The sequence below is a fragment of the Corvus moneduloides genome, chromosome 23 (assembly GCF_009650955.1).
Source record: "Corvus moneduloides isolate bCorMon1 chromosome 23, bCorMon1.pri, whole genome shotgun sequence".
Lineage (NCBI taxonomy): Eukaryota > Metazoa > Chordata > Aves > Passeriformes > Corvidae > Corvus > Corvus moneduloides.
In genome coordinates this window covers 6,237,951-6,300,572 of record NC_045498.1, presented here as the reverse complement: position 1 = coordinate 6,300,572, position 62,622 = coordinate 6,237,951, and the positions used below count along the sequence as shown (strand labels likewise).

The following is a 62,622-nucleotide window of genomic DNA, read 5'->3' as shown; positions in this document are numbered from 1 at the left end:
TACCCTAAAATCACCTTCCCCTCGTCTTCATCCTGACTTTTCTCCTCATCAGCCTCAGCAGGGCCTAAGCCAGGTGTTGGCTGAGACTCCCACTCTAAACACCTTAAAATCACATTTGTGTGCCCCAAAGTTCGGTGTTTTCTGCCTCTGGCCCTGCGGGTTCCGCTGGCTCACGCTTGGTTTGTGTCTGTTGCACTCCCTCAGAGAGCTGCCTTTGCTCTTTGCTACGAGGGGAGAAAAAGGACAAATACAATCTCATGTTTCGATTTCTTCCTATTTAGGGAAAGAAAATTCATCTCTAAGGGTGATAATGCCAATTTTTTATGTGAAAACCCCCCCAGTCCCAGGCAAGGCAGCATCTCATGGCAGCTCCAATTCCCAGTGGGAAAAGTGCCAGCAGAAGGAGCCTCTTCAGGTGCTCCTGGAAGTTTGCTGTGCCTGTTCTACAGCTTTATTACTTTATTACTTTATTGCTTTATTACTTCATTACTTCATTACAGATTGGTTTTATCACTTTAAAAGTATATTTCATCATGAATTTCTGTCATTTGTGCAGAGCAGGAGCTCAGCTGTACCCGCTGCCTTCCTCCTCCTCCTCCTCTCCATCCCTCTCCACCTTCCCTGCTCCCCTTCCTGCAGCCAGCACTGTTTATTCTGCTCCATGTGCTTCCTATTTTTCGCTTAATCCCGTTTCCCACCAAATCCTCGGGAAGAGGAACCCTCCATCCCCACATATGGAAGCAGTCTCGGCACACAGAGCCCGTACCCAGCTGGGAGGCTCCAGACAAGTGGTGAATGTGGGGGAAAAGGCAGAAAACCACGGCCTGTAAATGGGTTATTACTTCAATCACCCAATTAAGGGATCTGTGGGCTCTTCGCTTCGTTTGTTGTAAGGCAACAATTTCACTAATTAGGGAGAAACGCCCCCTCCGCTCCCGTCCGCCGCCCAGCCCCGAGCCCCAGCGAGCCCTCCCAGCTACAAACCATAGAATGATCGGTTAGAGGAAGATGTGTAGGAAGAAAAGAACCCCAAAGCTCAGCACCCCAAAGCCACAGCCCCACCGGGGCCCCGTTGACGCCGCGGGTCAGGTGACGGCGCCGAGCCGGGGCTCTGCCGTGCCGACCACAGAACCTCCAGCAGCCTGGGCTACCTGGGCTTCCTCCTCCTCCCCCTCCTCCTCCTCCTCCTCCTCGCTGCCGCCTCTCCCACCCCTCCTCTTCCTCCTGCAGGACGCAGAGGATGGGATCCAACAGCATCTTCGAGTCCTTGGCCACCCTCTCCTCCTCCTCCTTCCCGCGCGGTGAGTCCGGCTGGGCGCTTCCACAGGAAACATCTTTGGGGGTTTTGTATTAATTTGAGGGGTTTTTTGGGGGTGTGTTTATTTGAGTGAGTTTTTTTGGTCAGGCACCAAACCAGCAGCTGTGGCTTTTCTCCTCTCCTGGGTTTCTGCCGTGGTTCTCCAGGTTTGGTGTGGTTTGCTCCCGTTTGGTTTTTCCCGTTTCCGTGCAGCTGCAGCCTTGGGAAGGGCCAGGGCTGGGTTGGGTTTGGGGTGTTGGTGGATCCAGGGGTGTTGGATGCTGGTGGGAACAGCCCCAGGTGCTGCGCCAGGGAAGGGGAGAAGAGCTGGGGGAGGTCGGGGCTGCCCTCAAAGTCTAATATTTTATATATTGACTTTATATGACACTCCAAATATCCAAACACACAACTGCACTTTTCTGCTGAATTTATAACTCCTCTGGGAGAGGAATCTGCCCAACCTGCTCTTCCTGGTGTCTCCTCACACCCTGGGATGCTCTCAGCCCTCATGGGATGGACAAACCTCCCGTCAGAGCAGGGCCACTGCTCCCCACATTCCTCCTCTGCTCAGCCCTGGCTCCCAGCAGGGTCTCACATCCCCAAAACTGCACCTGCCTTCATTCCACAACGCCTGTCCTCTCCTGGAATGTCCCTGCAGCTGGGGGCAGCTGGGTTGGGTGGTGTGGGAAGGAGCTGGGTGCTCGCCAAGGTGTCAGGAAGAGCTCTGGAAACCATCCTGGGGTGGTTCAGGAGAAAAGGTGGAGCTGATGGTGGCCGTGAGGGGCTGGGAGGTGCCTTGGTCACAGCAGGGCAGGGCAGGGGGGCCGTGGATCCCCCCAAAGAGCAAAGCACAGCAGGACACCCAGAAACTGGTCCTGCCGAGCAGATTTGGGCCTGGTTTGGAGGATGCAGAAGGTTCTGTGTCCTTTGTGGTGGCTCGGTGGTGTTGTGACGCTGCCTCTGAGGTTTCATCTGAGCAGGAGGTGTTGGAGAGGCAGCAGAAGGAGCCAGAGATGTGATGGGAGCACGGAATCACGGAATGGTTTGGGTTGGAAGGGACTTAAGTCCCATCCAGTGCCACCCCTGCCATGGCAGAGACACCTGCCACTGCCCCAGGCTGCTCCAAGGCCCGTCCAGCCTGGCCTTGGACACTGCCAGGGATGAGCAATGGAGATGTGGATGAGATGAGGACGGGATAAGATGGAGGGAAAGGGAAGAGTGAATCCAGCCTGGCTTTCCCAAGCCCATCCTGGAGCACCACGTCCCTGTCCCTGCCCTCTGCTCGGAGCCGGTGCCACCACAGCCGTGTCCTTTGTACTCCCTGAACTTAATTAAAGGCAGTCCCGTGGCAGGGAAAGAAGAGAAATTTATAAAAACCATTTGCAGGCTTCTTTTGAATCTCTCCTTCTCCCTCCCTGAGCCAGATGAAGAAACGTCGGGGTTTAAGTCACTTGTTTAAAAATAAAAAGCCGGCGAGCAGCAGAAATCTCACGTCCTGTCTGCAATTTCCACACAAATAGGAACTCATAAAAGCAATAAACATCTTTGTCTCAGACATCGTTTTTTATTAAATGGGGGAGAATTAAACCATTGCACCAAGGCTGGAACGTGGCCAAATGGTGAAACATTTGTTCAGGATTAGGGCAAGAAATCCTTGTTTTAAGGAGCTCAGTGTCTTCTCCTGCCCGGCTGGACCGGTGTGAGCGCTGCAAAACACCCTGGGGTGTTCATCTCAGCTCCTCGTGGCTTTGGGGGATGCAACAGCCCCAGCCACGGTCTGGCTTTGCTTTTCTGGGCACGTCCGTGCAAATGGGGGCTGTTTGTGCAAATATTTAGGGCGTGAAACAAAAAATCCCAAAGGTTGGTTAGGAAAAGTGAATTTTTTTACTGTAGAAAAGGGAGTTTTTTGGCTTTCTGGGGGGTGGGTGAAGGAGAGAGGCACCAGTCCCCGTTTGCACAGATTGGACTCGCATCCAAGTAAAATATTGGGCAGAGACAGAAATGAATTTGCCTCCAGTCAGCGATTTTAGGGATATAAATCCTATTTTTAGGATATAAATCCTATTTTGGGGATATAAACCCTATTTTTGGGCATATAAACCCTATTTTTGGGATATGAACCCTATTCTTGGGACATAAACCTTGCTTTTGGAGGCCAGATCTTGTGCTTTCCCATGCTCCACCCCAGCACCCCACGGCTCGTGCCCAGGGCTGCTCCTGTTCCCCTGGGAGCTCCGGAGGCGCCGGGGCAGGGCAGGAGCTGTGCCTCAGTCACCAAACCACAAATGTCACATCCGTGAGTCAGTTCTCCATCGCCGGCAGCTCCGGGCGCGGGGAGGCCTCGGCACAGGGGCTGTTTGTCCCCAGCCATGGCTGTGTCCCCTCTTCCTCAGCTCTAAAACTGCTTTCGTTTAGTATTTCTTACTATTCTTATTCTTATTATTATTTTCAAGACAGTGGGACAGCCCACACGTCTGTGATCCGGGGGTATTTTCCGCATATCAAAAGGAAAAGAAAAGGAAAAAAATAAAGGGGGAGCGGGAAATAAACCAGAAACAAGGATTTTCCATTGCCACTGGAAGCAGCGAGAGCCTTTGGAACATGAGGAAAGTATTACCCGGGCTATTGTAAAATAAAATATAAAAACAACCCACATAGGAGGAGAAGGGAGAGATATATAATAATTAAATAAAAGGCCTCCGTTGGGAAGGGAGACGCTGGAAATTGGGCTTTTATTCAGCAAACTGTGTCGTGAAGACTGGGATTGCTGAATCCTGGATGGAGGGAGATGAGGCTGCTGGGTTTGTATTTGAGGCTCCAGGGTTTGTGTTTGCGCCTGGGGAGGTTCAGGGATCCCCGTGACACTGGAAGGGACCTCCTGCCCCCCTGGAGGGTCCCATCTTCATCCCAGCAAGGAGCATCCCGTGAGGGATTCTCATCCCACGAGGGATTCGCGCCCCAGCCAGGAGGAGACACCTTCCAAGGCTCTTTTCTCCCGCTGATGTTGGGATTTAGGGCTCCGGGGCCGCTCTTCCCCCCGGTGCGTGTTTATGGCGGCTACGCCGGGATGGGATTTTAGCGCCTGCGTGGTTTTTGTTAAAAGAACTCCTTAAAAACCCCAAACAGCACGGCAGGAATGGTGCGAGCGGCACAGCCCCGGCCCGGAGCCTGCCCTGGCTCCTCCTGGGTCGCGGGCAGGAGGGCTCAGCTCGGCGCGGCGACAGACAGACGGACAGCGGCTCCGACACTGCCCGCGATCACGGCCCGGGCTGAGCTGCTCATTTAAAGATAATTAATTAGTCAGTGAACCTCGCTCAGGGCTTTGCGGGAGGTTCCCTGCGCGGCTCCGGGTGCAGCATCCCGGCGCGGAGCTCCATCCGTGCGTCTGTCCGGGCGCTGGAGGGAGTTTTCCCGCAGGAAAAGCTCCGGCAGCGGCTGGAGCGGCCGCGCCGTGATCCCCGGAGCCAGCACGGGGGTGATTCCCGGGAGCAGCCCCATTCCCGAGCAGCACACGCCTCCCGCGGCTGCCGCAGGAATATCCCAGCTGGAGCTCGGGTTCTCTCCCGGGGAGAAGCCAAAGAAGCCGCGGAGGAAGCTCCGCTCGATCCCAAACACCGAAATATTCCCTGCTTCCGTTCCTCTTTGCATCGCTTAGGAAATGTTGAGGGGAATGTTGCTCCCTGCATGCCACGCTCGGCCGGGGTGGTGCGAGAGGATGCTGGAGCTGGGATTGGGGCTCTGGATCCATGGAAAAGCCAGGGAAGCTGTTTGTTCACAGCCTGGCAGGGATTAAATGCCAGGCAGGGGCTGTGCTGCTTCCCTTAAACTGGAGATGATTTAGGGGCAGAGCACGGCGATTTCAGTGACTCGGAGTCAGGAATAAACTCCTTAGGGGGATTTGGGAGAGGCTGTGCTGTTCTCCCTCATTAGGGCAGAGAAAGTTCCAGCCAGGGAACCCGAAGGTTAAATCAGATGTGCTGCTCCAAACCCAGCCCTGGCTCTGCAGCTCCCTTTTGCCACACCGTGTTTCACGGGGCACTTTTGTGCCCAATTACCCTGAGCCCTGTAATTAAACAGCTCTTTTTATTGGCCCTGGGTCCGTTTGGAAAATGAGAGAGCCTTCCAGGTTTTTTCCCATAGAATTTGGAAAAAATGCCAGGCTGGGAGGGGCAGCCCCAGCTCTGAGTCCTCGGGGGAGGTGAGGGGACACCCACAGTGTCTTGGCCCTGTTCCTGTGGGGTTCTGACAGCCCCACTCCCTGCCAGAGCAGGTGAAACAACCTCCTGGCAGTGTCCAGGGCCAGGCTGGACAGGGCTTGGAGCAGCCTGGGATAGTGGAAGGTGTCCCTGCCCATGGCAGGGGGTGGCACTGGGTGGGTTTATGGTCACTCCGACCCAAACCAGTCCAGGATTCTGTGATCTCCCCTGCCCTGCCAAGGCCTTCTCCAGAGCCAGCTTGGGGGAAAACCACAACCCCACTTCCCAACCCCCCCAGTTTTGCAGGGCCGGGCAGGTGCAGGGTGGCCCAGCCCTCAGGACATGCTGAATTTGTGTTTCCCAGCCCAGATCCCCTCTCTGCCCGCGTGAGACCCAGAGCTGCTCCCGTTCTGTCTGGACAAGTTCTCCATTTCTCATCCCCAGCCCCAAACTGCTCCAGAGCCTCTGTGACTTCCCAGGCCGTGTCTGGGCTGGGTGAGGAGCCTCCCGTGGTGGCAGGCAGCTGAGCCAGGCACCTCCTGCTTGCGTAGGAACTTTTATAAGAAACTTCTGCTAAAGCCCTGATGAGCTCACGCTGATGAATGAGCTGGGCTCGCTGGGGACGAGTTCCCTTCCCGAGCTGCCGGGGATGGACGAGAAGCAAACAGTGACTTAACAGCAGCCCTAAATAACAGCGAGCTGGAGCTGTCTCAGTTCATAGCCAGAGCGCAGAAAAGCACCTCCTGCCTCGTTTTCAGCCTGTGACTAATTCCCCCAAATTGGGGATTTGTCTGGGCCTCAGGGGATGTGTAAATGTCGGGTGGATTCGCAGACTGAGCCCTCTCAGGGGGTTTTTTGGAGCTGCTCTGCAACCTCCAGGCTCATTGATGGGCCATGCTGGGCAAAGTCACATCCATGAGAGCCTTTATGGAAGGATAGGTGTGAAAGAAAATGTTTGTAGAGGAAAAACCAATCTGAGGAAGGAGCAAAGGCAGCACAACCCAGAGCCTGCCCAGTCAGAGCAGAAATCACACCCCGGGGTTATTCTTGGAGTGAAAGTGGTGAATAATGGCAAAAAGCAGATGAACCTGGCAAAAATGGTGTGCCAGGCACAGGCTGAGCTTTGGGAGAGGGGGAACCTCTCCACCTGCAGCCAGAGGATATTTCAGGAAGGGCTTTGGAAGCTGAGCCCAGAGGTTTCTCCACTGCCCTGTGCTCGGTCAGGGTGGGACAGCACAGCCCTGTTATCCCCTCAGAGCACGGTGACGATGATGCACAGGGACCCTGCACTGCTGGGGGGTCTCTGGGACCAGAGGGTGCCCTCAGGGTGGGCAGCCTGGGTTCCTCTGGCGGTTCTGGTGTCCCACAGAGCAGTTCAGCAGAACTGGGCAGTGCTTGCCTGGCTGTGAAGCTGCTTCTGCTGAGACGTGACCTCTTTGAGACCCGAGCCAAAAGGGAAACTGGAGTTCCCTGTCTGGCACCAGCAGCGTCTCAGGCAGCTGCCAGACCCTGCTGGGGGGGTCAGCACCCCCTCCTGTCCTCACAGAGAGGGACAAACCCCGCAGGGAGGCCTCGGGCCGAGGTTTGCCCTTGCCAGGGATGGGGCTGAGCCTGTGGGATTGTATTCCCCGGGGGTCACTTTCTCTCCTCACGTTGGACTTCCCCAAAGGGAACTTTCCACAGCAGAGCCCAGCACAGCTCCCTCACCCCAGCGGGGCTCAGGCACATCCCTGGCCGCTGGTTGGTGTGTGGATGCTGACCCTTCCCAAGGATCCTGCAGGAGCCCCACACACCGGAGCGCTGCCAACTGCTTCATACCCGGAATCATCCCAACATTTCGGGCCAGGCTGTCGGGGAAATGCTCCTTGGGCAGCAGCCCTGCCCCTCCAGCCAATGCACGGGGACAGGGGGTGGATTTCCCACCCCCCCAGGACAGCAGCGAGTGCTGGGTCCAGCTTTACCAAAGCACCGCGGTTCTCCAAGGCAGGAAACATCGCTCTGCAGCATTTCCCTGTTGCAGCAGCGCTTTGCTCAGCACGTGCAGGAGGATTTCCCTGCGCCTTGGAGCTCTGCCCAGGAGCCTTTCCGTGACAGAGCTGCTCCGAGCGCCTCTCCCTGCAGTCAGAACTCAAACCCCGTTTTTCTGCGCCCGTCGTGCTTTTCTCGCCGTCATGTGCCTTTCGGTTCCTCTTTTCACCATCCAGACGTTTCCCCTTTTTCTTTCCTTTGGAATTTTTTTTAATTTCTCCCCCTGTCGCGTTTAGGGTTTTGGAGGGTCTGGCAGCGCCCCGGGCTCCGGTGGCACCGCCGTGGGACAGGAGCCCGACGCTCCCTCCTTTCCCGGGTGGGTTTGGCTGTGCTGGGCTCCAGGGAAGGTCTCTCCAGGGGTTCCAGGAGCCTTCCACGGGAAATCGACACGCTGGAGGTGTCTCCAGCCAGGAGAGCCCTCATTCCCTGCAGGATCTGGCAGAGGCGGCGTCACCCCTCCCTAAAACTCCTCCGAAACCCCCTCAGAGAGAGAAACTCCCATGAACTCGAGCAGCTCTGAACAAAGCTCAGCGTTTCCAGTTGTGCTCCGCACCTTTGGGCATTTTTGGAGGAGAGATGGGGTGTCCTTAGGTGCTCCATAACCTTTGCATGAATGGTTCCTTTTCTGTGCATAAGCACATTCTTGAAGGAGTGTTGGGCTTTCATTCTGCTCTCGCCCCAGCCGACGGACTCCTCTGTTCACTTGTTTAAATCAAGCATAAAGCTCTAACTGTTCTTTGAATATTTATGACCAGTTTTTATCTCATGCCATGCATACAAAGCATACTTGATCCCTTTCCTAAAAGTTTTTTCAAGTGCAAAGTTTTAAAAACATGTGGCTTTTATTGCAGGCAGGAATGAATAACAGCATTCCACCCATAACCACATTAAATGGAACAGTAATATTCATATGCGTAAGGGCAAAAGCTGCCTTGTTTCCTATTTGCAGTCCAACTCTGAAATTAATTAAGAACTAAGAGGATCTGACAGTCATTAGGATCTTTTAAAAAGGAGTGGAAGTGGCAGATGGGACCCACGCTCCAAAAAGCGCGGCCGTGCTATCAATAGCACAGAGGATGTGAGCCCCGAGCGTGCTCCTCATCGCGGGGCTGTTGTGGGGAGAGGAGAATCGCGGCCCCGAACAATGAAGAATGGCACTTTCGTGACTTCACAACCGCAGCATTCACGTCAATCGCACTCGTGCTCCCGAGTCACTTCGCAGCTTTTGAAAATCTCGTCTCATCCCCCGGCGCTGCGCACGCCCGGGCGGTTTGTGCCACACCCGCAGCACAGCGCGCCCGGTGCCGCGGGACAGAGGGTCCCGGATCCCCTTGGGAGGTGACAAATCCCCCAAGGGCAGCGGGATTGCTCCTGTATCCCGCTGAGCCGCCCCGCTGGCTGCGTGTGGCTCCCACCGCTGCCGTCCCGAGCGGCGGAGGGGGCGGGTGTGGCTGTGCCCGCACCGGGGTGTCCCCTGGGGATGCTGATGGAGATGAGGGCTGGTACCAAAACCTGCAGGTATCGAATGGGGACAGCTGGGAAGCCCCAAAGCCGTCAGGAGTGTCACTGACGACGATTTCTCCAGCGCAGAGTTTTGCAGTCATTCAAACGCTGCTGAATGAAACCTGGGCCCGGCAGCCAGGTGGGAACCTCAAAGTGATTTCCCTGCTGACAGCATTCCACGCCAGGATCTGAAACTCTGGCTAAAGCCTCCCTCCTGCTCCTCCTCCTCCCGCTGCCCCAAGCGAGGACCTCGGGCGCCAGGGCTGTGCACGCACAGCGAGGTGGGACCGGGCAGCTGCGGCTCCCGGGGGGTTGCTGGATGTCCTGGCTCAGGATCCGCCCTCAAACTGCAACCTTGGGATTGGGGCTGGGCAGGGCAGGGCCCCCACTGCGGGATCCCCCGACCCCGGGGCACAGCAGAGCCCGGGGCAGCCCCGCTGCAGCCGTCCTGGGGCCGCTCTGGCAGCTGCTCTCTGCCCAAGACGAGGTTTCCCTGATTTATGTCTGGGGCAGCCGCTGCCTTTTCCTCCCCCAGTTTGCCCTCATTCCTCCCCCTGAGCCCCGCAGCTTCCTCCTGCAGGAGCCTCTGCCCCCAGCGCCCGGACCTGCCCCGTGGGAGCCCGTTCGAGCAGTGACACTCAGGGGTTAAAAATTGTCACCACCGTGCACCCCATTGGCCCCGGCATCTGCTGTTTGATTTATGAATGAATTGCACGCTCCCTCCCTGCGTGCTGCTCTCAGATCCCCTTCCCTGAGCTACAAAATAGATCCAGACACCCGCCTGGCCCTACTGAGCGCCGAGCTCCTGAGAGTTTGCGATGAATTTTTAATAGAAAGCTTCCTATGAGCCTCTGCTCTCGCCGCTCTGCTGTCGAAACGAGAGGGTCTGCTGCTAAAAGAGCAGCTCAAATGAATTAAAAACTACAGAGGAGCCTGCAAGGGAAGTAATCCCAATGAGGAATGATTTAAAGAGCTGCTGACCTCCCCGCGATGCGAACAGTAGCTTTTGAGTGTTTGTAAAGAGGCCCATGCAAATCCTGGGTCTGATACTCTATTAACCTCCTCGGGAGTGCGGGGAGGGCGGTGGAGTGATAATCCCCACGTGTCGACATCTCCTGGTTTGCGGAGGACCAGAGCAGCGGGAGCTCCGCCGCCTGTTTGAAGCTCTGGATCCTGCTGTGTTGGAAAAGCAGAATTCAGACGGAAACTCGTTCCTCCTTGGGCGCAGTTCCGTGGGTCCCCGGAGCGCTGGGGTGGCTTTTCTTGGCTGGACATCTCTTGCAGAAGCAGCCACGGGGTTGCTTCTGCGTCTCGGGAGGTCTCCAGACAGTTTTGAGGTTGTGGGGAGCCTGGTTTGTCACAGCTCTGTGGCTTGGGTCTCATCGCCTACTGCTGCGAGTCAGCACCTACGTGCAGGGCCCTACTGTGGGGTGTGGGGTGAGCCTGCACCCCGCCACCCTGAGGGGAGAACAGGGCAGGCTGGGAGGGCAGGGAGCGGTGAGAGAGAGGATTTGGGGAAGGGAGCAGGAGGTGGTACCCAGCACACCCGGGACTGCAGCTGTGGGTGACTCGGGGAGGCACTGGGATGGTGCTTGGGGGAATCCAGGTGATGCCTTCAGCACCCGTTCCGACCGGTTGCTCCCAATATAAAAAGGGATTAGGGGAATTTGTGGATGGCGGGGCTGTGATAGATCAGCGAAGGCAGGGAACGACCCGTCCTGCTGCAGGGCGGCACCTCGGTCCTGCAGGGACCCAGCCCCAAATCACCCCACGGCGCTTGCAGGACGGGGCGAGCGGCCCCAGCGGGGCTCCACCTGCCCGTGCGGGGACCCCTGCCCTCCGCGGCCCCGGGGGGTGACAGGCACAGGGCGGGGCGGGGGCAGAGGCGGGGTAGCCCCGGGGGTCAGCTTAGCAGCGGGAAGGGGCAAGAGAAGCATCGGGGCGGGCGGGGCGGGAGGTGTCGGTATCGCGGGATGGTGCGGGGGTGTCAGCAGCCCGGGGGGTGTCAGCATCCCATCCCATCCCGTCCCGTCCCGTCCCGTCCCGTCCCGTCCCATCCCGTCCCGTCCCATCCCATCCTGTCCGTCCCGTCCCATCCCATCCCATCCCATCCCATCCCATCCCATCCCATCCCATCCCATCCCATCCCATCCCATCCCATCCCCTCCCATCCCATCCCCTCCCATCCCATCCCCTCCCGTCCCATCCCATCCGTCCCGTCCCGTCCCATCCCATCCCATCCCATCCCGTCCCGTCCCGTCCCGTCCCGTCCCATCCCATCCCATCCCGTCCCATCCCATCCCATCCGTCCCGTCCCATCCCATCCCATCCCATCCCATCCCATCCCATCCCATCCCATCCCATCCCATCCCGTCCCGTCCCGTCCCGTCCCGTCCCACCCCATCCCATCCCATCCCATCCCATCCCATCCCATCCCATCCCATCCCGTCCGTCCCGTCCCGTCCCGCCCCGGCGGAGCCCCGGTGCCAACCAGCGGCCGCACCGCGGAACTGCAGCCTCGTCCCGCATGCGCCGAGTGCCCCCCGTTCACCGCTCCGTGCCCCCGCCGGGGGTACCGGGGGCACCGGGACGGGCCGTGCCCGACCCCCGGCAAACCCCGGATCCGCCCGCAGCTCTGCCCCCGCCCCGGGGTTTCTGCTGGCAAACGGGGGGCGAAATTAGAACTGAACCGGCGGCCGCTTTCACCTAAAAAGGGCAGAATCTGAGCGACGGTAGCGGCGGGGGCCGGCCCGACCCGCGGGGCCGGCGGGGCTCGGGGCTGCTCCCGGCGGCGGCTCGACGGCCCCGGCGGGCCCGGCGCGGATCCCGGTGGTTGCCGGGGTGTAACGGGAGCTGCGGAGCAGGAGCCGCCGCTCGTCGTTTAAAAAAAAATGTGTATTTATTGTTGTTGTTGTTGTTGTTTTTCTTCTGGAGAAACACCGGGGGTTTCTGGGCCTGGCGGAGCCCGGCCCGGGCTCGCCGTTCGAGGCACCGCGGCTGGCGGAGGAAAATCGTTCATTACTGAGTGAAGAGAGTCCAGGAAAAAGGAATTTTTTGGTGTTGGGCTTTAGTTTGGCTTGTTTTAAGGAAACTCTCGGATGGACCGTGCCGGTCTGCAAAAACACCGTGGGACCGAGTCGAGCCCCGGGAAACAGCCGGGGAGCAGCGCGGGCACAGCAACCTCCTCCTCTCCCCCGGTTCCCCCTCCGGTTCTCTGCCGGTTCTGCCCCCGCCCGCCCCGCGGTTCGGGGCACCCGCGGAGCGCAGGGAGCCGCCGCCTCCGTTGTGTTTGTTCCCGCAGAACCGGTGGCTTCGCCACGAATTTTCTCGCCAACGATTCCGGCCGGAGCCGCCGGCCCTGCCCGCAGCCGCAGCCCCGGGAGACCTGCCGGGGGCTGCGGGCGCCCCGAGACCGCTGGGGATGAGATGGCTCGCAATTTTGGGGAGGGCAGAAGGCGGAGGTTTGGGAGCCGCAGACCGTGCGGCGAATCGTCCCGTTGGGGACGCGAATGCCGGTGGTCCCCGCGGCCGCCGCTCCCGCCGCCCCGCCACAGTCGCGCCGCCGCGGGGAAGGCGCGGGCCGCGGCGCCTGCGGGAGCGCTCAGCGGCGGGGGACGCGCTGTATCCTCAGCCGCTCCGGACGGCCGCGGCTCCGGCCCCAAACCGGCCCCACCGCACCCCAAAACCTCCCCGGCGGCGGCCAGAAACCACCGGAGCGGCCCCGACGTGCGCCCGCGGGGGGCGTGTCCGGCGAGACCACGCCCCTTCCCGCGAAGCCACGCCCACGCCGGAATTAACCACGCCCCCCCCCCGCGGGCGAGCGACGGTGGGCGGGGCCAGAGCCCCCCGAGGACTCCCATTGGCGGAGCGGCCCGTCCGTCACGGCGGCCCCGCCCCCCTGGGGCCGGCAGTAAATACGGTACCGGGCGGCGCGGCGGGGCCGGCAGCGGGGCTCGCACGGGGAGCTGGCAGCGGGGCTCGGGCTCGGCACGGGGAGCCGGCAGCGGGGCTCGGGCTCGGCACGGGGACTCGGCACGGAGCGCAGCTCACCCACCGGCGGCGAGCCCCGGAGTCGCGCGGGACCCGACCCCCCGCGCCGCCGTCCCCGCGCCGCCCCGCCGAGGACGGCGCTCCGCCGGCACGGAGCGAGGCAGCGCGGGGCTCGGCCTCCGCCGCCGCCCGCCGCCGAGCCCCGCCGGGTGCCCGCCCGTCCCGCCCGGCTCCCTGACGCCCGCCGTTGTGATGCGTATTCCCGTAGACCCGAGCACCAGCAGGCGCTTCACTCCCCCGTCCACGGCCTTCCCCTGCGGTAAGATGGGCGAGAACAGCGGGGCGCTGGGGGCCTCCGCGCCGGGCGCCCGCGCTCGGCCCGAGGTGCGCTCCGTCGTGGATGTCCTGGCCGACCACGCCGGCGAGCTGGTGCGCACCGACAGCCCCAACTTCTTGTGCTCGGTGCTGCCGTCCCACTGGAGGTGCAACAAGACGCTGCCCGTCGCCTTCAAGGTAAGTCCCGAGCCCCGACGGCTCGCGGGGACCGAGCTCGCGACCCGCTCGCCCTTTTCCCCTCCGCTCCTTTCGCTTTAAATCGCTCCTGACATCACCGCCGAGGGAGCCGGGGTTATTATTTTTAATCAAATAGCCCAGTTTATGATTTTTAATCAAGTCTCCGCATTGCCCCGCGGTCACGGCATCTTAGATATTCCGTACAGTTAGGAGCGCTCAGGCAACTTTGAAGTTTAATGAGATGGAGGTTAATTACCTTCCTGGGAGAGGGAGAGCGAGGCAGGGAAGGGAGATCTAATCTGCAAAAAAGTCGAGCGAAGAGCTGAAGCCCCGGTGCCGGGCTGCGCTTCCCGGGCTCCCCGCGGCTCCCGCTGGGACACCCCCGGGCCGGGCATCCCCGCTACCCCCGCGGGGGACGGCGCCGGCCGGGGGAAGCCAAAACCCATCCGGGGAGAGGCGAGGGGAGCCGGGCAGGGCGGCAGCGGAGTCCCGAGGAGCCCGGCGGGGTGAGGGGGGCTCTAAAGCGGGTTCCCCCGGCCCCGGGAGCTCCGGGCGCTGCTCCCCGGGAGGGGTGGGGGCCCTTCCCCGCCGGCCGGGCCGGTCCCGGCGCTTTCCCGGGCCGGGCGCGGGGCTCCGGGGCCTCGCTCGCGGCCGCCCCGCGCTCGGCAGCGCTTTATTTTTATCCCGAATCCATCAAAATAAACGCACCAGCTCCTCCGATGGGGCCGAGGGTGGCCTGACGCCCCCTTTACCCCCTCCCCGCGGACACCCTGTCTGCTTTTAACCCTTTTTGAGCCCATTTTCCTCTTCCCCCTCCGATTTTCTCAGCCTTCCTCGGCGGCTGGGGTTGCTTTTGGTTTTGCTTTGGGGTTTTTTGTGCGGGTTTGGAGGGGGAAGCGTAGCGCAGGTTGGCTTCGGTGAAGGTTAATTTTAGCCTAAAATGCTCTGGCCCTGCCTAGGTCGTTGCCCTCGGAGATGTCCCCGATGGGACCGTGGTCACGGTGATGGCGGGGAACGACGAGAATTACTCGGCGGAGCTGCGCAACGCCTCTGCCGTGATGAAAAACCAAGTAGCGAGATTTAACGACCTCAGATTTGTTGGGAGAAGCGGCAGAGGTAGGTACCGGCCAGGAAATGGTTGGCCTTTTTCTTTGGGTTTTTAGAGGGGGAAAAAAAAGAAAAGAAAAAGGGAAAAAAAGTTTCTCTTTTTTTAAAAAATTATTTTCTTTTATAATTTTTATTTTACTTTTAAATTTTATTTTAAAATTTATTGGTCGGTTTGTTTGGTTGGTGGTTTTTTTTTTTTTTTCCCGATTTATTCTATGTTATATTTTATTTCAACCGTGGCTTTGTTGCCGGGAGAAGCCCCCCAGCCCCAGAGCGGTTCTCGAGGGGTGAGAGGGATGCAGGAAGGATGCGGGAGGGATGCGGGAGCAGCCCCGGCCCTGTCGGCAGCTCTGCCTCGTTCCTCCCAGGGCTTCTTCTCTGCCGAGGTGTCGGGAATGGGAGGTGCAAAGGAAAAAAAAAATTAAAATACAGACTTAAATATATCTAAATATTTATAAATCTATCTAAATACAAATAAAGCAGCCCTGGCCCGAATCCTCCCCAGTTTCTCCAATCGCGCAGGAGGCAGCGGGGGGTGCTCGGTGGGCAAACCCCACCTGGCAGCTCGACTTTAAATAGCGAAAATCAAGAGTTTAAAGTGAAATAATAACGCAGAGCTCGGCCTGGCACGGGCACGGAGGCAGCGGGCGCTGCTCCACGGGGAGCTGCGGGTGCTCGGGGGGGATTCTGCTCGTTTTCCACACGCCTGTGGCAGGGGAAAGCAGGATGGCAGTTTGGCTTCCCGGGTTTTCCCAAACAAATCCGTCTGTGCCATCTGAGCAGGGGGAAATAAACCCCCTGGAAATGTTAAACGAGCCCGCCCTCGCCGTACCTGAGTTTCCGAGGGTATAAATAGAATTTCGGCATTTCATCACCAACAAACGCTGCAGATCGAAGCACTTAATTCTGCATTTGAACCCGAATAAGAACTCTGTGTTTTAATGGCCATATGGCAGCATTTTCTCAAAGGCTTCAAATGTATACACACAGTGTCAGATATATTTTGACTTCTCTGCATTAATTAAAAGCAGTGATGTTAGGAATTATTTGCATGTAATAACTGTTTACTTGTTCCTCTTTATGAAACTTGAATAGTTTACATTCTTTCATACATTTCCTTTTTCCTGTTGGCTCCTTCTCCATGTTGCAGTTTCTTTAAAACTCCCCACTTAACTGGTTGCAGGTTGATGGATGGAAAATGTTTTTCTTTTATGAATTAAGCTTTCATTTCTGTAATCAATTATTCTCTTAGGCTCTTTTCTTTCTGGTTGGGCTTTTAAAATTTTTTTTCTTCATCCTCGCACAAATTTCCAAACTGAACGCAACCCAATCTCAGCGTGACTCTTGCATTCATTATTAACTTGCTTCCTCTGCACTCTCAGGCTCGGAATTAGTAGGGGTTTGGTCTCATAAAGCCCTCGGTGAATAAACTCCTTCCTCGGGCAGAGTCCTCCCAACGCTCATTACAGCAGTGGCAGCAGCTCCGCTGCCTCTAACGGGCGGAGCTCGGGCGCTAATTATTTTAATTTTTTTTTTTTTTTTACATATTCTAGTGGGATGAGGCTTTGTCATATTCAGAGAGAAACAGCCCCACCGGGGTTCCCTGGGGCCGGCTCAGTGGGGTTTTCTCCCCGTGTGAAGGGTGGATTTCACTCCCCGTGTCTGGCGCTGCTTTCCCGGCATGGGGCTCTTCCAGAGCAATTTACTGTGAAAAATCGCTCCTACTGAATTTTTATCCCGGGTGTCACACTCGCTCTGCCTTGTTTGGCTCCATCCCTGACAGCCCGGTGCTGCTTTCATTTATTCTGGCAGAAATTTGGAGTCGCTGTGGAATATTTCCCTGTGTGTGTACAAATGTTTGTGTAAATCCGAAGTGAGGACGTGTGGATCCGTAAACACGGATCCTGCTGCAGCCCTGCCGTGTGCCCGAGCTGCAGGAGCCTGGAAAACCCCCGGCAGCCAGGCTCTCCTTGGGAAAACGCGACTCGAAACGGGCCAGATTTGGGTATTTTTAGTAATAAGGTGTCAGGGATTATTCCCTGGCGCTGTGAGCTCGGAAGAGCCGCTCCTAACTCCCCCCTAAAAATAAATTCCCATCTCCATGTGCAGGACAAAGAGGGAAAAAAACCCAGACTTTTTTGCTCAGATTGAGCTGTATAAAATGAAACTAATCCCTGTTGCACCCCCCGCCTGCTCTCCCAGCTGGAATATACCCCCGGAGCATCCCCTGGAGCCGGCGGTGCTCCCAAACCCGCCCGGGAGCCCGGATCCAGCCCCGGGGCACGGTGGGGGTGAGAAACCCCAGCCCGGCTTCCTGAGAAGGCGGGAAATGAGTAAAAATGATGCTGGGGCAGAATCATCATTTTCGGTTCAGGGTTTGAGAGAGGCAGAACCGGCCCGGGCTGGGTTTGTGTCTGCAGCGAGGGACTCCGAGGCAGGGAGGTTGTTTCCCGTGGAGAATACAAAATTTAAGATAATGATAATAATAAAATTAATCCCTTTTAATGCAGTATAAACGGGCACACGGAGGTTCTGGGGTTCTGTGCTTCACAGCCGGGTTTTCCCGCACGCTGCCTGCGAACCCTTCCCTCTCCTCCTGCAGAATTCCCTAAATAAATCGCTCCTCATCCTCTTCATCCCGCGCTCTGGCTCTGCAAAGGTTTTACCAGCAAACCCTCGGTGCTGGTTGTTTTTTCCGCGGCCGTGGCTGCTCCGGGAGCCTCCGGGCTCCACGGGCTCGTCCCGTCCCGTCCCTGCAGGTTGGCAGCAGGGGCTGTATCCTTGGCGATTCACACCGACAGCATTACATTTCTTTTGCCCTCCTTTCTGTGCAGAACATCAGCCGAAGGTTTGTGCGTTGTTCAGTCCCGGCTGGAAAGCCGAGGTGAGGCGGGGATTGGTGCTTGCTGTCGGTTTTAGAGCCGGCATTCCCCCCTTTCCGTGCTCCCTGGAGGAATTCTCCCACCTGGGATAATTCCAGGATGTTCTCCGCGGGAGATAATTTCATTTTTTCAGATTATTCCTTTTTTTCCTCCTAGCTGGATAAATCCTGTTTTGTTTTGCTGTGGATATTCTCAGGTCCGACCCTGTGGAGGTTGGTGATGGTCGGGATCTGAAAACCCCTGATTGCTTTAGGAGAAAAGGGAAAGGAGGTGGTTTCTTACTGCTTTTATTTGAGGAATAAAGGCTGGAGGAGCAGAAATCCATCACACAGAGGTTTATTCCTCATATCCTGCTGGGGTTCAGCCCTCTGGAGTACCCGAGACCTTTGAAATCCCGCAGGGATTGCTGCTGGGGGCTTGGTCAGAAGTGGTTTGTGCAGCCTCCTTCCTTTACCCGAGGGTTTCCTGAATTTGGGGAGCCTGAGGGAGAGCTGAGGCCCTTCCTGTGGGGATTTCTGTTCTCCCGCAGCCTCCCCTCGGCTGGATATCGGGTCCCAGCCACAGCCAGGCAGGGACAGGGCAGACGGGCTGGCATGAGGATGCCCAGGCTGTGGGAGGTGAAGGGTTTGGGGTCGGGGTGGTAACACCCTCTGTGATGATAAAGGCATTTTCAGGCTGCGGATGGAAACTTCTGCTGGGGCAAGGGGGGGCTCTTCTTGCAAAATTTGGATCCCAAGAGCTTTTCACTGATTTATTCCTTGTTTTTTTTGTATAAAAGGTGACAAGCTCGGTGCTTCAAAAGCATCTCTGAAACCCCCCTGAGGGTATCCAAAGCCCTTCCCAGCAGCAGATTCCTGCTCTCTGGGCAGGGCTGGGAGAGGGGACAGTCCCTGCCTGTCTGGTGACCACTTCTGGTGGCCAAAGCTGGCCGGAATCAGTTCTCATTTTGCAGTTCCCAGTTTTTGGCCCTCCCGTGGGTGCTGAGGCCGAGCACAGCTCCCTCCAAGTGGGAGCATCCACAGGGACCAGGCCATGGATCCCCCATCTCCTGCCGGCTGATCCCACCTCCCCAGCTCCTTCCCAAGGGAGCATCCCATGGGCACCAGGCCCCAAATCCCCCCACGGAGGCGATCCCGCATCCAGCGCTGTTTCAGGGCTGGGTTATCACGGGAAAAGGAGAAGCTTCCGAGCGGGAAAACCCCAGGAAGCTGCTCTGGGTGGAGGGGTCGGTACAGGCACAGGGCAGGGGAGGGGGGACGAGCGACTTTTCCATGCGGGAAGGTGCCGGCTCCTGCCCTGAAGCGGCTCCAGGGCTGTGTCTGCCGCAGCCAGCGGAGCCCCAGCGGGAGCCGCCGGGCTTTGTGTCCCGGCAATCAGGGCTCGTTAAACGCAGTGATGTGTGCGGGGATTTGTGTCCGAGCCCGCTCGGGCAGGAGCCTCTCTCTCTCCCACAGGAGCTGAACCCATGGGGAGGATCCTCACTCATGTTGTGGTTTTTTTCCCTCCCTCCCTCCCTCCCCACCGTCCTTAGGGAAAAGCTTCACCCTGACCATCACCGTGTTCACCAACCCCACGCAAGTGGCCACCTACCACCGAGCCATCAAAGTGACCGTGGACGGACCCCGGGAGCCCCGGAGTAAGTGAAGGGTTGGATGTGGCAGCTGATAATTGCGGGGAGGGGGTGCAGGGGCCGAGCTCTGCCTGGCTGAGGGGTGCAGGATGCGGAGCCGGCGCTCGGAGCTGAGGGATGGGCTTGGGGAGGCACCGTTTGCTGCTCGGATTTCCCCGTGTGTCCCTCCCTCCCTGCCTCTTGCTCCGTATCCCACCGCGGAGGGATGGTTTCTAGCTCCTTGCCCTGTTCCCTGACCCATCTTGGAGGGACAATTTTACAGCTCCGGGTTGGGATGTTGGGAAAACTCTTTGGTCTTCGATGGCGAAAGGACAAAGGACCCAACCTGGCGCTGCAGGGGGGGGGTTCGGGGAGTTGTGAAATCAGGTCTGTGCTCGGCTTGGGGCTGATTGCTGGTGATTAAACTAAAAACGGTGCAGGTTCCCGCGGTGCTGAGCCGGTGTCTGCTCTGGCACAGCTCCTTCCCCTCGGCTTCGCGGTGGTTTCGCTTTCGGGCTGTCAAAGGCTGGGGCTGGCAGCGCCCGCGGCCGGGGGCTGAGCCTGGAGAAACCAAAGAGACTCTGCGACCGCAGAACCGTCTCTGTTGTGATCGGGGAGGCTCTCCCGGGGGCAGGATGGTGCCTCGTGGTTGAGGGAGGCTCCGGGAGCTGCCCTGGCTGCGTTGGGTTTCGGCGTCGGGCTGCTCGGAGCTCCCCCCGGCGCTCCCAGCCATCCAGGGAAACGCTCTGAGCTGTCGCCCGCGGGAGTTTCCTCTCGCCACGAGGATTATTTGCCCTGTGGGACGCCCCTGGTCGGTGGGACCTTGTCTCCGGGGCCTCCATCTCTGGCTTTTCGCTCCGGCTTTGCCTTCCTGCTCGCTCGGCACCAGCCCGGGACTATAAAGCCGAGTTTGTTCCCTTTGCGTGTGAGGCTGTCAGTGCCCACATTGAGGGGAAGCGGTTTGATCCTTCGAAAAACGCCTCAGAAAACATTTTCTGTTGATGCTGTCGCCGGGCCATCGGTGCCCCTTGATGTCAGGCCAGGTGGAGGCTGCTACCTCTGCCAGGGGGTTTCATTTGCATCGAGCTTTGGTGGATTTTCTTCCCCCTCGATTTTATTTTGGAGCCTGTCGAGGCTGGATTTGGAAGCTGGAATGCAGGAAATCCAACGCTGCTGTTGTGGGGAGTTTTTTTAAGCCAGAAACACCAGGCAGGTCCGTGGTGTGGAGCACCTGTGGGTCGTGGTGGGTGCTGGGGCTGGGCAGGGAATTTCACAACTCTGCCAGGAGTGTCAGGAATAGAAATCAGCCCTCCTGACTGCTGGCTCAGCGCCTTATCAGCTTCATCAGATCACCTTTCTAATAATAATAATAATCATCATCATCATCATCAGGAATACATAAATAATAATACAAGGTGAGATAGTTGCTACTCCCGGAGCTTGGTTTGGCCTCCCCGACAGCCAAACCCCAGTGAATCACACCCGTTCCTCCTGAATTTCAGCATTTCACCCCAGAGCTCCCCATCCTTCATTTCAATTTTCTGATACGGAGGCCGTGGCAATTCGGCCACAGCTGAGGATGGAGCAGCTTGTCCTGGCTCTGGTGTGGGGTGCCCAAGGGATGCCCGCAGTGGGACACAGCCCAGGTGCAAGGGCAGCAGTTTTTGGGGGCTTTTCTTTTTTTGGTGATGATTTCTGCACCTCAAAATGTGCTGGAAGTGTCAGCTCCTTGAGGAGATCTGCGTGGTGTTTATTTGCTGCTTGTGCCCTTGCCTTGTGTGACGCCCAAAGGTTGATTTCCCCCCATCCCTGCACCCCCCAGCCCATAAATTGCTGATAAAAAAGGTTCAGACCAAATTTGTGTCTGTTTCGGGATTTTTTTTTCAGGCAATCATAGATTTTTTGGCAGTAAAGGTCATGTTTTGGCTCCCACTTTGACCCTGGGGCTTGAACTCATGGTTGATGAAGTTCCAGTGGAAGAAAAACATTTTTTAAAAAATCTCTTTTTTGCCACATTTTCTAATGAAGACGAAAATTTCAAAAGAAAAAAAAAAAAATCAAATAACACCTTTCCCCCCTTCCCACTCTGCAGAAGCCCTGGGTGTGGAAACAGCAGCTGTAAAATGATCCTGGAAAGCCGAGGTTTTCCTGGTTCACCTGCCACTGGGTGGCTCCCGGGCACAGCACCCAGGCAGTGCCAGCACTGGCACCCGGGGTGGCATTTGGGGCTGGCACGGCCCTGGTGATCCCCACCTTGGGCCAAACACCGTGGCTGGTGCTGCTCTGCCTTGTTTGGCTGTGGGGGGGTGAGAGCTGCCAGCAGGAGCTGCAAGTTTTATATTTATATATATTATATACACTTTTTAACACATATGTTAATCTGTGTGTGGATACATGGAATTTTTTCCCCTTCTTGGCTTCAAAAGATGGGCCACGGTGTGTGTTGGCTCCTCTTGTGAGGATCAGCACTGGGCAGGGCTGGAGGCTGATGTGGGGCTGGTGGAGAGGACAAAACCCATCCTTAACGTGGAAAGAATTGGCCATTTGTCTGGGTGTCCTGGGAAAGCCCTGGGCAGCGTCTTCTCAGCTGCAGCAGAATCCCTCCAGCAAACGTCCTTGTGGGCTTCAGGGGCCAGAACTGTGGCTGGGCTCCACCTCTGAGCATCCCATTCATCTTCTGCCCTGGCCCATCGCTTTATCTCAGCCCTTGAGCGAGGCTTTTAACTCAGGCTGTGCCCAGAAAAAGCTTCTGAGGAGTCTGAGGCCGAGCAGGGGTGGGTGGGAGATCCCAGGGAAGCGGGTGACGGGCAGAGCCCTGCCAGGGAAAGAGGGAGCAGGAGAGCTGGAGCAGGAGGAGGCTCCCTTGGGAGCCTCCAGGAGCAGCACCAGGGGTGACACCAGCGCTGGCTCTCCTTGAGCATCTCCTCCAAGCCGTTCCCCAGGCTCCTCCCAGTGCCCCGCTCGCTCTGAGCTCCTTTTCCTTGTGCTCCAGCTCTTTCTGGGTTAGATCTGGAGGGAAAAAAAGGACATTCTGTCAAGTTGGCACCTTAGCTCTAAACAAATAGCACAGCGGGTGCCAAGTGTTGACATACTTTGTACAAACAGGAAGTAATAAAATATTTGAACTTCCTGTGGAATTTCCTTCTTTCCCCCCCTTTCTGCAGCCCCGTGTTCAGCAGGAGCCATGCTGCAAAACCCTCTTACATCCACAGCTGCTGCAAAATCACCCCCAGCAGGCAGAACGGGGAGAAATGAACGGCTGGGAGCTGTACAGGGATGTTCAGTCCATTCCTGGGGAAATGGGAGCATCCCCAGGCCTCCCCCTCACAGCCCACTGCTGGCTGCCTTCCCTTCCCCTTCCTTTCCTTCTCAAGGCTCTCACCTTCTCTGCTCTCACTTTTCCCTTCTCCCTCCCAGCTCCTTCTCACAGCTGCAGCCCCTTTCTGCCCAGAACTCTTGTGCAAAGTCTTTTTTCCCCCTTTTAAATTCCTTTCCTCCCCTCTTTGACTCTTTTTTTGCCACCATTCAGTCTTTAACCTCTCTCCCCATTTTCTAAATCCCTTCTGGATTTAATCCCTTCTTTCTGTCTCCCACCCCATCCCTGCTGTCCTTGTTGAGGAGGGAGACCAAGAAGATTTGTCCCCACGGGATCCCTGTGTCCCCCCTCGTTGCCTGCTCGGCCCTGGCAGCACTGTGGACGTGCTGGCTGTTGGGGCCTCCTGCCCTGTTCATTTTTGGGGTGTGCATCAGAGATTCCGTGCTTTCAGTCATGTCCCTGCTTGGCGTGACCGCAATGAGTGACAGAAACGTGTCCCCAGCGTGGCTTGGACCGGGAGGAGGGGGCTTGTGGCCGGAGCATTTCACATCCCCTCTCCCACCTCGTTGTCCCTGCAGGGTTTTTCTGGCTGGCCCCATCCTGCACAGCCCCAAATTCCCTCAGTGGTTGCTTTTTCCTCCCCAAAAAAGGCTCCTTGCCCCCACCAGGCTCTGGCTGCCCCCAGGCAGCCGCTGTCCTGTCACGTAGCCAGCGGGTGGGAGGCTTCTCACCTCCCCCGGTGCCGAGGCGTTTCCAGGAACCGCTGCTGCTCTTTGGCTTTCAGACTTCTCAGAGCCTCAGCTGAGCGAGGGTTTCCCTCCCACGAGGGCTCACAGCCCGGCCCTGCGCTCTGAGCTGGGAAATGAGGAGTTTGGGATGAGCAGAAATGCGGAGTTTGGGATGAGCAGAGGGTGGGACCCCCCTGTCCCTGCCTGTGGAGGTGTTTGTGGCATCGCTGTCCCCGCCGGGCTGGCGGTTGGTGGGTGCTGGTTGCCCTCACCTCATGCTTTGTGAGCTCTTGGCTTGAATATGAGGTTAAAAAAGCAAAAAACTGGGAGAAAGATGGAGTGGAAAGGGGAAACCTTGTCTGTAAATCCAGCCTGGGCTGGGCTCTGTTAACAGCAGTGCTGAGGTGGCTGTGGGAGGAGGGTGCTCGTGGCCCTGGGTGCCCCAGCCTGGCTGCTGGGACATCTCTTCCCAGTTTGTGCTGCCCACTTGGGAACCTGGGAAGAGGAAGGGTTCTCTCAGCACTCCCTGGGATGACACACAGCTCGCTGGGGCTCTTCTCTCCACCTTGAAGGGATAAAAGCAGAGTCCTGACCTGCCCCGGCCACACCTCAGCCCCGCTGCCCACAGCCCGATCTCACCCCTGGGATGGCACCTCCATCCCACACCCGGCCCGGCCCCGGCTCCCTGAACCGCAGAGTGGCTGCAAACCACCCTGCAAAAGCCTCTCTCACTTCTTTATTTATTGACTGAGGGTGCATCTGAATCCGTTTCTCAGGTTCAGAGGAGTCTGTGCCGCGAGGCTTTTCACAGAATCACAGGCTTGGGAAGGACCCTAAAAACCATCTTATTCCAACCCACACCTGCCAGTAGAAGGGATTTTTTCCCCCTTTTATTCCTAGTAGAAGTTCCAGTTGGAAGCTAGAGAGAAAAAAGAAGCACAGGGTTGTGCTAGAAAAACGAGTCTGCCTTCCCCATCCCTCGTGGCTGAGATTTATTCCCAGAAACAGCAAAACTGAAACCCTGTTTGACTCAGGGAGGGGAAGAGAGATGCAGTATTGTACCTGGTTAGCAGCATCCTATTTTCATGCCTTCATGGCTTCAATGCCACCAAAAGTACAAAATGTTCTTTAATGTATCACAGAGCTGGTTATTTCTGTGCTAAATTTTGGGTTCTTTCAAAGCAGGAATGGTTTCTGGTGAGATTTCTGACTCCTGGTCGTTGCTTGTAACAAAGAGCATCTCTTACGGCTTCCCTCTTTGTTTTGGGGGAAAAAAGAGGAAAATATGAACCAGAAACCTTCCTGTTACCTTTGGGAAAAGTGGATTATCTGTGCAGGGCTGGGAACCCCCCAGCAAAGCGGCTTCTCAGCCTGGGGGGCTTTAGGCCTGCCTCGGGATGCTGTGTGGCCTGGACCTGTGCTCTGAAGGGATTCGTGTCAATCCGTGCTGTGTTTGCTCCTCAAAGGGGATAAATAAGGTCTTGTTATGATTTGAAGTAACTTTGAGGGGAGATGGGGAGCTGGGAGAGCTCTGCAGGGCTTGGGAGCGCAGTGGGAAGGTTGGGATGATGCTCTCTGGGACGGCAGCTCTGCGAGTCTGGAGAGGGTGAAATAAAACCTGGAGTTCTCCCATTCCTGGGACACAGGGAAATTGGGATTTACTGAGTGGCAGACGAGTGTCAGTGGGGACAGCCTGAAACAGCTGAGGGTGAGGAAGAGGGAGTGGGGTTATAGGATGGGAGCCAAAGAGGAGCAGGGGCAAGATGATCCCCTGTTCCCGTATTCCTACAGGCAGCTTTTGGACCTCGAGGCAGAGATCCTGTGCTTTCTGTACCTTTTGTCCTCAGAGTTTTGGGAATTGCTTGGAGAATAAATTATTGGAGGGTCTTGTGCCTCTCAGAAACTCAAGTGGAGACCCAGGACAGGGGTAGGTTGTGCCAGTATTGTCCAATTCCAGATCTTTATCTTGGCTAAAAGGGTCCCTTGTGGAGCTGTGTAAAACTTGAGCTGGAGATGTTTTCTGTAATTAAAAGCAGACTCGGTGCTGAATTGCTCCTGTGGGGTGATAGTTTTGGGTATTATTGAGGTCTTTTGTTTTATTTCCCTGCTTGTCCTTACCTAGAAATAAAGACACAGACAGCACAGACAGTTCCCAGATTGTCTGGGAATAAGGAAGGAAAAAAAAAAAAAAACAAACGGGAAATGGCAAAAAGAAGGAATAAATAAAAGAAAAAAAAGATGCAGCAAAATCAATCCAAGATAATTTCAACAAATAAATGACCTCAGCACTTCCTGGACAGTGATTTGTCCATGTAAAATTGCTGTAATCTAATTTAATACTCAGTACTTAAAACAAGCTGATTTCCCACTTCTGGAGCCCTGTCCCCTTCCCTGGGGAGGAAGAGGAGGAAATCCTGAGTGGCCCTTTATGGCTTCCCCATTGCCTGAGTTCTGGCACTGCCGAGGCCCTTTGAGGAGGGTGTTTAAGGAAACTCCGTGCACCCACCCCGGAGCTTTGGCATCGCTCCTGCTGCTGAGGGACCTGCCGTGGTGCTTCCCGTGAGATATCCTTGGATATCCCGTGCATGTTCTTGGGATGGTGCTTGGACACATCAGGCTAATCCCAGCTGTGCTCCAGCCTCTGGTTTTGTGGGATGGAGCCCGTGCAGCTCGTGGGTGTCTGCTTCTCCCTGTGCTGATCCAGCCCTGCCTGCAGGAGTGGAAGGGCTTCGGTTCATTCAGGAGCCTCTGGGGGAGCCTTGGGGCTCTTCAATTCCTGCAGGAGCCTCTGCAGGTCGGCACTTGTTACCTGGGAGATTTCTCCCTCTATATTCCCATCTCTAACGTGTTTTGATCCCAGCAGGGAAATTCGCCCCCTTCGGGATGCGCCGGGGCCGTGCGGGGCCCTGTGCTCCTGCTGGGGCCGTGGGGCCGCTGTCCATACACGCAGGGAAGGCAATTATGTGAAACCACCTCCTCCTCCCGTTCCTGTCCCAGTTAACCCTGCCGGGGCCAATCCTGCTGGGGGGAATCATGCTCGGCTCCTGGGGGTGGATAAAAAACCCCTCAGGGACAAAACCCCCCGCCCCAGGGGGGACCTGCGGCCCCTCAGTGGGACACGGGGATGTGCCAGGGGACACCAGGGTGTGGAGAATTCCCTGGGGAGAGCAGAGCAGGAATGGAAGTTGCCTGACAGTGCTCCAAGCGCTGGGTTTGCATCACCAGGGCCTTTGGTGCTGCAGCTGGAGGCTGTAATCCAGCCTCAAAAGGAATAATAGAGCAGCTGAAATTATCTGGGCTCCAGTAAATCCACTCCTCTCATTATTTTATTTGCCACACGCAGTAAATTCCACCTCTCTTTTCCAATCGCCTGCTGCGTAATAACTTCAAAATCATTTTGCTTGAAAATGGCCAATATTTTCTGAGTGCAGCAATATTGGGAGTCAGAGCAGGGAAATTATTTTTGCTTGCATCCTACAAAGGAATCTTTGTTGGAATTGGTTGCAACACGTCCTGCTTTTGAAAGCTTTGGGAAAACCCCAGGGCACAGTTCTGGGCTGGGGTGGAAGAGGCAAACCTGGCCGTGGGGTGGCTTTGGAAGTAACTCAGAATCAGAGAAATGGGCATTGATAAAGTAATTGGGAGAGATTAAACTGAGCGAAAGGGTTTTCTGGTGGGATCTGGGGGTCATCTAGGGATGTTTGGGGGATTAATTACATTGAAGGTTTTTTCCAGGATGTTGGTGGTGTTCTGTGTAGGGTTGTGCCGGAGGCTGTTCAAATACACAGCAAAAGAAATTCCTGCTCGGTCCAGTGGCATGATCCAAAGGGAGCTGTGCAGGAGGATGAGTGGGCTGGGATGGGAGGCAGGTGGCAGCAAAAAGGAATATCTGTGAGCATCACAGCAGGGCCATTGGTGAGCTTTGCTCCTTCCCAAAGGAGCAGCGTTTTGCCCCGTGCCTCAGTTTACCTGTCTGTAACTCCTGGTGGGCAGCAGGGGATGTGGAGGAGGCTGCCAGGGAGGATTTGCAGGGTTGTTAATGCAGCGTGGCCCCAGCTCACTCAGGGAGGATTGGGGAGCTCGGGAGGACAGAGCAAAGGGTCACAGATTGGAAAGGAGAGAGGGGGGAAAAACACAGCCAGTGCTAAAAGGCGAGTTTCGTTTCAGGGAAGACAACAGCTAAAGGACCAGAACTATCAAACAAAACCACAAGATCACATCAGATGTCAGGCAGGACACATCTTGTTCCTCCCTCCCAAAAGGGCTTATCAGTGCAACCAATCACTTTAATGATGTGGCGGAGGGAGGAAGAGGATTTGACTCAGAGTGAGATGAAATTTAGTTCCTAAGACCCTTCTCTTCCGCTGCTGGAGTCACCTGTCCTGCAGTCAGCCCCAGATCAATCACCTCCTGCAGCGGAAGGGGCTCAGACATGAGTTTGCATTATTTTCTCTTTCCAGTGTCTCTACGTGCCGTGGTGGGAGGGGGCAGAGAGGGGGGGAAGAAGAGGAGCACAGTGAGCAGGGAGTGTCCCTGGTGCCCTTCCCAGCCTCTGGGGATAGTGGCAGCAGGATGGGAACCTCCGTGCTGGGAGGTTCCCCATCCCCAAATCAGGTGTGGGAGCAGGCAGCCCCTTTTCCCGTGCTTAGCTCTGCTCCCGTGGTTTTGGGGAGGATGCAGGGAAGGTGAGGGTGCTGTGCAGGTGCCATCCCTCTGGGGCTCCTCCTTCCAGTGCAAAGCTCAGCAGGAGCTGTAATTATCCAGCAGGATAATTCCAGCCAGGATCTGGAGATGGAGCTTGGAGCTCAGTCCTGGGATCAAGGGTATCAGTATTCAAATGCCAGGGCTCAGCTCCAGCTCTGTCCTGGGGCAAAGGGGAAAAGCAGCGCTCAGCATCCTCAAACCTTGAGAAAGTTCAGGTCTGTTCCAAACGGGACAGGCTGGGCTGGCAAAGTGCTGCTCCCTCCCCACAGCGCCAGGGACATCTCAGCTCCATCAGCTGAACCACGGCACATTCCTTGCACAGGGCTGAACCCAGCAGCTGGTCCTCCCCATCCCAGGCAGAGTGTCCTTAACCAGTGTCACCCCAAGGAATGTGATGTGCTTGCCCTAATGGAACAGGTTGCAAACTGGGAGAAACCAGCTCTACTGGTAGGTCCCAGTCCAGGTTGTTAGATAGCAGCAGGAACTCACCGGGACTGGCATCTCTCCATGGATCTATGGAATCTGAAAATCTGATCTCAGCCGGGGCTGAGGCAATACCAGCTGGATGTCCTTGAGATCCGTCTGCTTCCTCCCCAGCACCCAGCTCGGGAATCTTGGAATCAGGGAGTTTGCCTGATTCCATGAGAACCAGGTCACAGCCCATAAGTGAATTTTGCCTTCCTGGAACGGGGAGTGACTGCAGAGAGGCCGTCAGGGCTGGTGGTTTTTGCACCCTGTTCTGAAAGCTGCCCGATTTCCCGCAGATGTGCACCCACCTGCTGCTCTGTGACACCCGGGCTGCAGCTTTCACATCTGTAAATCACAACTTTTAACCCCCACCCTGTTCGCTCCGCAGTCTCGGGGCAGATTTTCAGAGTTCTTACGGATCGAAAAAGGCAGGAAAGCACTGGTGGGGGTTCTCAGCAAGGCACAAGTGGGCTGAATGCTTAAACCTGCTGAATTTTACCCACTGCTGAGAATGCTCCCAGCTTTCCCTGTGTTCCGAAGGGCTTCAAATATTTTTGCAAATCCAGAAAGACTCTTGAAACCCTGGGAATGGAGAGCCCGAGTCCTTCAGGCATTTGAGCAGCAGTTGCGTGGAAATTTGGGCATGATGTTCCCTTTGATTTGGGAACGGGCCACAGCTCTCCCGTCCCCAGAGCTTTTGGAAGCACTACTCTGGATTTCTGTTTAAATTAATGCTCTGCTTTGTTTTCCTTCCAGAGGGCTCAGTTTTGGGGTCTCCCAGCGCAATCAAAGGCCCCGACAGGGTTTATCAGAGACTCACCAGGGTGGGCACAGGGTGGGCAAGGAGAGAGGCAGAGGCAAAGTCTCAGCACTAAGCCAGGAGTGAGAGGAGATCAGGGGCTCCCAAAGCCTCCTAATCAATACCAGCCTGCCCAGAACGAACATCTCTCCCGCTGCTGGAGCTTCAGACACTAAAAAACCTACTGTAAATGCAACATATCTCTGTGCTTCCTGCCAGCTGGCCCAGAGCCAGCCTATTTCCTTCAAAAAGAGGGATATTTATTTTCATCCTTTTAGAGGCAGCCAATTCATCTCAGACCACCACCAGCTAAAAAAGCTTTATAAATTAGCAGCCTTTTTTTCTTTTTCCTTTTTTTTCCCCCTCCTAATTCTCTCCCCCACCCCTTTAAATATTATTTTCCTTTGGTTGTTGGTGTAAACGCTGTGCCAGGACATGCGAGCCGGGGTGCATTGCGCCACACTCCCCTTTCTCCCCGAGCTGCAGAAACACAGTAGCAGCAGTGTCTCACGAAAGCCAGAGGAAACCAAAGCAAAGCCCGGCCGTGACTGATTCTCCTTCCAAATGGCGTAAGCAGGCCAACTTCAAACATGTGAATAATGAGTTATCTGTGCCTGACTTTGTTCAGCAGCACAAGGGACGGTGCCTCCCAACATTTCCCTCCTGCTCCCTCCTGTGAACTCCTGAGCTCTGATTTTAGCAGTGGGGTTGGCGCTCACCGGGGCTCGGAGGGCACCTCCGTCATCCTGCGTCATCTTTGAGTCCCTTCCAGCTCCCTGCTCTGCACTGTCCTCCCTTCCCTCCTTCCCTGGCAGTGGGGCTCCACCGAAGTCTTCTTGGCTGGGAATTTCCCCTGGTGGGTCTCGAGCTGGAGGTGGGATTTCAGAGAGGACCTGAGCGATGTTCTTGCCCTGAGTTAGAGGTGTGCGAAGATGAAACCAGCCCAGCATCTGCTGCAAGGGACAGGCCTGCTGTTCCCATAACACAGGAGTTTCACATGTGGCTTCTTTCTGGAGCACATGCTGGGACTTGATAGTCTAGCCGAGACTCAGACTGGGGAAAAATTCCAGCCTCTGCAGAGGACTGGCGTGTCTCTCTGAAGTACCTATTTCCAGGGCTACGGCAGGGATTTGAAAGGTGTTTTGCACATTGAGATGGAGTTTATCCACTGCTGATTGCTTTCTTGTGGTCCCTTCTCACGGACGTGTAGAGACGAAGCCATGGCTTTGTGTGCAGGGACTGCTCCTGGTGAGCTTGGCTCAGCCCTGGAGTCAGGCTGGGAATGTTTGGGCAGAGCCTTGGTGGGAGCTTTGGTGGGAGGACGGTGGAATGCCAGGGGGATGCTTGGATGCTTTGAAGGTGGCTGAGCGTGGCTCAAGCTGCTGTGCCAGCCCATGCCCTCTCCTGGCTCTCGTCTCCTCCTGTGTGGGGCTGAGGCACTGATCTGCAGTGTGTGTGTGTGTGTTCATGAACGTCCCTCGGCGTTTCCTCCGCTGCAGCTTGCCGCCAGCATTCCGCAGCCAGGCTCCCGGGGAGGGCCAAGCCACTTCCCAACATCTGCTCTCCCGGCCCCTGGCAGCACGGGGCTGAGCCAGGGGCTGGGGATGAACGTGACACCCAGCTCTGAGCCCAGCAGGGGTGGGAGGAGACTGTGCAGCTCCTCGGCTCTCATCTGACTTCATCTACAGAGAAATCAGGGGGCTGGGGCTCCCACTCACCCCAGGGAGGGGTTTTTTGAAGCAAATCTCTCAGCTGTGGGATTGTGGTGTCACTCGAGCCATGAAGTTCCTGGAGCTCCTTTCTACCTTTGATCAACTTTATATTCTGCATCTCAGTGATCTGGGGAAAATCAGCTGCTTTTTGGAACTCCCCCTCCACAGCCTGGAAACCCCATCCCCAGTCCCGGCTTGGGAAGCCACATCAGGTTGCACACTCCTAGAAGGAAGAGCAGGCTTTGTTTGGTCTTTGAAATATTTTAATGCAGAAAGCATGTCTCTAAATCATAGCTCTGAGGGCTCGAGCTCGTGTGGCACACACTGCTTCGCTGTCTGCATTCCAAGGAAACACCCAAAACTTCCAGTATGCTTCTTATTACTGGCCTAAAGTGTCAAATTCACGTCGGCTCTTCCAGCTGGGAAGTGTTCAATGGGATCGTTTGTTTGATATGCTGATACAGATCTTGTTATTACATCAGGATCGTAGGTGATCTGTCAATGTTTACATCATGTCATGTTCAATACTGGAGTTAACCGATTCTGAAACCCGATCCAGCGTTAAAACCCTGGTGCTGCTGACAAGGAGTGCCCAAGGTCAGGAGCTGCCACCATTTGATCGTACTGAGCTCTGCTGTTTCCATAAATATTGACCTGCAAGCCAGCGCTGGCCCAGCTGGAAATGCAGTGCAGAATCTCCAACCCCAGCAGCAGCTTTTGTGCCCCAAAATTCACAGGCTGAGGTGATTAAGGCTTCTCAGACAGATTTCTTGGGATGAGGGCTGGGGCTGTTTGAAGTTGGGTGAAAATCCGCCCACTGGCTTCGGGAGGCTTTGAGTCAGTGCTTGGGTGAAGGTAGAAACCACCTTCCTGTTCTCTAAGGTATGAGCTATTGTTCACTGGTTTCCTCTCCATGACAGCTGTGGGCAGATGGGGAAGGGCTTTTAATGAAGCCAACCGCTGCAGAAATTAAAAAGCTCAGGTTGTTCTGATGAAAGAAACCCATTAACAGCGATTCTCTCTTGCGTGACAAAGTCTGACGTCCCCAGCCCTAAGTGACAAGCGGCAGGAAGTCCTGGGGAGACAGCCTGAGCTAAAGAGGCCTGGCAGGCCAAGTTGGTGGTTTTTAACTCGTTCTCTGCCTTGTTTCACAGGGTTTGGGGCTGCCAGATCCCACACGTGGGGACACAGATTGGAGAGGGTCTAGGAGAGCTGGGAAGAGCCCTGATCCCACCACCCCCGTGTTTGCCTTGACTTACATTTGCATCAAGTTTTCCACTTTCTTTTCAGCAAGATAGTTTCAGGGGTTTGGGGCTTTTGATGGTAATTGGTGGGTTTCCCCACAAACCAGCCCCTTCTAGAGGGTGTTTGCTCGAGGGTAACAAAGCCCACGGGGCTGTGCCCATGTTCAGACAGCGCGGGGACTGGAGCAACCACAGTGCAGCATGACACAGCCACATGAAGTCCTTGGTCGGGTTGCACGGCTGAATAATCTCTAAAAACATTATCAGCATAGAGATCACTTGATATATTTTTTCAGGATTTTCCCCGTCACATGCCAGATACCACCACAGGATAGAGTTTGTGCTGAGATAGAGGAAGGGAATTTAATTTCCATTCGATTTCTGGGTCTTTGAAGTCCTTTTGGCTTTCCTGTGAAGCTCTGCCCCCCAAAAAAACTGGTTAAAGGTGAAATATAACCCCATTTTTCTTCTTCTGTGCTTAACTGTATAGTGAAATAATAAAATGTGGGTGAAAACAAGACACCTCAGTGCACATACTTTTCCCCTGGGGAAAGCAACATGTGACCGATGCTGTTCCTGACTCCAAAGGCCCTGGATAATGCAGAGGTGCCTGAGGTCTGGGGACACACAGAGATGAGAAGAGATCGTTTATGGTGTTGCTTTGAGGTTTCCTTGGTTTACTTCACACAGCAGGGAAAATACATTTTCAAAATACTGCTGGGTTTTTGCTTTCTGCCGGGCTCGTCCTCACCAGGTTTTCCTCTCTGGTGCCAGCATGTTTTCCGTCCAGCTTGGATTCTCACACCCCTGGAAGGGATTATAGAGCTTGGAGGGGCTGGTGGGTGTGGAGATGGCAGAGGGGGGTCAAAGCCCCTCAGAAACTGTGGCTGGGAGGGGTTTGCTGGTGGGAGCCCAGCTGGGCGTGTGAGTTCCCCTCTGGAGCTGATGCTCTTCCCTCCCATCCCAGCCATGCGGCGTCTTCACAGACAGCCTGGCAAGTGCAGCCTGAGCTGAGCAAATGGGAGATCAGGAAACATCAGATGCTGGATTTAAAGAGGGGGAAGTGTGGGGACTTTCTGTGACTTTGCTATAAACTGACACCGGGCTCACAGAGCTGTGCAGATGTGAGGGGGAAGGGCAGGGGGGGGTGCGAGCGAGAGGTGCCTGAGTTTATCGCCTTTTAAACGCGCTGCTTTGCTTTGCTTTTCTTCTTTATAAGCCACCAAGAACTGAGCTTGGCTTGGTGAATGTCGGGCTGCAGGATCTGATAAGGCCCAGCTCTCTGAAGTGCTGCAGACGGGTTTCTTCCCAGCCTATCTCCCGGCGTGCCTGCACATCTCCGGTGCCCCTGAGCGCTGGGGTTGTGCCGGGATGAGGCGGTGCCACCTTGGGAAGGTCCCTTCGCAGCAGCTGCAGAGCTGGGGGTGTTGTGGGGCAGCCTGGCTGCAGCAGGGAGGGCACAAGGAGAGACCAAGGTCTGAACCCCGCACTGATGTAAAGCTGAGGCTCCTCTGGAGCCCCTCCAACTTTGTGCGGGTGTAACTGAGACTGGAATCTGGCCCAGAGAGAGCGAAGCCGTTTGGCGATGATTAATACAGTAAAATGTGAAAGTTATGTATCAAGTGCATTTCATGCGCCTCTCGCCTTGGGACAATTAGCATAAATTTAATAATTATTGCCCTGTGCCAGCAGCTGCTACCTAAGGAGCTGGGAGTGCTTTAGGAACGCTCATTAGCTGCTGCCCTGCCTGGGGGAGGTGGGTGATTAGTCTGCCCATTTTAAGGCTAGGAAAGAGGAACAGAGAGAAGCAAAGTGAGGTGGCCAAGGTGTGGTACCAGCGAGGGCTGATCCCATCCCTCCTGTGCCTCCTCCAGCCCCACTTGGCTCTGACCCCGCTGGGTGGGCAGAGCTGGGAGGGGACTGGAGTAAGACGAGAGTTTGTTCTTTAAGCAATGAGCAAACGCTGTAGAAAATACTTAAAATCAATGTTTGCTGGTTCCCCAGTCCCCACTTCGCCAGGACGTGGTTTCTCCTGCCTTACATGTCTCCCCTCCATGTTCAGGGTCAGTGAGGGCTGGTGGAGGCTGGTCACTCGGGCAGGGGCATCCTGATCCAGCTCTTTGACCAGAGACTTCCTGGCTGATCTGGGGCCTCCCCCGGGGGTCACTCTGCGTCCATCTCCCCTGAGAGCCGCTCTCTGCCGGGGCTGCCACCCACTGAATAGCAGCAAACCACAGAGACAGAGGCTCTGCTGGCTCCCTGTGTAACCAGGGTGCTGCAGCCAAAGGGGAGCTGATCAGATACCAGACTCTTTTATCATGTTCCAGGGCACAGACAAAAGCTGGAAGACCAAGCCAAACCCTTCACTGACCGCTACGGAGAGCTGGAACGGCTGCGCCAGTCCATGAGAGTCACCCCGACAACACCCAACCCCCGCGGATCCCTCAGCACCCCGAGCCACTTCAGCTCCCAGGCTCAAACTCCAATCCAAGGTAACTGCCTGGGTGTCCCAGTGTCAGCCCCAAACCCTTGTGTTCCTGACATGGCTGAGTGGGAACAACCCTGTGGATGGTATTTTAGAGCTGGAGTCCGGCTCTCCCCTGGTTAAGGCGCCACGGAGGGGGTTGTGTGGATTTCTTGACCTTGGAAGCCTTTTTGCACCCATTAAATCACTCTCAGCACCATTAGATCTAGGTTTTGAGGAACAACTGAGCAGCAGGAGCGCGAGGGAGATGAGAGCAGCACACTTTGAACCCAGCAGCTCCTCTGACATGAAGGCAGCCGCGCTATGGTTATGCATCAGCCAGAGAGGCTGTTCCGTGCTTTACATGCTAATCCCAACGGTTTCTTATCATTGTGTGGGTGCCAAGTGTGGTGATCCCTCGCCCAGCTCCAGCATAATTCCCCACACGGATGCACACCTGCACGGGCACACACACACACACACACACACAGAGCCTTTGCTCTTCCCAGATCTGCCAGCGGCAACGAGCGCCCGAGTCCCTGGGCGTTCCCCAGGAATCTGCAGCTTGCTGCCAGGACAGGGGGAGGAATTGCCACTGCAGTTACCTGAGAGAGATCAGGCTGCTAATCCTGGAATTTCAGTCCCAAACTAAGCAAGGCATTTGGAAATATCGAGCTGCTGTGCTGCTCCCGTCTCTCTGCACAGGCAGATGCCACCAGGATGAATTAAAAGACTCTTCTCCTGTCCTTTTCCGTGCTCCTTTTCCATGCACTTTTAGTCTCACTGGTTCTTTTCCTTCAGAAATCAGCAGAGATACTAACAGGTCTTCAAGGAATAGCATTTAAGCTGTCCGTATTTGGAATTTTGGTGAGAAGTGGCCCTTCTGGGAAGGTTTCCTAGAAAAAGCTCCCAAAGCCTTCGTGCTGCATTTTCAGAAGGGATGTGTTTGTTTGAAAGGCATTGGCAAAGAGGGGGTTTTGGGTGTAAAAACATGTTTGAAAATGTTACCCGAACTGTAAAAGCCGCGCTGCTCCTCCCAACCCAAAATTACAGTGAAAATTTAATTTATTTCTCATTGAAATGCAAATCTCCATGCTTGGAATTTTCGTTGATATTAGCACAGTTTAGGAGAAGAACACGGGCATTTTGTGTAGGATTATCATCTGAGTATTTTTACAAAAGCAAGAGAGAGAGAAAGGGTTTTCTAGGCTGGTCCCGTTGGCCACATCATAAAGAAAGAGATTCTTGGGGGAAGAAAAATAGATTTGTATTTTAAATTAGCACAGCCCCCTGCAGTGCCAGAAACCCGAAGAGCGTCGTTTGGAGCAAAGAATCAGGTGATGACACAAATTCAACGAGAAAAAAAATGAAGTTGGCCACAAGCTACCGCCCCTGCCAAATTCCCAAATGTCAAGTGACAGCAGGAGTGGAGACACACAAAATTAGCCTCTGAAATCATTCCTGCGGAGTGAATCCGAAGTCCCAGGAATGCTGCAAAAGGCGGTTTGTGCACGCTCTGCTCTTGGCTCCCTTGTTCCCAAGTTGGAGGAACCGTCTTAAAATGACTGTGGGTTCCTATCAGCGTAACTCGGAGCAGGACCAGCTCAGTAATTTTCATCTCAGCCCTGTCCTTTTGACACAGCTCTGGCTATGACCAATCATAATCATAATTTTTAAAACCCCTCTTTCTCTCGCACACACACAGCTTATTCACAAAGATCATAATTTTTACCCGAGCAAGTGGAGCCCGGCCCGTGCCAAGAATAACAGGGGAGTTAACAGGCCTGTAATTCTCACGACTTGGCACGTTCTTGGGTAACACACAGGAGAGGCCGATTAGTGGAAAGCAGAACGAGATACCAGCTGGGAGGGGCGACGGGGCAGGCTGGGGTTCATCCGGCCCCCGCTATCTTTGATGGGGGTGCTTCCCAAGGTTAATGTTTTTAGCATCCCTGTGCAGGGATTAAAAGGAGGCCAGGGAGGTTTTCTCTCCACCAGTGCCCGGCTCCCTCCACTCGTGTGCTGGGGGTGCTCGGCCTCCCTGTTCTGCTGACCAAGCAGTTTGTACAAGCTGCCTAATCCGCTCCTGGCAAAACCAGGCTGGGAGCTGGGATGCTCAGAAACAGCCTTGGCAGGATCCCGGCACCCCAAATCCCTGAACACAGCCCGTGGAGTTTGGGTTTTTAGGCAGGCAGGAGACAGTGTTTTAATTTGGGAGAACCGGGGTTCTTGGGAGATGTGTTTGCTCTGGCCCAGTCCAATCTCTCCTCCTTGGGAGCGAAAGCCGTGGCCGCGGTGGAGATCACAGCAAGGACGCCGCCGTGAGTGGGAGAAGGGTCTGGCCCTCAGCCACTCGCAGAGGCTTTCAGTAAAGCAGCCCCTGGAGGTTATAAATAGCCCCCATGTAAAACGATCATCCTGAGGTTAAATGGTCTCAAACCAAAACCCTCCCGGTAAGAGAAAGCCGATGGTTCCTGAAGGGCATGCCAGGAAATATGGGAGGAGAGAGCGCAGCTCCGAGGCAGAGCAGGTCGGATCCTGCTCTCTCCACTGTCAGGGTATTTCAATGGCTCTGGCTTTGCCTTGCCCCACTCAGATGGGCAGAGACCTGATCCCTTCCCATGCCTGCCCCCAAATGGGATGGACACCGGCAAGCCTGCACACACCATCTCATTCCCACTTGCACTGCTTTAGGGGGGTAAATAGGGTAACTCTGGGTTCATCCCCTGTAGCTGTGATGAGAATCTGGCCCAGTGGCTGGGCAGGTCAGACAGGCAGACCCCCATCCTCATCCAGCTCTGCTTCCCTGGCTTCAACTGAGCAGAGCCTCTGTTCAGGATTTGGCCCAATGCTTCTCCAGAGAGGTCTGGAAAATCTGAGCTTTTGCAATCCCAGCTCTGCCATCCCCGCAGCGAGACACCAAGCTGTCATTAGGATGGCTTGAAATGGTTCCTTATTACGGGGCATGCGAAGCCAGAGCCTTGCGTGCCTGCTTCAGTCGAGTTTTGCCTTTTAGCTTAAAAAAATCAAGTAGCTCTCAGAAGTGAAGCAAGATGTTAAAGGGACTTCTTCTGTCTGCCTTCAGCTGCGGCTCAGGGCCCCCTGGCTCAGGGGAGGTGGGATGGTGGCAGACACACGTCCTCCCCAGGAGCAGCCCCCAATTCTCCGTGTCCTCCCTTGCCCACATTTTGGCAGTGGCTCAGGCTGAACCATTTTGTTCCCAGTGCAGTAGAGCAGGACCGCCCACGCTCGAGTTCTGTGGTGGAAACATCTTCAACCACTCAAAAGCAATTGTGTGCATTGTCCAGCAGCATTGAGGGGCCTTGCGCTCACCAGGACAATCGCAAAGGGATTTTAGATTGGATCTCCTCGGTGCCAGAGCGAGCTGTTTTGATTGATGCACTTCACATCCCCCTGGCACACTCTTCTTTTTTCTCCAGAGAAGCCAAACTCCCTTGGTTTCACAGGGAGGACAGTAAATACTGGACTCTTTTGCAAGCCTCTCCTAGCCCCAGAGCCTGCTGAATGGTTTTTGGGAGACTCTGTGTTCACTGGTAAGGAGCTTCAGATCTCCTGATCTGGAAACTGCTCAGCTTTAACCAGCTTCATTCCCAATCCAGTACTTCAGGCCAGCGCAACATTTTTATCATCAGCAGAATGCTTCGCCATTTAAAGTAAAGCCTTTCTCTCTCTTTCTCTTTTTAAATATACATTTTTAAAGTATTACATTACTTTTAAGAAGCCTCTTGGCATAGGCAGCAAGTGCCCCTATTGTTTCCGAAATGCAACGTGGCTGCTCTGAGGTTAAGTCCTGAATTATGGGCCCAGCAAATACACTGAATTGCTGCTTCCTAATCCCTGTCCAGATTGACTTATGGTTTCTTTAAAATATCCGTTTCTTAATGGATAAAAACATTCTACCACGGGCAGAGACTAAATTGTTTCCAAAGGAAGCTAGGCAAGCATTAGTGGGAAGAAAACATATTGTGGGATTCAGCTTCAGCCTCAAAGGAAGGAACATGCTCGAGATGGGTTTCCTGCCTGCTTTCAGGCTTCTGTGTCTATCTTTAAACTGCTTTTCTGCTCCTCTCCGTTACATTTGTGATGTCCCTTCAGTGAATTTGGCATGGAACTGTCACAGATGAACCACAGAGCAGTGCTGGATGGGAGCTTCCCCCAGGACAGAGTCCAGGCACCCATGAGCGCTGCGTTTGTGCCCTGCCCGTGTGGCCGTCCCCAAGCCACAGCTCAGGGTGCTGCATCCCTACAGAACAGCAAGGAGTCCCTCGGAATTTGCCTCAGGGCTGCCATCCCGCCTTTAACGTGGGATTTTCCGGTGTGCTGGGATCCGCAGTGCCAGACTCAGAGCGGGGTGGGGAGCCCCCAGCCCGGGGTGCCGCTGCCTTGCCGGGCTCTTGGCCGCTGCAGCCCCCCGTGCCATCACCCCTCCGCAGTGGGATTCCCATGGCAGACGTGGCCTGGCCCAAACCTGCTCGGCAGGCAAGGTGGTCTAGCTGCAGGCTGGGTTGTAAATCCAGCAGCTTCCTTTTATGTAGTCAGGGCTTGTTAATTTGTTTTAATACCCTTTGAATACAGGTAAAGAGCAAAGCGCAGGCAGGGCGGAGGGGAGTGCCTGCGATCCCTGCTCAGCCCACCCACCCGCTCCAATTAGCACCGTTATTCATTAGCTCGGCGGGATGCAGCGGCGGGGATTGCGGGATGTGCCAGGCAGGGGGATGCGGGCAGAGAGCTCTGGGATGAGCGAGGCTGTGCCGGGAGAGGAAGCGGGGAGAGCTGGGCTTGTTTAGTCTAGCAAAGGGCAGGCGGGGAGCGGAGCTGATTGTTCTGTGTAAATACGTCGAGGGGGTGAGCACGGCGAGGCAGAGGAGCTAATGTAAGCTCTGGAGGACACTGCAGGCACAGGACATGGGGCTGAAATGGTTCTGGATAAATCCACACTGGAATTAGGAACAGGGTCCTCCCCAGAAGAATGGGTCCAGTGAATTGGAGCATCCCAATGGACCTGGAAGGGCTGGCAAAGGAGGTTGAGATGCAGTGCATGATTCACTGAGCTGGGAACACCTGGGAATTTCCCTGCTCTGCTGCTGCCCAGCATATTTGGGGTGGGATTGAAAGTGCTGGGAGAGGACCCAGGAGCTGGGTTTGTGCTGTTCAGCGGGGTGGGTTTGGGGCCGTGTGTGTGTGTGCACGACAGCACACGGTGTTCAGGGAGAATCACAAAATTGAGCAGCAAACGTGCTTGGCAGTGTTGAGGTGGTGCCTGGCGATGCTGTGATAAGGACCTGTGTGTTGTTGTGTTTTGGTTTGGGGTTTGGGTTTTTTTCAGACTCTGCAGAGGAAGTCCGTGCACCCAGTTAGTGAGCTGGTTCTATCAGATACAGAGCAGCGCTCCATGGGCGTGTAACAACGGATGCTGTTCACACCCTCCTTTTTTTTTCAACACCTCCCCTCCTCCCCCAAAATATATTTTGCTCTATTTTACGTGGGCTGGGAGGAAGGGGCCGTTTTCTTTTTTAGTTGGCTCTGACTTGGAAACAAATGAACTTGTTAACATACGTGACAGAGGCGTGAGAGCGTGCCTGCATGCGTGGGTGGGGAGGAGAGCGGCGCCTTCTCTAGAGATGAGCTGGGGCTTCACAGATCAGATGCATCTCGTGCACCTTCCCATGGAGATTCTCTCCCTCTCTGGCCACCTGCCTCTCCATGCTCCCACATGGAGTTGCTGTGATCAAGGGAAGGAAGCAGAGAGGGACAAAGGTCAGAAAAATGCTCAAAGATGTTTTTGGATGTCCAACATGACATAAGTGAGTAGAGAAAAACCAGCCAAACATATATCCAGAGCAGGAATGTCTGTCCCCACTCATCACACACATGCTGGTGTGTTATATACAGAAGCATAAAGTATCATTAGTGTTTACATTGTCGTCAATCATTGTGGATTAAGACAGGAAAGGAGAGCTTTTTCCCCCGGGGTAGATTTTTCATGACAATTTTGCAAGGCACACATATGCATAGAATTAGAACAGTGATATATGGCCAGACTGAAGATATTTTATATTCTACCCACTTGGAGAGTGCCACATTATCAAGTTCCCTTTAAATTCCCTTTATCCTCTGTGTGTCTCACACACTGGGAGTATTTGTTGTGTAACACCCACCCAAGCTCATGTTTATTGCTGACTGCGTTCATCAGCCTCTGTGTGCTCTCCACATCTCTAAGGTGGGGACCAGAGGGTGGCATCTGCGGTGCTGAGGAGCTGCTCAGGTTCCACACGTCCGTCGTCGCTGCCTGGCCCCAGCCAGACGATCTGATAATGATGATCCTGCTGTACATCAGGCCCCGGTGCTATGCTCTGCCACGTGCCCGGAGTGAGCTGCTTGTTTAGGTGTCCCTGCAGCACTGAAGATGTCCTGACATTGCTTTTGCTGCCCTTTCCTCCCTCCAGGCAGAGCAGACGTGTTCCAGTGGAAGCACCCACTGCTCCGCTGGGATGGATGCACATTAATCCCTAAAACCATCTGCAGGGTCCATTGCCTCATCTCCTCGAGGCTTCCAGCGACCTCAGAACACATCCACTAGCCCTGACCCAGCCAGGGTGCAGGGACCAGTTCCACTCCATCCAAGGCAGCTCCCAAACCCAGCATGGTCTTAAGGGAGACGGCTGAACACACCCAGAGAAACCTCTGTGGTTAGCAGCCTCACGAACCAGCCCTTCCCACCTCATGGCCAGCCCTTGCCACCATGACCCAGCTGAGGTTTGGCTCCCATCAGGGCATCTCTTTGCATTTATCTCCTCACCACCCACCCAAGGAAAGACCTGTATTGTCTCCGAGGCAGAGAGAGAGAGCTGCTGGAAAGGGGCTGAGCAGCTTTCAAAGCCTGTTTCTATCCGGCCCCACGTGCAGGGGGACTTGGGGGTCCTCAAAAGGTGCAAATTGCAGCTGCACAAGTAAATCACGGGGTGTGTCCCGGCCTCCGCGGTCCCCGGGGCAGCTCAGCCCTAAGGAGGAGACAGTGGCATTACTAATCAGGGCTTTGACCTTTACATGGCTTTTATTTAATACACATTCCACACTTCCCCAAACTCCCATCCAAAACATTGACATTTCCGCTGATAGATTGGGTCAGATTTTGGAGTAGTTGGGGGACTCAATTCACTCTTACAATGGTTAAATTCTTACAGCTAAATGGGCTTATTCAGTTAGTGCAGCAGCTGGTGTGATTTCGAGAAGAAAATAAACATTTCCTTCAAATATTTTGATTGGCAACTGGACAACTGAAATACTCAAGCTCGTATTGCCAGGGTCCAAAAAAGCAAATGGGGGCTGGACAACGAGTAAGTGAGGGAAAACCGTAGTAAATCCTCAGAGGCAGCACTACGGAGCAGATGTGTGTGAGATGTGCTGGGGAAGGGGACAGCGAGATGGGGTTTTTAAAGCCCGTTTTCAGCTGTGATTCCAAAGGGAACACGGGGTCTGAGGGTGCAGCTTCACCCACTCCTTTTCCCCTGGCTTTTCTCAGCAGCTGCTTGCTCCAGGTTGCTGTTTGATCCTGGCTGTGACAAAGAGTTCTTGCTGCTGAGTTAGGTGGTTATGGAGGGCATTAATGGCCGTGTTTTATTTGGATCTCGCTGGGGTTTTTTCAATGGAGATTTCCTCGGATGCAGGGCAGGGGCTGGGGCTGTGTGGGTCTGATCTGAGGCAGCCAGGATGGAGGGGCAGCCCTGAAGTGAAGGAGATGGAAAGGAGAGGAAACCTTGAGGCGAGGACCAAGACGGAAGGGCCGGTTGTGAGGTGACAGTGTTGACGTGGAGGGACAGCCATGAGGTGAAGGAGATGGGATGGAGGGAAAACCCTGAGGTGACAGAGCCAGGATGGAGGGGATGCTGAGGTGAGGGTGCTGAGCTGGAGAGACGGTTGTGAGATGAAGGAGACATGATGGAGGGGCAGCCTGGAGGTGAAGGACACAGGATGGAGGGGCAGCCCCGAGGTGAAGGACACTGGACAGAGGGCAGCCCCGAGGTGCCGGAGCTGAGGCGAAGGCGAGGCCCCGGCCCCCTCTGGCGGCCGCCTCCCTCCCGCCTCCCTCCCGCCTCCTTCCCGCCTCACCGGGGCCCGGCGGGCGCCCCCTGCTGGCGGCGGGGCCGCGGCCGCCTCAGGCGGGCCCTGCGCGGGCCGGGGCACCGGGGTTTTGTTTTTGGGGTGGTTTGGGGGTTTATTTTTAACTTCATACTGGTCAGGGAGCTTTATTCTGCGTCAGACTTAGAGCCCAAGGCCGGCGGGGATGAAAGCGAGCTGGTCACGGCCACTCGGACACCTCATGGCTCTGCTGGGTGTGGGTTCCCTTTGAGGGGTTCGCACTGAAGGATTCGCTTTTTTGAGGGGTCCAAATTCGCAGCTCCCAGCTCTGCAGAGTGCTCTCTCCAGGGGTCCAGAGCCTGGCAGAGCTCCCTCTCTGCCCACCCGTGTTTGGCAGGCAGTACCTGAGTATCTCCAGACCCCACAGCCTCGCTGTGCCGTGCCCATCGCACACACAGAGCCCGTAATTAACACTCTTACACACTCCTGTCTAAATTAGTAGCAGGGACCCACTGCCAAGCAGTGCAAGTTCAGGCCAATAAAATGTAGCCTCTAAAAAAACCCTCTTTGAGTGCGTTGTAGAGGAAAAGGGAAATGTGCCCTGAGCGCTCAGGTTTGATTTCGATTTGCATTTTATGGAATATTATTTATGGAGCTGTGAAAAGTAATGAAGGGGCGTGGTCTGAGCACTGGAGATTTTCATCTGGGAAGGCAGCGAGCAGCAATCTGGCTGTTTTGGGGGCTGAGGGGGATTTGGAGGCTGCTTTTTCTCAGTGTAGGTCTGCTGAGTTTTAGGGGAGGCATTCAGAAAACAGCACTTTTTCTTTCCAGCCCAGGTGCAGGCAGGGTTTCTGTGCCATGCTCCTATCTCAAGCTGTGATGCTGCTGGATTGCTAAAGCCACGGGGCTGTGGTCAGGCTGCTTCTTTCTTGCAGAGCTGGTCTCCAAACCTCAGCTCCCAGTGCCTGGCAGCAGCTGTGGCTGTAGCACGGCTCTGGGATGGGTCCCAGCGTCCTGCTGGGCTGTGAAATCAGGTTGGGAGCACTTTTCCCAGCGCTGTGCTTTTCCAGCACGGCCCAGCACGCTTCCACGGGCGCTTTCCAGCGCCGGGTGTGTGCAGAGCAGTGCGGTTCGGGACAGCTTTGAGCTGCTCCTCTCTTATCTCGCCCCAAAGCCACAGCCACGTTCACAAACCAGGTGCTCCCCCGCCTTTCCCCTCTGTGGAGCCTGCGTGGGAAGGCAGGTGCTGCCGGGCGCCCGCAAAAGGGCTGCAGGGGAGGGAGGATGCTCGCCTCCCCTTCTCCTTCCACGGCTGAAGGACTCACCTGGGATCAGAAGGGAGGTTCACATCAAATCCCCTCCATACCTGCTCCTCCAGAGCGTGCCCGTGTCACTGGGTAGCTGGAAGGGATTAAATCAAGTGTTTTCTCCTGGGGAAATGCTTCAGGGCCTGGAACGCCAGCCCTGAGAAGTTAAAAATGCTTCATTGTAATAAAAAAATCTAAAACACACGTCCCTGTGCATGCAGAGCAGCCACACAATCCTGTGTGTGTGTGTTTGTATGGATACGCATCTCCAAAACCAACGAGCGTGTTTAGCATACTCACCTCGCATTCTCTTGCTCTGAGGGATACAAAATCCAGCTGATGTGACCAAAAAAAGTCACTTTTGAGGCTGGATGGCATCCCACTAGCAAAGGAGAAAGGCCCTGCTTTTAACAAGAGGAAAATAAAGGAGGTCTCAAGGACAGAGGTTTCGCTTCTCTGCTTGGAGCACAAAACTCATTTCTCCCTGCCTTGATTCACCGAGGCCAGAGGTTCCTGGGCTCTGTTGGGGATGGCACCAGCCTTGGGACAGCGGAGAGAGCCACAGGAATGCCTCCAGCTCCTCAAAGGAGCCTCTGCTGTGGATTCCCACCTCTAACCTTAGCTTCCCACAGGAGGATGGGATCCAAAGCCAAGGTTCCTCTCCAGTTCCAAGCTGGCTGTGACCCCCTTTGGGGTTAGACCCTCCAGGAAAAGGCATGAGGGGCTCCATTATCCAACAGAGCTGGGGAACATCCCTACCACGCTGCCCCGAGTCTCCCTTCCCCCAGCAGAGAGCCTGAATTTCTCACTCTCTTTATCCTCTTGGAAGGAGAAAAATACACAGAGAACTCAAGCAGAGGGATATTGTGGCTCCTGGCTTGGGAGTTTTCAGCTGTGTGTTTATCAGCTCCATCCCCTGATGGTATCAGCACGAACAGGCCACCCACAAGAAGGCTTAGCAGGCTGGTCTGGGCTCCAGCTTTTCCTGCCTGTCTCCGTGTGTGTGTGTGTGTATACAGCAGGGATGGATGATCCCAGGGCCCGGCCGTCTGGGGCCTGCCTCCATTTATTTACTACACAGCTGATGTCATGGCTAAACATCTTTTTTCTGTGTTTATGGGGTGTGCTGCTTTAATCTGCCGGAGATGAATAGACCCCTAAGAGAAGTCAGCTTAGCCGTGTCCCTTCTTGGATAGGAAACAACAAATTTTAGGACAGGAAATGGGAGCAACTTAAACAAATGGGTTTAGGGTTTTTATTTAAGTCCCCCCAGCTCTCTTCCCTGGCAGATCCAAGAGGTGCTTTTCCTTCTAATTCCTTGGGAGTGATCTAACCACCCCCTCTCCTCCTGCACCCCGCCAGGCACGTCGGAGCTGAGCCCCTTCTCGGACCCGCGGCAGTTCGAGCGCTCCTTCCCGACGCTGCCGGCGCTGACGGAGACGCGCTTCTCCGACCCGCGGATGCATTACCCCGGCGCCATGTCCGCCGCCTTCCCCTACACGGCCACGCCCTCTGCCACGGGCATCGGGGGCATCAGCATGACCAGCATGCCCACCACCACCCGCTTCCACCACACCTACCTGCCGCCCCCCTACCCCGGCTCCACGCAGAACCAGAGCGGGCCCTTCCAGGCCAACCCCTCTCCCTACCACTTGTACTACGGGACGTCCTCGGGCTCCTACCAGTTCTCCATGGTGGCGGGAGGCGAGCGCTCGCCCACCCGCATGCTCTCGTCCTGCACAAGCGCCTCGGCAGGGAACAACCTGATGAACCCCAGCCTGGGCGCGCAGAACGACGGCGTGGACGCGGACGGCAGCCACAGCAACTCCCCCACCACCATGAGCACCACGGGGAGGATGGATGAGTCCGTCTGGAGACCCTACTAAGGAGGAACTCAGCGGGGCACCGATGTCTTTAACTTAATCAGCCATCGTGGCTCCTTTTGGGAGCGACCGAAGCGATGCCGAGGGAAAAGGTAAACCAAAGTCTCCCAAACCCAAAGCAAACCAGGATCCTCTGCATGCAAACATCAGGCGAAGATGGACCAAGACCTTCGTTACATTTCAAGGTGAACACCCACGAGGCTTGAATGTGTCGCTTGATGTGGTTCCTTCCGTATGTTTTAGGTATGTGGACTGTACATAGGGAAAAAAACCCCGAGGACATGTGGAATCAGATGTTCGGTACTTGCAGAACACTTCTCGTTCATCTCACTCACACCTCTTCCCCACATAAAGCATTCAAAAGTGAGAAGAAGCTCACCCTTCCTCTGCAAAATGGTTCAGAGAAGAGAAAACACCAGGGAGTCGTCCGAGCCATCTCTCTGCCAGTGCAGGAGGACCGAACTGAAAAAAAAAAGGAGAAAAAATAGAAAAAAAACCCCCATTGTCTCCTGTCCTTCCCTCCCTGCTGGTGAAGGGTCCCTGAGCACCAAAGAGCAGTGGGGTTTGCAGCACAGCCAGGGGCACTGGGGCTCAGTCAGCCATGTGAACAGGAGCTGTGATGTGGTTATTGTTATTATTTGTTGACGACAGAGGTTGTATTGTTCATTTTCATGTCATTGTCGTCGTTTGTCAATCAGTAACGTGGCTGACCCCGGGCCTGGCCAACCCCTCCCCTCTATGTTTACACATGAGATGTACTTTTTACGGAGATGTTTTGTTTTGTGTGTTTGCTCTCTTGTCCTGACCTCACCATTCAGCTCTTTGCTCCCCTTAGCAAACCTCAGTGATGGTGGCTGAAGTGAAGGCGGCTTTCAGGACAATCCAAGATGTTTGAGATGCACTTCCAAGGGGCTCAGGAGCCTTTGGCAAGGCCTTGCCACCGTTCTCCAGGTGTTCCTTTCATCCCCTCTGAGTGGCAACACTCGCAGCTAGTGGCAAAGCATCACGATTCTGTTACGGTCCTTTCCCATGTTCACCCACAGAGGATTAACACAACTTCTTATTCTGACTCACACGTGTCAGTTCATCCTGAAAGCCCTGAGATCTGGAGAAAGGAGCAACTTCTACTCCTGGTGGTGGGAATGTTGTGAACTGATGCTGTGCAGCCTTTTCCATCCCCTCACCCTCCTGTCCCTCCCCCAGGTGACCCCGAGCACGGGGATCTGGCTGTAGAGGAATAAGCTGAAGAGGGGGCACTCAAGGTGCCTTTGGTGTCGGTGGCATCAGGTGGCATTTGCAGGAACCAGGTCTGCCAAGCACCACCCACCCTCACAGCTGATACCAAAGAGATTGCAACCAAACAGGGCCATGATGGGAGGCAGCTGGAGGGGTGGTGTGGGCTTCTCCAAGGCCGGGTCAGGGGCTTGGCTCTGATGCACAACACAGGGTTTGTCACCTCCAGCAGGCCAGCTGTGCCTTCTGCTGGCATGGGAATTGGGGCTGGATTCAGGATTCCTCGTGCTGGCAGGGCTGAGGGTGCACAGACAAGTTCTTGGGGATCCATAACTGCAGTACCCACTGCCCTGCAGAACCCTTCCCGCAGCAAGAGGACAGTCCCAGTGCCACCAGTAAGCACGACTTTTTAAAAAAATTTCCCATAAATCTAAGAAAATTGAACCCCCAGAGCTGCCCTCCCAGCCCCTGTGCCTCAGTGACACCATCCCAGCCTTGTCACCTGTCCCCAGCTCCCAGCTGGCAGCCGGTCACCCTCAGCACCGAGCGCTGTAATTGCACTACCACGGCGAGGCTGGAGCAGCACGTCCTGGCTGCCCTGGAGAGCTGCCATGACCACTCAGAGTTCCATAAGCAACAAAGAACAACTCTTTTCAGTAATAATAATAATGATAATAATAATTTTTTTTAAAAAGCCTTACCCCAGCAAAAATGCAACCTCCACTTGCCTTAGCGCCGGCACTCGCTGGCTCTGGAGCTGCACAGGGCAGCCTGGGTTTTGATGCCTTTTTACATTTGTCATCCCATCCCACTGGTTGAAAGCACAAAGGAAACAAGGCATTCGTAGTTGTAGGTTAATTTAAGACTGTTTGTAGTGAGTTTTAAAAGAGAAAATAATAAAAAGAATGGCAACGATGTTGTTTTTATGACATATTGTCATGTGAAGGTGTAAATAGATGCACCTCTGTTGTATGCAAATGGTCACGAGACAGGCCAATGTTTTTTGCTTTGCACTATAATTTGCTTTTTTTTTTTTTTTAAATGCACAATCGCTTGTACAGTAAAGCCCCTTTGTCTGGCTCACAGAATATTTAACTATAAAATCTAATTTTTGATCTTACTTGTTATAATAATATAATTCTTAAATGTGTTGAAGGATACGATTCTTAATAATGCTTCTAATACTTGTATGTGCAGGGTAAAATAACACCAGACTAAGGAGATGAGATCAGAGATCTTTGTAGATAAAGAAGGCTAAAGTTATTGGGTTTTTTAATGGTGTCTCACGATGGACATTAAAAAAAAAAAATGCTAGTGATACCAAAAAATGTGGTTATTTGTGTAATACCCCAGCCCTAATTGAAGGTAATGCCCTATATTTAATATGTAGCCCAATTTTTAACCTGTAGCACTTGTCACTGGGGAGGGGGGGAGGTGGGGAGGGGGAGAGGAAGAGGAGGGGCTGCTCCTGGAGAAGTCCTAGGGAAAGCTGCGGCTGGAGGAGTCTCCCTGCTCTGGCTTCCCTGAGAACGGCCGGGCTCCGCGGGGATGGCGTGGGGACAGAGCCACGGCTCGGGGGACAGCTCTGCTTTTCTGGGATGGGGTCATTTCTGCTCCGATGGCCGTGGCCGTGGCCTCGGGCCGCCGTGTAATCCTGTCAATGCCATGTGGAACAATAAACAAATGGTTACAAGTGGCCGCGCTGCCTCCCGCCTGTCACTTCTCGCCGGGGGCCGTGCCCGGGGCAGGGGGAGGCTCCTCACGGGGCTCTTGCTCTGCCCCGGTGCAGAGAAAAGTTCCTCGCGCTGCTCTTTCTCCAGGCTGATTTTCCGCTCATTCATAGCACACCCCGGTGCCAGACCCGGTGTCTGGGAGCTGCTCTTGGCCACAGTTTGGCGCCCCAAGGGTGTCCAGGGGGAGGGCAGGCAGGGATGAGATGGGATGGGATGGGATGGGATGGGATGGGATGGGATGGGATGGGATGGGATGGGATGGGATGAGATGGGATGGGATGGGATGGGATGGGATGGGATGGGATGGGATGGGATGAGATGGGATGGGATGGGATGGGATGGGATGGGATGGGATGGGATGAGATGGGATGGGATGGGGTGGGATGGGGTGGGATGGGATGGGATGGGATGGGGTGGGATGGGGTGGGATGGGATGGGATGGGATGGGATGGGATGGGATGGGATGGGATGGGATGAGATGGGATGGGATGGGATGGGATGGGATGGGATGGGATGAGATGGGATGGGATGGGATGGGATGGGATGGGATGGGGTGGGATGGGATGGGGTGGGATGGGGTGGGATGGGATGGGATGGGATGGGATGGGATGGGATGGGGTGGGATGGGGTGGGATGGGGTGGGATGGGATGGGATAGGATGGGGTAGGATGGGGTGGGATGGGATGGGATGGGATGGGATGGGGTGGGATGGGGTGGGATGGGATGGGATGGGATGGGGTGGGATGGGATGGGATGGGATGGGATGGGATGGGATGGGATGGGATGACCTGAGCTCCTTGAAAACCCATTTAAACCTCTCCAGAGGGGTCTGGAGCACTCCCCGTGCCCGGGGGCAGCCCTGGCGGGGTGATCCCTGCATCCCCTCCCTGCTCTCCGCCTGTAAGCGCCGTCCCGAGCCGCAAAAGTTCCACACAAATCCAGCAGGACCCAAACTCCCGGGCGGAGCGAGCCCAGACCCCTCAGCACTCAGCGCTCGCCTCCAGAGCCCAAAGGACAGCTGAAAGGCAAAACGAAAAAGATCCCAGCCCACAATAGGATCCGATGCCAAGGCGCTGCGGGCCGGGGCTCCCGAGGAGCCGGGGCACTCAGCGCCAGAATTATTCATGAGCCATTCCCAAAGCTCTGTCTCCCCTCTGCAGCATCTCCGTGAGCGTAGCCCACAGCGGCGTTTGAGTGGAAAGAGAAAAAAAAAAAAAAAAGAAAAAGAAAAAAAAAAAAAAAAAATAAAAAAAATTAGGAAAAGCCCAAACCAAACCACAATAAATGCTCATACCCGGCTCCTCAGCCCTGGCCAGCGGGAATATGTTCCAAGGAAAACCCGAGACATAGCTGCCTTTTCTTCACAGCTACCGGGAGAGGAAACACCCTGAGGTGTAGCTGTTATTTACAGGAACTTTCTGTTCCAAACGGATCCGTGCTTTTCTCGCAGCCTCGGTTAGGGCTGCAGTGGGAAGAGAGAAGGAGAAGGAAAGGGAGGAAAAAAGAGGATAAATAAAAAGGATTTTATTGTCTTGACATGCAGTGGATCATCCATGAGATCCGTGGGGTCCAAGCCCTCTGCCAAGTGGTTTTGGTGCTGGTGCCCATGGAGGGGATGAGGATGAGCTGGACCAAACCAGTGCCAGGGGAACAACAGCACCTAAAATCCTGATGGGAGGCCAAGGGAGCTGATGGTGCTAAATGTGCCCAGCACCTGAGGGCCAGAGCGGTGTGATTTTTATATGGGCATTATTTTTATATCGGCATTATTGTTATTTGTATGATTATATGGGTGATACTTTCATAAGGCTGATGGTTTTATATGGGAGATATTTTTACCCGGGCCACCTACCACGCTCAACATCCAACGTGCTGCTGCTGCATTGTGCTTACACACAGGTTTTGCCCCAATTTGTTGAATTTAAATGGGAAAGCTGGACCTCAGCACAGCAGTGTGGGGCTGTGGGGTGCATCAGCCTCTCCCAAAGGCTCTGAGGACTCCCACTGTTCCAGGGGCACGCTGAAAAACAGGGCTGGAAGCAGCAGAGTGGGGCAGTCAGAGCAGGAATATTTGGGTTTTCTTTTGCAACAGAAAACTGAAAGAGGGAAAAAAAATAGCTGGAGCTTGGAAAGCTATTTTTTGAGCATTCAGATATTAAATTATGTGGAGTTTGGACTAAAAAATCTCTTAGGGAAAATGAAGACTATTTCCTTTGAGATCAGAGCTAACAAAAGTCTCAGCAAAAAACTTGTTATGTTCTCATTCCAGCCCGAACTCTAAAGCCCAGCCTCTGTTTCAATGACTCTGTTGTGTCCAGATCGCCTTGGTAAATAATCTTTTAACTTGCATAAATTCTGGGGCTACACAGGATGTAGGGGAAAGATCCTGTCTCTTGCCTTGCCCACATCAAGCCCTTAATGAACCGTGCCCAAATGTGCAAATCAGCATCATTAAGGCCCACTTCTGTTCATCTGAAATAGGAATGAAATCCAGTTCCTCTGAAATGGAACCAGATGGCCCTGAGAGGTGCAGAGCACCCATCCAGCACCACCAGGGACCCGTGGACCTGTGGGCACCCAGCTGGAGCAGAGTGAGATTCCCACTTTGGCATCACCTCCATGGGCATCCACGGGGGGTTAATCCTGCTGCAGGGCCTTCCTGCTGGAAAGGATGGGAGGTTTGTGGGGTTGGGCCGGGTGTTTTTGTGAATGCTGCCTATTTAGAAGCTAAATGATGGAAAACATGGAAAATTCATTAGGGTGTCTGGGCAAGTGTTGGGTTACACGTCATTCACATCCACTTACTCAGCGGGACCTCGCGCCTTGGGGGAGAGATATATTTATATACATTTATATACATGTATTTTATATAGAGGAGTGGTTGGGGGGTTTTTCTCATCCATTTAATTCCCGGACAGGCACAGAAATGAGACTTTTTGCTTCTCTTCAAAACTCGCTGGCCCCCTCAGCCTGGGCTCTCTGGGCTCTGTCCCCTTCCCACCCCTGAGAGGTAACTGGTGCCATTCCCACTGTTTGGAAAAGCCAGGAGCTCTTAACACGGGATCCATAAAGGGCAAATCCACGGCCAGGCCAGGACATGCTGGCTGGGATCCCCAACTGGCTGTTCCTTCAGTGCTGCCTTGGGGAGGATGGGAGCTGGGAGAGGAGCAGCAGGTGGAGGGCTGGTCCAGTGCCCAAAGTATAAAACCCTAAAAAAAAACCCCAATCCTTCATTCCTGATAACTCAGAATTTCTCCAGTTTGGTGCAATACAAAACCAACCGAATAAAAACATTGTTCCGAGGTCATAGGGGCTGCTTTGTTCAGGAGGTTCCATTTTTCAGGGAGCTCTTTCTCCCCAGCTTCAGCCTGTCCTGACACCACCCCTCCAGCCCTGAGCCACATCAGAGATGCCACCAAGCAGGACCGTGTCACCTCCTGATGGCACCAAGACCTGCATCCAGGTGCTGGCAGCCCCAAAAACCACATCTTGAAAGCCTCAGCAAGCACCTCGTGTGCTGTTCTGTGGCTTAATCGCACATTTTATTTTTTTTTAGTCCATGCAAACCAAGGCCCCCGTGTAACTGTTAATTCCTGCCAGCAGCAGCCTGGGACGCAGCGAAGGTGTTTTCTTCTGCAGAGGCTGGGCTGGGCCGGGAGATCAGAAGAGTTTAAATTAAAATAGGCTCATGTGAGTCTTTATTCTTGGCTTAGCCCACAGAAGCTAAAAACGCTGTTAAGCGACGCAGCGCCGGGATCCCGCCGCTGTCAGACACCCGGCCCTGAGCGCAGCTCCACTTCAAAGCGCCGGGGCAGGGCACGACGGAGAGCGAGGCCTCATTAACCCTGGGACTGCGTTAGATGGGCCGATAGCGGGCTCTAATTAGGGCAGGAGGGGCGGGCAGGGGAGCCGGGGCCGCGCCCCGTGTGTGAGTGCGCGGGGCCGTCCCGGAGCATCCCCCAGGTGAGCGCCCCGGGCGGGCACCTGCTGCGTGGGCCGGGCTCACGCGGGACGGGGCAGGCCCGTGTGGCGGGGGACTCGCGCCCGGCGGCTCCCGGAGCCTCCCGGAGGCACCCGCAGCACCCGCAGCTCCCTCCGCCTCCCGCCGGCCCCACCCGGGCACCCCCGGCCGGCGGGTCCCCTCGGGATGCGCCGCTCCCCCCGGGATGCTGGGCGCTGGCGGGGCGGGATCCGCCTGGGGAGCGGGGTTGGGAGCGTCCCCCCCGCTGCTGCAGCCCCCGAGGGTCAGGCAGGGCGCTCGCATGGCGGCTGGGGTTGTTGGTGATGCTCCCTGGGCTCCTGGCAGGCAGTACAGTGTGCCTTCAGCCCGGCGGGGCTGGAAAAGCCACGGAACTCTTGGTTGGGCAACCAAACCACCCCTGGGATGGCGCCGGGGCATCAGGAGAGCGCTGGGAGCAGCGGGTGCTGCCCTGAGCTCCTGCCCAAAGCACCACCGTGCAGCAAAGCAGGAGGGCAAGGAAACCCCAGGCATATTCTGGGGGCTGGATCGCCCAAATCCCGGCCCTGGGATCACCCACACCGCGATGCCGACGGGGTGGGCGGCCAAGGATCAGCTCGGGGTCTCCATCACCGCACGGAGATTCAGCGATCCCCCTCCGGAGATGCCGGGAGCCCCTTCCCCAGCCCCGGCCGGGCTCTGGCGGCGCTCCAGGAGGGATATTTCACACCAGCGCTACCAGGCGCAGTATTTCCTTTCCATCCGAGCGATTTGCAAAGCCCCCGGGTCCCTGCAAACGTACACAGCGAGGGTTTTAATTCGGGCAGGAAAATAACCACAGCAGAGCTGGGTTTGGCTCCGGAGGGCGGTCCCGGAGGTGCCGGTCCCGGTGCAGCTCCCGGTGCTGTTCCCGGTGTGTCCCCACGGTGGCTGCAGCCCAGACCCCACCTTGGCAGGTTTTGCTGTTTGTTTTGCAGCCCGTGGGTTTATTACGGCCGGGAACACCCAGGTTTTTTTTCTCTGTCTGCCATGAAATCGATACAGTAATTTCATTTCTCAGCCATAAATGAAATGAGCTGTAAAGCAAAGTTGGGTGTTTAAGCCGGAGTGAAAGAATGAATTGTTCTAATGGGGGACGTTAACGAGGGGATTAAATGTTCCTGCGAGTCCTGAGGTTCCCCAGGCTGCCCCGACTGTCACTGGGCATTTTTGGGGCTCCCTGCACCCCTCCCTTGTGCTGCCTCGGACCTGTGTGGTCCAGCACCCTGTCCCCGCCTGGGTAGGCAACAGAATTTCACCCGAACCCCACCAGGGGCCCCTCCGGGCACGGAGTGACTCCGGGGGATTTGGGGCACTGGTGGCTAAGGGAGAGACCCGAGGGAAGGTCCGTTCTGTGGATGGGGCTGGTGGAGAGCCCTGCCAGTCCCTCATCACCAGCATCCTCCTCATCCTCATCTCCTCATCCTCATCACAGCAACACTTCCACGTGGGGATAGACTAAAAGGAATGGGAAAAACAAACCCAGACCAAAGAGATGTTTGTTACCAGCAGCCTTTCAGCTGACCCAAAGCAACTGGGGGGGTTTTATGCTGAGCTTTTTCACGGGGACACCCTGCTTCTTTCCGAGGAGGGTGGGCAGAGGTTTCCGCTCCTGGGGCCGGGCAGTTTGCAGCTCAGGGGATGTTTTTCCCTGGCACGGAAGGCAGGAGGTTTGCCCAGCTCCACACCATTAAAGATTAAGCCCAGAATTTGGTCTTTGCTTTCCTGCCCGCAGCCTGGCAGCCCGACCTCGGGAGCCCTCCTCTCATGGCAAGTGCCCAAGACCCCCAACTCCCCTCCTGCCCCTGCTCCATCATTTATTTTCCAGTGGAAAATAACCCAGTGCTGATCCAGAGCACTTTGACAAGTCCAAAAACACGAGGCCACATTATCTTTAAACCATTTTTTAAAAGCCCCACAGTGAAAGCCCTATTGGGGCAGGAGAAACTCCAGCCAAGTTCCCCACGTCCGCCCCCTGCTCCAGTTGTATTCCCCTGGAAATCCTCGCAAAGAAAAACACAAGGCCTGAAAAAAAATTTGGTTTTCATTAAAACCCTCGAATGTGAGGGGTTCTGTAGCTTTCAATGGGGCTTTGATTCCTATAGATGATGGAATGTTTTCAGAACATTTAAAAAATGTTCTCCACCTTTCTATCTTATATCGGCAGGGAACTGCACCGGAGTTTTTCTCCCTGATAGAAGTGGAGAGGGCTGGGTGCAGATCCAAACCCTTTCCTTTATTTACCTTGAGGTTTCGGTTTAAAAATGTGATGATATTTTCTTGTGGCTTTGGAACCAGAGGAGATAATCCATGTGGGGGGAAAAGAAATGGGTGGAAAACGCTGCAGGAATTTTCTTCAAGGGGGATTTTAATTTTTTTTTTTTTTTTCCATGGAGAGGAAGCGGGGTCACTCAACACATGCAGGCACCCACGTACCTCTCTGAGCTACGGAGCTGAGAGGCATTTCCAACCCTCTAAACCATCTCCAGCTTTGTGGAGATTGCCTAAAGAGATGATTTTATTGCCCTCTTCCATCCCTGCTCCTGGGTGCGCCAGCTGGTGGCTTTTCTAAATCCCGTTTTATAGGAGATCAGCCTTTTAATGTAATTTAATTCCATTTTTTTAGTGAGTGTAAAGTAGGTTCCTGGCCTTGGCATTGCTGAGGGTGAGGTTTAAAGGGCTGGAGAGAGCTGAGGTGCCCCTTTCCATCACCCCCAAGCTCACCTGGTGCCAGCGATGCCCGAGGAGCCCCAGGGTGCTGCACATGCTCCGGTGCCAGGCTGGGACAGCTCCGTGTCCCCTCCTGAGCCAGGGGTCACCCCCACCCCAGGGAATGTCCCCAGGGCCCAGCCATCCACAGGGATCTCTGCACGCAGTTTTATTCCAGCTTTTTTTCTGCCGCTGTGTCCAAGTCACCACCCGTGTCACCCTCCAGACCTCGCCAGAAGCCAGCGCTCCCCTCCTCACACAAACCCCACCCGAACTGGCATTTTGGGGTGGCTTTGTGCTTTTTCCTGCAGGAAACCCCAAACCAAACCCCTTTCCTGCACCTCGGTGGGGCTCTGGGCACGCGGCGGGGGGAGGAGGAGGTGCGAGCTCAGCCCTGGGCGCCTGGTGCCGAAATTGGGCACCGTGCCGGGCTGGTCGGACCGGTCGGGCCGGCTGAGCCGTGCCCGGGGCACCCAGACACGCCGTGCTCGCCCCTATCGCTGTCCCTGCCCCTCCCCAGGTGGCAGCTCAGCCTCAGCTCAGCTCAATTACCGCTCATTAATCGCCGCCCCAGAAAGGGCCACCCAGGCTGTGGTGGCCCGGTGCCACCGCGGGTGCCCGGCCCCGCTGCCCGCTCCCGGGGAGCACCTGCAGCGCTCCCAGCCTGGCTTTATCCCCGATTCCTCCCCTGCGATTAGAGGGATTTGAATAAACCCGAGGGAGCCGAGCACGAAGTGCCAAACCCCGGTCCCAGCCGTGCCGTGCTGACCCAGCGCCTTGGGAAGAGGGTTTGGAGCTGGGTTTGGAGCTGCTCCCCGAGTCGGGCTCCCTGCGGGTGCCTGGGTCCGAGCAGCAGCGGTCTGGGGGGCTGGGATGTGGTTCCATGGGATGTGGTTCCATGGGATGTGGTTCCATGGGAGCCTGGCCATGGGGCTGCGCTTCCCCAGGCAGGGATGAGCCCATCCAAGGGTGGGAACAACGCGGGGTCGCGGCTTCTCCTTGTCCCCTCCAGAGCTCCTGGGCTGCCAGGGCAGGGGGTGACAGCTCTGCCCATCCCAGCTCCCATCCCGGCTCCCTGCTCCAGCTCCGGGAGCTGAGGAGAGCGGGAGTGTGCCAGAGCTCACGTAGGCAGGAGGAGCTGCCGCCTCTCCAGGGCGGGATGAGGACGGGATAAGGACGGGACACGCTCCCCTCTCACTCCGGGCAGGCACCAGCAGCAGACACGAGGCCGGTTCCAAGCTGGGAATGCCCAGAGCCCCGAGCAAGAAGCCAAACCCAGCACCCGGCTCCCCCCTGCCACAAGAAATACAAATATCATTAATTTTTTAATATCTAATTAAGAAGTTTTAATGTGCTCCCCTGGCACGAGGGGCACAGCGGCTGCCTCTGGAGTGGAGAGGTTATAAACACCCCCACGGAGCCTTTATGGATTTGAGCATCTTTGTTAATTGCTAATTAGCACACGGAGCTGGGCTGGGTTAATAACCAAGGTCCTTGTGTGGCCATGGACCACCACAGCATCCCAAACCAGCATCCCAGCACAGCATCCCAAACCAGCATCTCACAGAGCATCCCACAGATTCGGGTGGTGCTGAGCCCCTCTGGAGCTGGGCAGCCACAGCTGAGCAATGGCTGAGCCCCCCCAGGTCCCTCCCAAGGCTCCAAACAAGCTGAAATTATCCCGCTCAAAGACCTCTCTGTAACCCAGCCCGGGCCTGATCTGTGCCTTGAAGAGCTCCAGCATTTGCCTACAGGGGAAAAAAAAACCCTTATTAGATTAAAGCCAAGCCCCTCTCCATGAATCCTCTCCCTCTTCCCAAGCCCGGTCACTTTAAAAGGCAGAGATGGAAAAAAAAACCAGCCTGGGACAGGTTTAAAGAACTCAGCCCTTCAAAGGAGATACCTCAGCCTGCTGTAACCTCACAAATAAACTTTGCTTTGTAAGTTTGACTCGTGGCACAGTTTTGGCAAATTCAGACCCCTTCGATGCAGCATTTCCTGCATTCCCGATTGCTATTGGAAGGCTTGGGAAAAATATACAGGTGGAGGGAATAAATGCAACTCTTTGCTCCCCTACCTCACCCCCTGAGTCAGAAAGAGCTCAGGGCTGCTCCAGAACGGACCAACGTTCCCGGGTGGGGAACAAATCTCTGCCTCAGCAGCACAGGGAGATGCTTGGGATGGGCTCAGAGAGAAAACAGGAACTGGGACTAAAGGAAAGGGCTGGAAGTCAGGCTCCAACCCAGCTTCCCACTGCCTGTGCTGGAGAAAACCTGGGGACAAGAGGGTTTCCATATCCATGGAATGGTCCCTGGCTGGCATCAGTTGCAGAAGCCCTGCAAGGTTTCACAGCTGCAAAGGGATTTTTATTCTGGGTTTTTAAAATGGAAAACGGGGTGATAACGATAATTTTTGTGTGAGGAACCACAGCCCCAAGCCTCAGGTGAGGCTCAGGGAGGTCTGCACTGGCCGGGGTTCATCGAGGAAAACCCAGGCACAGCGAGTCCAGTTTAATTCCCTACAAATGCCAGCAGCCCAGCTGGCCACAGCTTGGCTGGAAAGCCAAATAAATGCAAATAAAGTAACAATAATTAAACAAAAATAACAAGTTAAAAATGTCAGCCAGGCCTTTTGGGCCTGGACCAAGCAAAAGAAGGAAATTCCATCCCGTCCATGCCAGCTGCCACCGCAGGAAGGTGCTGGAGGTGCCCAGAAAGCGGCTGGTAAGAAATGGAGGGGCTGGGCTGAGCGGGAAGGACACATCCACACGGGCATGGAGGGGCTGGATCCGGCCTCTTCTTCCCTCCAATCCCAGATATCAGCCTTGGCCTCGCTGGAGCGCAGGGACAGGAGCACTGGACGTGTGTCAGCCGGGACATTGCTGAGGGACAGACGCCTCATGAGGTCCCAACAGCCTCCCAGGAGGAGCAGGAGCTCCAGACCTCCCAGGGGAGCGTGGGTGCAGCTGGCAGGGATGCAGGGCCGGGAGCAGGGATCCTGTCTGGGCCACGGTGGCTTTGCTGGTCCCCGTGGCTCCAGGGCCACCAGCGTGCAGAGAATCCCGTTCCCAGCTTGCAGGGACCCGGGACAGCTGGGGAGGGAGGGAATTACTCATCTCCACAGGGATTGCGGCTCCCGGGGGAGGTTCCCCATCCTCCCCTCCCACCAGGGATGGATTTTTCCCTCTCTGGGGCCAGCTGGGGCCTCGCTGAAGCAGCGGGGCCAGAGAAAGCCTCATCCCTCCACGGCTCAACAAAGGGACCTCGGCTGCCTCCTCGGGCACCTCTTTAATTGTAGTGACGGGGATTTGGAGTGGGTGAAAAAGCCAAAAGATCATCCCAGGACTCGGCTGAGGCTCGGGCTGTCCGTCCCCCGGCCGGGACAGGCTGGCGGCCCCTCGGGGCCGGGCAGGGCCGGAGCCGCCGGCCCCGCTCCCGGCAGAGGCCGGCCCGGAGCGCCGAGAGCGGCGCAGATCGAAGCGCCCGGGAGGGTTCGGAGCGATGGACAGGACACAGCGAGAGGGCGAGCAGACAGAAACCTGCCCCAGCTGGGCCGTGCGGGGCTGGGGGGAGGATGGGGAAGGTGCAGGCTCCGAGCTCTGCCCCGGACTGAGGCAATGACCTCAGGCGCTGCTTTCATGTCCCTCCGTCTCAGCAGATCCGGGTGAAACGCTGCCCCCGGTGCTCCTGGGCTGTGTGGATGGCGAGTGGGAGCAGGGGCGGTCACCAGGGCCTGTGCCGAGGCTAAGCCACTCCAGGGCCCCGCTGTCCCAGGAGCCACCGGCCTCAGGTGTCCCCAACATTCCTCATCCACTCCCCCCACTCTGGGAGCATCCCCAAACCCCTGTTTTCTCTAAAAGAGGGGAGAAATGCAGAATTGAGTCCAACTCCGGCTTTGCAGCGGGGGGAGGAAATTTGGGCATCAGAGGGGAGCTCCTTCACTCACCATCAGCCCCCTCCTCACTTCTCCAAGGGATGGAGCAGCAGCAGCAGGGCCCCTCTGGCCACATCAGGAAGCAGCACCAGGAGCTGGGAGCGGGACCAGGAGCCGGGGTCAGGAGCAGCTCCCTTTGGGGCCCGAACCCCCGGGATTCACACGCTGCCCTGCACCAGCCCTGCTCTGCCCATTCCCATCTCCCGAGACCTGTCCCAGCTCCCAGTGCTGGATGGGGCGAGTGAGAGCGGCCGGGATGGACCCGGCTGTCCCCGAGTCCCTCTGGGGTTTGCCGGGACGAGAGGAAAGCACAGCCCGGGGAGGTGTCCCGGGTCAGTAGCACAGGCACTGCAGGGGAGAGAGCAGGAAAAAGGGAACCGGAACCCGAACCCACCCTCTGCTGGTTTCTGGGAAGGGTTTGCGGTGACCACAGGAAAAACACACAGGTCTGGGCAGCTGCCCGGGCTGGGCAGCACCTGTGGGGTCACAGCCTGGCCTGGGGACGTGGCACAGCGGGCACTGCCAAGGAGATGCCCAGCGGGAAGGCAGGAGGGATGTGCTGACCCCAACGCCATCATTTCCCACCTGCACCCGGCCATGGAGCCTCCCTTCCATCCTCTCTGCATCCCCCTGCACGCACCGAGGTCCACCAGGACTTTTCCCGCTTGGAAAAGCCCCTTCCCACTCCCAGCGCCGCTGTTTCACAGCAAACCCGGGGTGTTCGGGGAGCTCTGCCGGGCACATCGGCCGGGGAGCAGCCCCGGGCCCTCGTTTCCCTTGGCTGGACCCTGTCAGGGCAGGGCGCTGATCCCTCACCAGCGGCTGCAGCGTCCCCAGCTCGCAGGGAAAGTGGGAGGGGAGGCCGGGCCGAAGTTGTGAAATCACCCCCGGTACCTGCCCGGCTTTGAAATGCAAAGCGCTCAGCTCCGCTCCGGCAGCGCCGCTGCGGTCTGAGACAAACAAAGCTCTCAATACAAACGGGCTGCAGTTGCTGATCAACGAGCAGCTTCAGACCGAGAGGCATCTCGCATGCAAATGGCATTTACCGCTAATTAAATGCACAAAGGAGATTTTTCCAGGCATCCAAGGTTGCTCCAGCAGAGTCTGAACTCCCACACGCGCACACACCCAGCGCCTCTGCAGAACGAGGGCTTTTTCTGCGCACAAAGCACTTCATTTCCATGCGCGTGGATTGGGCAACGCTGCCATTCCCAGCTCCCTTCCCTGCTCCCGCCGAAGACATCCTGATCCAGCACCAGCTCCTGGGGCTCCCGGGTCCACCCCCGTGTCCACCTCGGTGGGAATCAGCACTGGGACGATTTCAGCCCATTTCCAGGTTTGGTGGAGCTGAGTGAGGTCTCGCAGGTGTTGGGCTCCTGCAGGTTTGGGAAAAGGGTTTAGTTTGAGGGACAAGACCCACAAGGTCCCATGTCCCAGAGGGAATCATGATGCCACTTGTTCTCCTGTCCTCTGAGGACAAAGTCCCCTGTCCTGTGATGACGTGCCACTGGTGATGCCCCATGAGCCAGACCAGGGATTGCTCTGCACCAGCTGCTCTTGGTCAGCCCCAGGGTGTGTCACACACCAGTGCAGCTGCTCGAGGGGTGTCCCAAGACCGGGACTTTTCCCTTCCCAACTGGTTTTGGGGCTGCCATGAGCTGACACCGGCCAGGAGCCACCCCTGCCCAGCACCACTGCCCAGGGCCATCACTGCGAGGAGTCGTCACGGGACACATTTGGGATGGGTCAGAGGGGGGTGTCCAGCAAAGGCCTCAAGGCCCAGAGCCTTGGCCAGAACTCCTGACACAGCAGAGCCCCGTGTCCCAGTCATGTGCAATCAGGGAATGACCAAATTGTGATCGAGGCAGGGAGAGGATAAATCCCAACTCCAAATCCAGAGCAGGGCTGATGCTTGGGATGCTCCAGTAGCAAGGCTGCAAACCCAAGGAGAGGGAAATTCTCCACATGGAGCAGTTAAATGGTGAAACCAGCACTGGGACTGAGGGTGGGAAGGGGCTGAGAGTGTCCAGGCTGCAGGGGACAGCAGCTTTGTGTCCCCAGGGGTGGGACTGCTCAGGGGAGGTGGCACAGGAATAACCCCCAGACCTCCCCCTCAGCTCACCCATGACCCCTTCTTGCCATCGGGGCAGCCCGGGGGACATCACAGCCTGTGTTATCCAGCCCCTCTCCCCTCTTGCCAGCACACCCAGACCCCCCAAAGCCAATCCCAACCCCAACCCTCTCCTCTGCAGCTGCTCCCAGCTCTCCCCAGTGGCTCAGCCACATCCAGGCTGCCCAGTGTGGACACAGGGACAGGGATCCCCGAGGCCAGGCTCTGGAGGGTCAGGGGGCTGTTGGAGTCACCCCATTCGTGCTGGTGAGGGGCAGCAGGGAGATCCCAGCGGTTCCCAGCCCCAGGGGGACGCAGGGGACGCTCAGGAGTCAGACACGGCCCCGTTTCACAACTGCTGATGGCTCGAGCTCCCCCCGCCACCACCACCCACATTTGGGGTGTGTTTGCAACGCCGAGATGTCGAGTTTGTATCTCCTGCTCATCTCCAGCTGAAGAATTCCTGCTTGTTTACTGGTCCTCTCCCCCAGTCGCAGGATCCCAGTCCAGCAGAGGAGCTTTCATTTCCTGGGGACATCTTGCATTCATTAGGACATGTTGTTGTTGACTTACAAGGCTGCTAATTCTCAAGGTCCAATTTAGCCCTCAAAACCACGAACATGTGTGCTGGGGAGTTGCTACATCCCTGCCAGCAGCTAAGCGTGCTCAGCAGGCACAGAGGGAGCCCAGACTTAAAGCCAGGGAGGTTTGGGACCTCTCTGCTCCGTGCTCAGGATCTCCAGCCCCCAGGGGCACCTGCACTGGTGGCTCTGCAGGGGACACGGCCGCCGCGCCAACCCAAATATTCGCCCTCTGCAGATGGGAAAAAGAAGACGAAAATCAGCTGTGGGGTGACGGGGACACACCGTGGGGTGACAGGGACAGCTGGACCCCCAGAGCAGCATCACTGAGGCTGCAGACGGAGGGGGCAGCAGGCAGCCCCCGGATCAGGGGCAGGCTGTGACCCTGGGGTGGGAGGAGCAGGGGCAGCGCCTCTGAGGAGCGAACCCCGGCGGTTCGAGGAGTTGCCTCAGCCGCGGCTGAGCTGCACCAGCGA

The 62,622-nt window shown here is 55.8% G+C and overlaps 1 protein-coding gene across 1 annotated transcript; it reads left to right on the top strand.

Annotated features, from left to right (window-relative positions):
• Positions 1-13,203: 13,203 nt before the first annotated feature.
• RUNX3 (RUNX family transcription factor 3) lies at positions 13,204-48,781 on the top strand. The gene is made up of 5 exons (XM_032132398.1): positions 13,204-13,527; positions 14,487-14,643; positions 19,048-19,152; positions 34,424-34,588; positions 45,330-48,781. Exons 1-5 carry the CDS (start codon positions 13,267-13,269, stop codon positions 45,851-45,853), a joined length of 1,212 nt encoding a protein of 403 aa, XP_031988289.1. The 5' UTR covers positions 13,204-13,266; the 3' UTR covers positions 45,854-48,781.
• The last annotated feature ends 13,841 nt before the right edge of the window (positions 48,782-62,622 follow it).

Excerpts from the sequence above, each read along its gene's own strand:
- RUNX3 (XM_032132398.1), top strand. The coding sequence starts at position 13,267 with ATGCGTATTCCCGTAGACCCGAGCACCAGCAGGCGCTTCACTCCCCCG. Across the intron at positions 14,644-19,047 it reads TGTTGGGAGAAGCGGCAGAG|GGAAAAGCTTCACCCTGACC; the intron begins GTAGGTACCGGC and ends CACCGTCCTTAG. Across the intron at positions 34,589-45,329 it reads GGCTCAAACTCCAATCCAAG|GCACGTCGGAGCTGAGCCCC; the intron begins GTAACTGCCTGG and ends GCACCCCGCCAG.